Source organism: Pocillopora verrucosa, chromosome 1, assembly GCF_036669915.1.
Source record: "Pocillopora verrucosa isolate sample1 chromosome 1, ASM3666991v2, whole genome shotgun sequence".
NCBI lineage: Eukaryota > Metazoa > Cnidaria > Anthozoa > Scleractinia > Pocilloporidae > Pocillopora > Pocillopora verrucosa.
The window spans coordinates 10,933,228-10,999,942 of NC_089312.1; the positions used below are offsets into that span (position 1 = coordinate 10,933,228).

General features: G+C 36.7%; 5 protein-coding genes, 1 long non-coding RNA gene and 1 pseudogene across 10 annotated transcripts; 4 read left to right on the forward strand and 3 right to left on the reverse strand.

Annotated features, from left to right (window-relative positions):
* Nucleotides 1-1,074: 1,074 nt before the first annotated feature.
* LOC136282895 (uncharacterized) lies at nt 1,075-10,390 on the forward strand. Of its 3 annotated transcripts, XM_066170882.1 has the most exons (11): nt 1,076-1,128; nt 1,415-1,504; nt 5,757-5,831; nt 6,152-6,226; nt 6,551-6,625; nt 7,213-7,257; nt 7,421-7,459; nt 7,916-8,025; nt 8,529-8,582; nt 9,184-9,235; nt 9,952-10,390. In XM_066170882.1, the coding sequence occupies exons 1-10, from the start codon at nt 1,125-1,127 to the stop codon at nt 9,229-9,231; spliced, it is 615 nt and encodes a 204-aa protein (XP_066026979.1). In that variant the 5' UTR covers nt 1,076-1,124; the 3' UTR covers nt 9,232-9,235; nt 9,952-10,390. The 3 variants fall into 3 exon arrangements, with proteins under 3 accessions (XP_066026981.1, XP_066026979.1, XP_066026976.1); XM_066170884.1 differs by having other exon boundaries at nt 1,075-1,128; nt 1,469-1,504; nt 8,529-10,390; XM_066170879.1 differs by having other exon boundaries at nt 8,529-10,390.
* Nucleotides 10,391-18,287: 7,897 nt separating this feature from the next.
* Nucleotides 18,288-20,793, forward strand: LOC136284092 (uncharacterized). Its single transcript, XR_010719085.1, has 4 exons — nt 18,288-18,423; nt 19,059-19,116; nt 19,385-19,521; nt 20,258-20,793. It is a non-coding gene; the product is annotated as an uncharacterized lncRNA (long non-coding RNA).
* On the reverse strand, nt 20,793-21,687 carry LOC136281495 (ATP-dependent DNA helicase PIF1-like). The gene is made up of 2 exons (XM_066167891.1): nt 20,878-21,687; nt 20,793-20,798 (listed from the first exon to the last, which is right to left on the reverse strand). Exons 1-2 carry the CDS (start codon nt 21,685-21,687, stop codon nt 20,793-20,795), a joined length of 816 nt encoding a protein of 271 aa, XP_066023988.1.
* An 8,530-nt stretch (nt 21,688-30,217) lies between these two features.
* Nucleotides 30,218-38,267, reverse strand: LOC131774769 (serine/threonine-protein phosphatase 2A 55 kDa regulatory subunit B alpha isoform). 3 transcript variants are annotated; one of them, XM_059090847.2, is made up of 9 exons: nt 38,108-38,267; nt 36,100-36,186; nt 35,480-35,548; nt 35,232-35,329; nt 34,956-35,118; nt 33,575-33,865; nt 32,700-32,864; nt 32,165-32,426; nt 30,218-31,371 (listed from the first exon to the last, which is right to left on the reverse strand). In XM_059090847.2, exons 1-9 carry the CDS (start codon nt 38,133-38,135, stop codon nt 31,092-31,094), a joined length of 1,443 nt encoding a protein of 480 aa, XP_058946830.1. In that variant the 5' UTR covers nt 38,136-38,267; the 3' UTR covers nt 30,218-31,091. The 3 variants fall into 3 exon arrangements, with proteins under 3 accessions (XP_058946830.1, XP_058946829.1, XP_058946831.1); XM_059090846.2 differs by having other exon boundaries at nt 36,091-36,186; XM_059090848.2 differs by lacking the exons at nt 36,100-36,186; nt 38,108-38,267 and adding an exon at nt 35,642-35,823.
* A 61-nt stretch (nt 38,268-38,328) lies between these two features.
* LOC131774765 (golgin subfamily A member 7-like) lies at nt 38,329-43,561 on the forward strand. The gene is made up of 5 exons (XM_059090840.2): nt 38,329-38,352; nt 38,472-38,585; nt 41,226-41,378; nt 41,658-41,759; nt 42,377-43,561. Exons 1-5 carry the CDS (start codon nt 38,338-38,340, stop codon nt 42,413-42,415), a joined length of 423 nt encoding a protein of 140 aa, XP_058946823.1. The 5' UTR covers nt 38,329-38,337; the 3' UTR covers nt 42,416-43,561.
* Nucleotides 43,562-44,281: 720 nt separating this feature from the next.
* Nucleotides 44,282-51,574, forward strand: LOC131774763 (wolframin). Its single transcript, XM_059090838.2, has 9 exons — nt 44,282-44,341; nt 45,424-45,812; nt 46,328-46,579; nt 47,027-47,313; nt 47,751-47,923; nt 48,691-48,828; nt 48,912-49,677; nt 50,131-50,317; nt 50,797-51,574. The coding sequence occupies exons 2-9, from the start codon at nt 45,486-45,488 to the stop codon at nt 51,001-51,003; spliced, it is 2,337 nt and encodes a 778-aa protein (XP_058946821.2). The 5' UTR covers nt 44,282-44,341; nt 45,424-45,485; the 3' UTR covers nt 51,004-51,574.
* Nucleotides 51,419-59,537, reverse strand: LOC131774764 (cytosol aminopeptidase-like; annotated as a pseudogene).
* Nucleotides 59,538-66,715: the final 7,178 nt, after the last annotated feature.

Below are 66,715 nucleotides of genomic sequence, written 5' to 3' on the forward strand. Positions count from 1 at the left end.
TTACAATCCTTGAACTTGAAAACAATCCGAAGATTTATTGAAAATATCACTTACTGCGAAGCGGTCGGAGTTTACAGATGTTCAAAAGCTTTTTCGGTTATGGGGTGAGGTTGAGGACAAAATCGATCATTACGTTTCGTATCGTGTGTTTTTCCTGTGTGAAGCAACATGAGATGCCGGCGACTGACGAAATTACAAGTTATCTCGAAAATCAAATAACACCTAAACAAACAATTTTAGCTACCGATTTTCAGTGAATTTTTAAAAGAACAATTTTCTTTTAAGTGTCAAGACAATTTGAAGATTCAAATTAAATATTACGTTCAAAAATGCGAAAGTTATACACCAAAAAATTGATAAATAGGCCTGAAATGAAGTTCTATCTTGTTCTTGATTATACGTTGCCTAGCACGTGACTAAAATCTACCCAGGCGGAGATCCAAAATGACGGTGGCAGTCGTGGCTTAATTATATCACTCAAAACTCGTTGCCGTTTGTCTCATTTGCTAAAGAGAGAATCGTTAATGTTTTCATTAAGACAGTATTGCCTTGGTTTTCTAATATTTACAATGATAGACAGTTAATTTCACTTTTCACCCACATTTACTTCCAACCTTTTCTTTTGAACCAGAAACAGAATTGATATACGTTTAAAACACATGACATCGTCCACCGTTGTCAAATGTAATAACATGATCATTTCAATTGTAATGCCTTCTTATCCCAACGTTACTTTGTTTTCTTGCTGCGAACACTGAACTACTGCTCGTACTCTAGATATGACAATCAACGACAAAATTCCCTAAACCAGATATCAATAAAACATAGTCCAAAAAAATCACGTGTCAATTTACGAGTTTGCTCACAGAGCACTTTTATCTTTTATTTTAATCAGCCGTCGTCAATTATTGAGCTGAAGACAACCAATAGAAATCATTTTCATTTTTAATGTCAATTAATATATGTATTGACCAATGAAGAAGAAGGAAAGAACGGGTCAACTTCATCTGATTGGTGCAAAAACATTATAAATGCTGTACCCAGAAACGTGTATGCTACGCCTTCACCCATATTCTTTTGGACCATTGACCGGAGTATATTGGTGGAAAAAGTGATTAGCGAGAATGGGTAAGCTATGATAACTTAAACACGATTTATCGTAAGTACAAATAATTTTGTGAATAACGAAGCTAGATGTTCCTACTACAAAATTAATGCCTAATAACGTATCTTTTGGTGAAAAGGAGAAGGTGACAAAAACTGCGCAATTAGTTTTAACAGCAAATACCTTTCAATCTGTTCACGATATACCCTTCCAAATAAAGAATATAGCTAAAATCATAGTTCCCTTAAAAACATTGCAGTTGTCGAATTTATTGTTGTCATATTTTGTTAACGAAGAATCTTTTTATAGGGAATCGAGTTGTTGCGTCACTGGTAAAGGTGTGCATTTGTTGTTTACTCTTAGAATTCAGAGTTAAATCAGAGCCGGAAAACAAGCAAGGTAAGATCACTTTCTTTGTCGAATTTCCTTTTCTCTTCTTACGTGATACAAAACGAGTAACAACACAAATTCATGAAGAAAAAAAAACAACTATATTTTAAGATTGGCGAACGTGTGAGTATAACTGCCTTTATTTCCCTTTGAGAATGTAAAAGTTTTCAGAGATTTGGACGCTATTTGCTCTTCGTGTTTTCTGTGTGTCTATTTCACTAGTTTAGCCAATAGTTCCATCTCGCAACTTGGTTAAAATCGTTGCTATCACATCTCGACTTGAACAACATTTAAGAACAGAACACGTTCCTGAAATGTCTCTGCATCGGCACTAGTCATTTAAGTGATGAGTACTGCAAGCGGCGAGAAAAGCGAGCTAAAGAAGTTCTAAACGACAAACTCGAAGCATTTTTAGATCACAAAGGTACTGCGTTCTAAACGTTATAAAAATACACTGAAAGTAACAACTTGTACCTAAGTACGCACATTCAGAAGGATCACGTACGAAAAGCCACAGCGGAGAATTGAGTGTTTATAGTTGTAAGGTGTGAGATAGAGTACGCACGTAAACAATGGGAACAATAATAACACTACGCGGAAAAACCTTTGATTTTACAGTTTCCATTTGTTTGTATTTATCGTGGAGATACAAGCTAAAACCAAAGCAGAAAACATTGCCATTTTTAGGAAACTTTTTGTCGAAGTTCAACAAGGAAATGTTGCATTAACAGGTTTGAATTTAAGCCTGAAGTGGAACATGTGTAACATGCCAGCGAACTTGGAAACGAATCCTTGAAGTAAGCTGTCGAGATGAATTTAAACCAGCTTTCACTGAACTATGCTTGAAAGAGTAGTACTCATTTTTCAGACATTTCATTTACCTTGAAGTGCATTAAACCGGTTGGTTCACATCAACGACGGTCCGGTCGTTTTTCAACCAAAACCATTCAACCGGAATTCCAAAACGTTCCTCAAACGCGCGAGGACAGCGACAAATGAAAGCGCATGCTTCTAACACCAGAAGCAGAGAGCAAGAGCACCAAGCAGTCGTGCGACACTTTATCCCACCGATTTCAATGACAGTTTGCCAGGTTAAAGGATCTTCCCCAAAACTCAAACAGACAAACTGGTTTGTGTTTTGGTTATTTCCAGGGAGAGATAGACCACCCTCCGGTTTCTCTTGGTTTTCACAAAAAAAATCACTTCAAAACAAGTAAAACGTGTGGAGTTGTCACTGCGATGGTAATTAAGCCCTTACTCTGATGCTCTGACGCAAGTATAACTCAATTAGATTGACGGCTTGTCAGTGAGCAAAATCAAATAGATTACTTAGTTTATTTTTAGACTTTTTGATAAATCCAAATATTTGATAACCTTGGAGTTAAATAGCTCCCCTTGCCAGACAGTTACAACACCAATTCTAAGTCGCCTTTATAATCTATCATTTCATCTGTGAAAACCATCTAAAAAATATCTTGGGGGTCTGCCGTATTTTTGTCTCGAATGCCTTTCAAAATCTGCTGCTGTGACAAGGTTCCCTGAAGTACACCTGTCACGCAATTCTGGGTCTAGGCGGTTGCTTGGCCAATTAATCCAGCATTTTATAGTTCGCTATACAACATCATTAATCAACAAAGTTAAAAGTGTGAAAAACTGCGAGATTTTTTATAGGAGTAAAAAACTTCACGTTTAAAAGCGAGATGTGTGTAGGCAAATGTTCATGCAAAGTCGTAACGTTTCTTTCTTCTGTCGTTTGTTACTTTGGAGATTTGCCAAAATCAGCAAATATTGCTTTCGTACGGCAGAAAACATTAATTAGTCAATGATCTGATAGTCTGTTGTCCTTATCGCCCATTTTTGGTGATTTAAAGTTACAAGCAACGTGTTGGTCGACATAGCACCTTTCGTGTGTGACATCTTCCGCTTTTACAGACGAGGAATTCTGCGCTGTCGCTCGAGAAGAAATATCGGTAGCTCTCTTAAATTATAAAACTGTTCCGCAAATAAAAGTAAGTGTTTTATGTAAGAGAGTGTTTTTATCAGTGCGTTTTCGCCCTGAAGAAGGGCTAACAGTCGAAACGTCAGTCTTAAAACTCTTTGCGGTGGCCAATTTACGTTTATCAACTCAGTTGTTAATAGTTAATCACCCTGTTATATTTTCCCATCGACGCAACATCACAGTTTCTTTAGGAAGTTATCCCATTATTAAAATAGTGTTGTCGTTGTCACTTACCGCCATCAAACATCTCCATGCAAAAGTCCGCCAAAGTAACACCTTTGTCGTGACCCGAACATTTTTACAGAAATCATTCGAGCGCGTTGGTCATGGTGTCTGCTAGATGGCAATTTCAGAATATTTTGCAGATCTCTCTTTGTATTTCTTTTCTTGGATAGTACACTGTCTTTTTTTATCACATGTTAATCTACGTCAGTCGATAAAAGTGTCGCCGGCGTTGATTGCGAGACCTAAAGAGTGAGCCAGCAATATTTTGACCAGTAGGCTTCCTCTTAAATAAAAATATTCGAAGACAAAACCACTTGATTTCGAGGGTAATGAGAATAACTTGAACGAAAAGCGAGATGCAAAGAGTTGTATTTTTCGAAACCTAATAACAGCTGCACCCCTATCCTGCAGGCTTAGTCCTTATCTCGTGCCTTGTTTGGTCAGTTTCAACCTCTGAAGCTAAATTATCAATGTCTTCATCGTTACTCGTACTTACAGAGGGGGACCTCCTCAATACTTTGTGAAAGATTTCTAGTCTGATGACCCTAGTAAGGCCCTGAGGTGCACCAAAGTGTGCCAGTGAGTCTACGTCATAAACTTGTCGCAGTTGCAAAGTCAGTATCAGCGTATCCCTTGCAATCATATGATACAAAGTTCATGACAGTCAGTACTCACCCGTTAGGAAAATTGATGTTCAGAGAAGCGTCCTTCTTCCTTAAACATCAGTTGACAAAAAGACAACAGTTACAGTACGCGTTCTATTAGGTTGACAGTCACCTTGCCACTAGGAAGACCCTCCACCAGCTTTGATTTCTTCTGCCATCTTCAGATTTAGGTCTCTCTCAATTTAACGTCTCCAATTTTCATGAGAACGATACTGGCAATTACGATCACCAAGGTCTGCATCTCATACCAACTTGTGCATGATATTTGAACCACATCGTGAAATCGCGGCCCTAGTAATCTCCAAAACGGCCAATTCTAGCTATAATAAGCTGCTTCTCGGACGAAACGCACATTTGGAACACATTGCTGTGTCTTAAATGTTCTTCTATGCCGTACACCCACGGATTTAAAGGTGTGAAGTAGTTTGCCCTCTTGGGTAGCGCAAGAAAAATAACATTGGGTTTTACAATTAGTTCCAAAGGAATAAGAGAGCTGTGTCATCTTGACTTTTAGAATAAATTGAGGGATTTCTAGACGCTTGGTCAATTGTACAGCATCAGCATGAGGACGCAATACAACTGATACACGTACAGTACATGGGAAGGGTAATGTCCGTTGTGCTGTTGTGAGAGGGAGGATTTTAAAATTCCGTTTAGAATTTATTCTTTCTTTCTTTTTTTTTTTTTTCGCGTGCAAACCAAGGGAAGACATAGTTTCTAAAACACTTAACAAGAACATAATGGGACTAAATGGGGATGTTATCTCACCGGTCGACTTGCCAAGCTAAATAACCTCGCCCTTGAGTGAATTAATAGGGAAACGCGTATTTTTCACTGCTATACGGTAATAAGTACGGTATAAAGCCATTGATTACGACAGCGTAAGCCTTATTTTACTGCGAGCTAGATCAATGTGACTTTACCTCAAAGGCAATTTTTTTTACGGAACAAACTTAAATGACGATCACTGTAAGAACTGAGAAAGTAAAAACTTTCATTTATCTCCCATCCGTTTCGTCTGACAATGGCGGAATTCATCAAGGAATTCTACAAGAACGGTAAATAAGGTTTCTTAACTACAACTACGACCTACAACTGAACCTGTTTTAAGCAGTCTTTTTGTTTATCCTCTATCTGACACAAGACACCAAAAAATTTCAAACACTGCAATCAACAATTCATAATATAATTGGTGCATTTCAACTACTTAGAAAACCCAATATTTTCTTAGAGTAAATTGTATGTAAACATATATTGTCTACTTATCAATTCATCAGTAATGAAGTACATGATATGTAACAAATCTGTAAGCTAATGATTTCACTGACAACCTAGTTGTATGTTTTGTTTTATTTTATTTTTTCCTTTTCAGAACATCGAGCTGGTACAAATGATGTAGAGTTAATAGTCAGTAACCAGAATAACTCAACAGCTAATAACATCGCACGTAAGTACATATATACATCTCAAACAAATTACAAAGTTCAACCTACTGCTGAACCTGTTTAAGCAGTTTTTTTGTTTGTCCTCTATCTGACACAAGACACCAAAAAATTGCAAACACTGCAATCAACAATCCATTATATAATTGGTGCATGTCAACTAGTTATAAAACCAATTTTTTTCTTAGAGTAAATTGTATGTAAACATTTATTATCTACTGATCAACACATCAATAAATTACATGATATGCGACAAATATGCTTGTGAATGATTTTACTGACAACCTAGCTGTATGATTTGTTTTATTTTATTTTTTGTTTTCAGAACATCAAGCTGTTACAAATGATATATATTTAATAGATAGTGATCAGACCAGTGCAACAGCTTATCACATTGCTCGTAAGTACATATATACATCCCAAACAAATTACAAAGTTTAACCTACTACTGAAACTGTTTTAAGCAGCCTTTTTTAATGTCCTCTATCTGACACAAGACACCAAAAAATTCCAAACACTGCAATCAACAATGCATAATATAATTGGTGCATGTCAAATACTTACAAAACCAATTTTTTCTTAGAGTAAATTGTATGTAAACATTTATTGTCTACTGATCAACGCATTAATAATAAATTACATGATATGCGACAAATATGCTTGCTAATGATTTCACTGACAACCTAGCTGTATGTTTTGTTTTATTTTATTTTTCTCTTTTCAGAACATCAAGCTGTTACAAATGATATATATCTAACAAATAGTCACCAGAACAGCCCAAGAGCCGATCACATTGCTCGTAAGTACATATATACATCACAAACAAATTACAAAGTTTAACCTACTACTAAAACTGTTTTAAGCAGTCTTTCTGTTTGTCCTCTATCTGACACAAGACATTAAAAAACTTGGTTGGTTGGTTGGTGGGAGAATTTTGAGTTGTAAATTTTCACAAAACTTTGCCACCAGGAACAAACTAATGTTCAAAACTTCAAAATGCCTGAAAGGGGTGCTGTCATAGCAGGATGTTGAAGCTCCAAATTGACTGATACATATTTATATATCATACCCAGCCTATGAAATGCAATCACATGTTGTCAATCCTAGCATAGCATACATTTTAATTTATAGTTCCTAACTTGCACATAATGTAAAACATCTATTCAGTCATAAGTGACAACATGAATATCCTGAAACAATCCTTCCTACAACAGATACACATAAAAAGGATCAAACTTATAACAAACTGTATTCCTTCAACTCAATCAGAGCAAACCAATCATCTAAAAAAATCTGCAAATTAAGTCTTTGTTGAAACTTGTGTTGAAAAGAAACTTGAGTTTGAGTACCAGACTTGAATGCAAATGTATTTTTTTCTTTTGGCAGAACATGTTTCACAACCAATCAGGACAAGAAATGCACAGTTACGACGTAAGAATAGTTATAAAATACTTTTAAATTACTGCTATGTCATCTTTACAGTACCTAAATAATACTGTTACAAGACAATTCAGTTCCTTTGAGAGTATGATTTATGTTCTTAATAGTTACTATTTTACTTGTTTGTGAAAATATTTCTGTCCAAACATTTTAGATGCCATACGCCATAGGCGCTACAGAATGTTACAACAAGGTAAGTGAATTCTTACTTAAACATTTGTTCTATATAAAATAAGACTAACTGCATCAAAATAACAACAAAAATGTTACATCTCACCAATGTTAACTTATTAGCCATTATACTATCACTGACTAAGCAATTCAATTAAAAAGTACCTTTTTAAAAAACCATGCACATTTCAATATTTTCAAAAAAATTTCTCTTCAAAGAATTAAAAATATATAATTTTTTTGTTTGATGTGAAAAACATATATATATATATATATATATATATATATATATATATTAGATGAATACATCTCTTTGAGATCTCTTTTGTCATGTGACTGAAAATTTTTATAAAAATAGCTTGTTCATAGATTACCCTATACTTTTTAATGCTTCCTTCAACAAAATGTTGTACTTGTCTATTAATAATCAACTAACAAAATACATATAACTTATCAAATTCTTTCAATTCATTGCTAGATCATTTTGAGAAAATGAAAAAGTCACTCATCACCATGGTTAAAAATTTATGTACCATTGATAACCAGCTCAAAAAAATTCAAAATCAGTTGCAAAGGTCACCAGCCACAGTAAGTGAAATTTTTTAAAATTCATTCCTTGAATTGAACATTACCAATAAATCTAAATAATGGTAACACTTTCAAACATTTCAAATAGAAAATACAATGAATATTTGTCCTTTATTATTACTATTAATAGTATTTATGCAAACCTTAGAACTTCACCATGCTTGTAGCATTATATTTGTAATGATAGTCAATCAAATACATCAAATCAAAATGTTCCAATCTATGACATTAATGCCTAACTCATTTCACAACCTGTGGTACACTGATCTTAACAAAATTCCTTAGAAACGTTAAGTCAACTTTTGGTACACTGAAAACCTAATTCAGGGCAGTTTAACACCTTAATCATGTATTTATTTGATCATTCTTTGTTTAAAGATTATACATTGACATTACAAATGAAATCTAAGAAAAAGTTCCTTCTTTACATCTTATTAACTTCAGGAATATGATTTAAGGTGGATCACATCATTTTAGTGACAAATTATCCCTATATTTCACAGAACTCACAACAGAACAGATTGTACTTAAACCATATGTTAGACGTCTGTAAAACAGTAAGTTTTGACTTGTGTAGTTTACAATTAAATTCAATCACAACTACAATTACACATGAAAACTGCCATGTGGTTAGCGTATGTGCATGAGCACTGGACTGTGTGAGAGGTCGGGGTTCATGACCTAGACTGGACCCACACTCAGGGTCTTAAAATAACTGAGGAGAATGTGCTACCTTTGCTATGACATCTGCAAGCACTAAGACATTCTAGTTTTCTCAGATAAGAACGATAAGCTGTAGGCCCTGTGTCCTGCATCTTCTCAGTATTGGTTAGTAGGGGACATTGAAGAACCCACACACTTATCACAAAGAGTAGGTACTGTAGCTCCCAGTGTTGTGGTCTGCTCTAGTGTTAATAGGTGGCTTATTTTTAAAGAGTCTTGTATTGTGTTTTTAAGCCTACCTCAGATTTTTCAAATCCAAAATTTGATTAAAGTAAAGTAAAAGCAATCACCATTGATAGTTATAACACTTACAAAAAATTTGCCTTTAACATACTAGACCACTAATCATAAATTTTTATGAAATTTTAATGCCTGTTTTATATATCATTTACTCCTTCTGATGCACTCCTTTGTCAATGACTTACTATTTCACAGATTGCCAGATCAAACCTTGTGAAGGTATATGCAGTGGCAGACAACTAAAGTGGTAACATTCTGCTTCATGTTTGTTTTAATTAAAATGTTATCTTGTTAATCGATATAACCTGTCAAAACTGGCTGTCACTTTGAGGGAAATAACATATTAGTCACACTAGACAAGCCTCAAGTTCATATGTAAAGAAAAAGCAAACAATTGATTCATGAAATCATCACATGTTGCATGACTCAGTGTTAAGTTATGACAGGAATTGTTACAATTTGAACACATCACATCATCCATTTTAAAGACTAAGTCAAAATTTTAAATCAACGTTATTTCATTCCCTTTTCTTTTGAAACATGACCTCATCACACCTGAGGTCACACAACAAACTTTTTGTTACTTTTCTTGACAAGTCACTAAGAGTTTTTTCAAATCAGAAATTTAAATAGTTGTACCTTCTGAAAAAGGATCAAGTTAACACCTAGCAAATGATTGTAAAAATTACAGTAAAAATTTGTATTTATGTTAAAAGTTTTTTAGTACCTACAATTTATACTACAAAACAATGGCAGGAGCACTAGTGTCAACACAAAATATAATACATAAATTTTCAAATAATGACCAAGAATAGAATTAACCCTTTGAACCCAAACACTGTTGGGCATCTAATTTTTCCCAACACTGTCATCTCTAAATCACACAGTAACGTCATGACAATAAAGGAAATAATCACCAATTAAATAAGCCCTTTTTAATCACTTGATTACTTTCTCTTTCAGCAACAAGTGTTGGCCCATACCGTAATATTGATGATGTGCTGTGTTTTTGGTTTGAAGCAGACTAATGTTTGATTAGATTTCATAATTTTTCCTGTTTTGCGTTGATTTGTTGTGCTTTTGTGTTTTTGAATTGAAGCAGACAAATGCTGGCCCATGGCGTAATATCCACAAGATTTCATAATTTTTCCATTTTTGCGTTGATTTCTTCTGTTTATGCGTGTTTGATTTAAAGCAGACAACGAATCATCAATAAATAATTTACGTTTAGTTCCCGCAACAGTGCACACTTTGTCAAAGTTACTTGAGAATCTTTTTACATATTAATATGATATCATCAAAGAATAGAAGGTGCATCTTGTGCCTGGTCGCTATGGTCTTTTTCTGTACGAAATGACTTCAAGTTGTCAACAAAAGTACCGATAACTCTTCAACCCCTTGTACCGTGATTAATACATATATCCCGATGTGACCAAAACAACACACCTAATGACAAAACTACTACCAAACTTTACCAACCTTGGCTAAGCAAAAATGCCTTTTCCTTATGCGATGAACAATTGTTTTGAAAATCATGATTCCTGTGTTCCCCTGTTTAGTATGCTGTTCGCCAGCAACCTTGAAACCAACTCCCAAATGGAAATTCATCAAATCGACCTTCCTTTTCTTTTATCTATAGCCAATTCTACTGTCTACAAACGATTCGCCATACAACAACAAACATAGTTCAGATATCGACGCCATCATTTACTCCGTCGTAATTTCGGCCATTTGCTGCGACAAACCGATTACGAAAGATAGATTTCCCCTAGCAACAACCTCGTTACTAAGAGACCAGTGTCAGCCAATGTTCCCAACAACAAACCGTTCTAGCACTAGTAATTAGGCTGATTTAGCAAGACAACGGGAACCTCACTTGACGACAGCGCGCGCAGTGCAAATACCCAAATATGGTCAAATTAGAACAGAATCCAGACTATTCCGCTCGCTCTCTCGTCGTCATCTGACGTTCCCGTCCTGTTGCTAAATCAGCCTAATGTCTCGTCAGGCGGCACTTTTTGGCCAATGTACTTTTCCCGGCTGGGCAGTACTTTTAAGCAAAGATGTCGGTCACTACCTCAACCGATAAATATCGTATTAATCCTCTCTTTTGTGTCTCTCTCTCAAATCACTTTGTTGACAGAAAAATATTGCTTTCGAAGGCAATTTGTATAAGCAAAAGTGTTATTAAATTGGTTCACAAGCGGCCTAAAAACCGTCTGAAATTAATTTTAGTCCTTCACAAAAAGTACCTAAAAAGTAAAAATGTGACGTATTTGGTTACATTTGAATTAATCGATAGAACTTTCATCCATTTAATATCTGAATTCTCTTAAACAATTTGTTTGTACTGATGACGCGACCAAAGTTTTTAGCATTGCAACATAAATGTTTTCGGTAAGTCTTTTCCGGATCATTTGTAGTAGTTCTTGCACAACAAAAACTGAAAAAATTTAGTAAGGAAAAGCCGCATTTAATCCCCTTGTGTTTTGATGAAGTATCTCATTCGAATTTAGTTTTCTGAAGGAAAGACCAGATTTACACCGCATTGCAATAAACAAACGAGCAAAGTCTCACAGCTTCAAAATAAAAAAATTGAATTTACTTACCTTAACTTTGCTTGCCACTTACTTGCTGAACACAGGTAAATCTTCGTACACTAATTAATCGTGTAGGAGAGTGAATAATACTTTCCTTAAGATCACTAATTCTGTTGTTTTTTCAAAAAGTGTACTTACGCCTTTTTTTCCTCACGCACTCTCTAATTGAAGGTGTCAGATTGTCACACATACTTGTAACAATAATGTTTCAAAGTTTATTGGAAGCCTTTTAAATCACTTTTGTTATTAATACAGAAATGAAATGCTTCGGTGAAGCCTCTCTCGTTAACTTGTTTTACCTCGATTTAACCGTGCGCGAAATGTATTTTATCCACCATTAGTTTTTCAACGTCGAAAAACGTACAATTAAACCATAACTGAAAAATTGTAAATATAATCATGTTCACCAGTTACAATTTTGAATCACATTTATTAACCAAACTTAAAAATGAAATGGGGTAACAAAACTAAACTTGTGTCAGACCTCAACGTAGTTCTAATAATAAAAAACCGCCCTATTCAAACATTTCAATTCGATTATTAATTTAAATGTCCAGTGTCAAATCAAACGCCAATGAATACTTTTTGTTTTCTTCTCAAAACAAACTTAAAACCAAACGTCAATACTACGAAACAGTTCTGCTGTGAAGCCTTACTCATAACCGCATTTCACGTAGTACTACAGCGTTCACTATTTGAGTACAGGTCAAATAACTTATCATTTCCAAAATAAACATCAACTTAACCACTTTTTTAAAAATCCATACGAACACAATCATTTCCCAATATGTACAACTCAACAATATCAAGTGAACCCTTATTTGAATTCTCATTAACAATAACCTTTCACTAATGACCTTTTCAAGTCAAATAACATCCAGTCAATGCAATTATCTCGACCTACAATGACTCAAAGTAAATGTTTGTTATGGTAAAAGAACTCTTTCCATATTCAACACTAACGTTCTGCAGGTCAAACAACTGCTGATAGATTTCTTCCTCGGGGGAGTTAACTGTTACATCGGGTGCTGGATGGCGTAACATCTCCTCTAGTACTGGCGTGAAAGCCTTGAGCCAGATTAACTCAGATTTGTTTCGTACTGCAATGCGCACGGAAGCATTTACGCAACAGACAGAAAGAGGCTGAACTGTCTTGCAGTTGCCACACTTGACAATACTGATACCGGAACAACTGGTGTCTATTAGCTTCTTTCGGCATTTACAACAAGATAGCCATTTCTTAAAGCTCTGCGCCAAATGTATTTTATCCACCATTAGTTTTTCAACGTCGAAAAGCGTTTCAAACGCTTCCTCGGTAGGTGCATTGAACTTCTCCTCAGTAGCAGATATTACTGTTTTGTGGTTCGTTGCCACGTACTTCATCCCATCGTATTTCTTAATTAACACATGTTCAATTATATAACACTTATTGTTCACCACCTGTTGAATTGCATCTCCCAAAAGTGTAAGCCGCATGATCCCCGTATTGTCTGTAATCGTGCAACGATTTAACATTGGTACGATGGAATTGTCCTTCATAGTTACTTGCTTAACACATTCGCCTTCAAAAGTTACGCACCCTTTCACCGAAATCACTTGATTTTCACACAGTGACGCAATTGCTTCTATGGCAGTGAAACCCTGCTGGTCATCTCCCAACCCATTTTCTTCTTCGTACTCGAAGTGAATGTCAAAATTATTGGCGGGTTCGATCCGACTTCGTCTCGTTAGCACTATATTCTCCTCTGCCATTCTACCACCACATCGCTTCCCACTGACATTTGATAACTTCACAGGTTCACGCGCTTCTTCATAACTCTTAAGAACTTTACGCTTGCTGAGATCATAACACACAGCTCGTCGCTTGTCACCTTCTTCCACTTGAAAATGAAACCTGAAGTACCGTAACGATCCTCTTTTCGCCGTTGAAACAGCTGAAACGTTATGAACGTAACCCTTGAGTTGAGCCTCTTTATTCATATTTGTTATGGACGCCGCGTTGCCGAACTAATAACTAGCTAACAACTTAACTTACCTCTTTTATACCAACTGTAAAATATTCACAACCAATGATAAAGGTTTATTCACTCTGGAAAATTTCATCATGTGATCAAAAAACATTCCACCAATCTAATTCCCTCTCGCCACCTTGAACTTCGCTCGATCACGTGCCCTTTCTTTGTAAACAAGTTGCATTCCTCACACGTTGTCATTGCAAAAGTTCAAAGTCCATATTAGATTTCAACTAATCGATACTCTACTTTCAAATCACGTTATCGCATACACTTTTCACGTGCTCACTCTACTTCCTCGCATTAGACTTTGCCCCATCACATGTCAATTCCTTGTAAACAACTTACATTACTTCACGTTCACTTTTCGTAGAGTTCAAGGTCCATCTCGACAATGAAGAATTCCAATGTTGACGTTAACACCTTTAAAATACTCGTTCATAACCTTCATTTTCTTAAAAACTTTAATTTTGCTTCAATTTACTTTCTCCAAGACTTATTTCCTGCCACTATTAAACTTCTGCCACTACTTATGCACGTGTTGAAAAAATTTTCCTCTAATCGCAATCGCTATCCTTATTTTACACTTTGACCTTTCACGTGTGTCTATCACCCAAATTTAACCTTTGCCCCATTGCGTGTCATCTTTTTGTAAACAACTTGCATATTTTCACGTACGCTTCTCCTAGAGTTCAAACTTCATTTCCAGAAAAATCCATCGAAAACTTAGGTGCTTCTATTCGCGCTTATTCCCTATAAAAATTCCACACCTTCATTAACACCTTTGGTTTTCCACACCTTTAATTGTACTTCCAAATAACTCCAAGACTTATTTTCTGCCGACCACTAAACTCGTGCCACCCCTTGTCCACGTGTTAACTAAATATTCTTCCAATCGCATTCCCTTTTCTATTTTACACTTTGACCTATCACATGCAACTGCATGTCAAAATCAACTCGAGTTTGTTGATCATCCACCCAATTGGTTATCACCTCTCTTTGCTGATTCGTTACTTTATATGTGTGCCTGTTCATTGGCTAATATCGATTCTTCCCTTCTCTATAAAACCCACATCTCGCACCTACAGTAGCAATACATTACTAATTCTCCACTTCTCCCACAAACATGAGCAACCAACTCAGCCTGAAAGGTTACATACACGATACAACTGCTGTTTTGCAAAGCAGAAATGGATCCACTCACTACTTCACCTTCCTCCTCCAAATTAACGAGACGCAAAAGCGACGAGCTGTATGTTACGACGATAGCAAACACAAGCTGGTAGAGAACTTCCAAGAATCGAAAAAACCTGCCCGTATCATTAACATCAAAGAAAAGCCCAGTATCTTCGATGCAGAAGAACAACATCTAATCCTGGGCAAAAGATCTCGCATCGAACCAGCCGCTTTAAGCGACGTTCCGTTTGAATATGACACTACCACGTCACAGCAACCGCAAACCTCATTCACGGCTATTACAGAAATACAAATCCTCCCCCAAAATCATTTAGCCTCTGTCAGGGGGATAATTACACTGGACGCAGACTCTGTGCGAGAAGTCATCATGAAGGACGGATTTGTTGTTCCCATGTTAAATCGTTGCACCATTACTGACAGTACGGGTACAATCCGCCTGACACTGTGGGGTGATCTTATCCAACAAGCATCCAACCACCAATCTTACTCCGTTACCCAAGTACGCATAAAAACATACGACAATGCCAAGTACCTCACAACTACCCCGTCGACTACTCTTACTCCACTAGAAGAACACTTTAATCCTCCCAGCGACCAGCTCTTTCAAAGCCTCTTCGACATTGACGTCATATTTGTTGACAGGGTAACTCTCGCTGAAGCATTCCAAACTTGGCTTTCCTGTAATAAATGTCACCATTCAATGACGGAAAAGGCCACGCTAACCGAAACATCCACCATCATCAAGTGCTCCAACTGTAATGCAGTACAACCCATCTCCTCTTGCGCTACTAGCGCCTCCGTACGCATCGCTATAAGAAATTCAAAGTACGAACTAATCTGGTTAAAGGCCTTCACCCCAATAATCGAGGAAATCCTCCATCACTCTGACGCTAAACTAACATTAGACGCATCCGTAGAAGAACTTTACGAAGCAATTTTCAACACGAAGAACCTAACAGTTTCTTACAGTAACACATCAAACATCATCAAGAAGGTACAGTTTTCACATCCAAGAGATGCTCTCACTCCCTGAAAAAAGATTTCAACTATGACGTCAATATACGAACTTCATTTCAAGCGTTACCAACATTCCAAAATTGTTGCGTTACTTTGCTGCGATGAATTCGCAAACAGTTGTTTTGACTTTCGATGAAATAAACAATTTTTCATTGATATTTAATTTACAACTATCTAGTTTCTTACGCTTAATAGCTATCTCTAATCTCCGAACAAGGTATCCTAAAGCATCAGATGTCACACTATTTTGTCCCCCAACTTCAACGTATATTCTGTTATTTATTCTCCGCAAACCATCTTCATTTAAAGTTAGTTTATTTAGTTAACTAATACCTATTGTTCTTTTTTTAATCGGATATACGACATTAAACCGGACCATAAACATTTGCTTTCCGTAATGAAATTATCTGCAATGATATTCTAAAGCAACTAAGTATCAACAAATAGTTTCCATTTTCTCTCCGACCAAACAAAAACAAAATCGGCAGTTATTACATCACGGGCGGCGAGCGGGGGAAGAAGAAAACACCGACATACGAGTAGTCAGCGGGAGAACAACTTTATTACCTTATACAGAGATAGATCAGTTGTAGTTGCACAAAATAATAGTGTTGTAAAGGCGAAATGTTAACAGTATACTTCGCTAATTAAAATGTTAACCAATGTTTCAAAAGTGTTGATTGTACATACATCTTTTACTGCCGTAATAAAGAATGAACGCATCGGAAAAGGCATCGGTGGCATTTGGAAAAACACCAACAACAGTTATATTTACGTTTTGTAGCTTGCAGAAAACAATCGTGTTGTAAACCCAAAATGTTACCGAGTTATACTTTGCTGCTTAAAAAGTAAAGCAACTTTCCAAACGCTTTGACTGCAACAATATTTTTACTGCTATATTAACCAACGGAGGTATCGGGAAAGGCATCGGTGACACCGGGAAAAACATCAACAAGAATGATATTTACAATATGTAACTTGCTGAATGACGAAAAAAACTATTTTGACTTGTTTAAGGCGTTAATTACAGTAGGCTTGCTTTTCACTTGAATTTTGCAATTTCGACTTTCGATTCCGGAAAAATTAAAAGCTAAGCAACTCTACAAAAATTTGTTTGTATCCACAGCCGAAGATAGGAAATTTCAAATTTCCGTCTGCTGTAGGTAGGTCTTTTATTGTTTGTCCTGTATATTCAATCGTTTCATTCCACGTGAAAAAAGGCACGTAGGAAAACACTAAGCTTTGAGAAACAGCCAGGTTAAGGCCTATGTGTTTATACATCTATAATCAAGGCCACTCATTTACGAGACCTTTTTTCAAGAGATGCAGACGTCAAAATAATTCTGTTTCCGTTCGAAGTGTTTTTTTCCCATTCAATTGAACAAATACAATCGGGATGAAAACTTATCGTCTGAACCTAACGACTGGTGAAATATTCTGTAAGCGTCTGCACGAAAGGTATATCCAGACAACTTGCATAGAAAAACTGGCTATAGCTATCGCACCTAATTTTTAAAAAAAATGTTTAAAACTAAACTGGTAAGCAGCACTCTGCGAACAGTTGTTGTAAAATTTATTTACTCTCCGACGCGTTTCGTGTAACGGTTCTAGACTTCTTCGGGGAGTTTTACAAGTTAACACAAAACGCCTGTACTTATAAGCCGTAGTTAGCGGCTATGGTTAGACCAATGACCATAAAGGCTTGGCCGGACCAACGAACAGGAACAGGCGAAGTTGCGAAAAATTTGAAAATTTTTTGGGGCAAGGAGGGAGAATTATTTGGGCACCACGGCTTTGTTTTCTTTTTTCGTCACGCACGTCACACAGCAAGTCACAAAACGTAAATATAATTCTTCTTGGTGCTTTCCGGATGCCACCGATGCTTCCATTGTTTATTACAGCAGTAAAAGATATTTGTACAATCAACACTTTGGAAAAATTGCTTAACATTTCATGTAGTGACGTATACTGTTGACATTTCGGCTTTACAACATCGTTTTCCACAGCTACAACCGATATGTTTCTGTATGATCTATTAAAGTTGTTTCCCCGCTGACCGCTCGTATTTCTATCTTTTCCTCTCCCCCCGCTCGTCGCCCGTGATGTAATCACTCCCAACAAAATCAACATGTGTAACCTCCTTCGTAACTGCTCTTTCATCCCTAAACACTCTTGCGTGACAACACCAAACAATACCTACGACAAAAACTACAGTCTCCGTAGTGGTCACGACAAAATGCAAACTACAGACTACAGAATGCAGATTGCAGACCAGGTACAAAATGCATACTAAGTACAAAATACACACTGCATACTGAAAAGTGGGTTCAAAATGCACACTGAGAATTAAAAGTGTTCTTTTCCTCTGATATGTTATAGAATTTCATCTTACAATTTACCAAGTGTCACTTTTGCGCGATCATCTCACCGCGAAAAAGCGATTGCGTGACGCTCGGTAAGTTGTAATATGAGATGGTATCACATACCAGACGAAAAAACTCTATAGATTCTCAGTCTGCATTTTGTACCCAGTCTACAATCTGCCGTCTACATTTTGTACCTAGTCTTCATTTTGTATCCTGTCTGCAGTCTGCATTTTGTTCTAACAGGTATCCGTGGCACCAATACAGTTTATTTTTGGTTACAGTTATTCGCGCGCATAACACACACAATCTACCACAAAATACCTTTGTGTGAGTTAATTCGACATTTTTGCTCTTTGCCGCGTTAATACTCTTCTTTCCCTTTGTAATAATGTAGACATCACATAAAATGTTTCAAGTAATCCACCCACCGCCCAAAAAATAACTTTTGCATGCATAGCATGCCTATGTTTATTGCGAAGTTTGTGTAAGATTTCATATGAGTTTGAGTGGAAGGCAACAAATAAGCATATGGAATGAATTATTTATTTTCCAACTCTTAATCAACCTTATGGTATAAAATACATAAGAGATAAAGAGCTGATAAACATATAGTTAAAGGTTAAAGTTTACCTTTGTTCTTTTAAGAAAAGAGAAGCTTATAAGAATGTTTTGTTACAGGTCTCATTGTAGCTTATGAGACTTAACTTTAAGCTTAACTCTTTGGTGAAGATCAAGAAATAATGAGACTAATAAACTTCGAAAAAGATGGATTAAATTGAAAGATTTCAGGTAGTAGAGTGACTACAATATTAGGATTCAACTTGTTTTTTAGCTTTCAACTACATATGGAGCAAACATTATATTTTGTTGTTTTATAGGTCAAAAGACAATGTTTTTTTTTGGATATTCTGCAGGAAATGATGTCATGCATCTTTGGTCAGTAGTTCATAAGTATGAAGAAGGTCTTGTTTAGGTTTATTACCTTGGCTTCCATTGCATTTTGATGTTCTGTCTGATTCTCTGTCATATTTTCTATGCAATTTAGTGAATTATTTGTATGTTGTGGCTGGTATTGTGTAAATAATACACCATTGGTCTTCAGGAAAAGTTGATAGGATTTTTTTGGTTTTATCCAATAAGTTTTGTTCAGTATAAAGACTGGTATCCAACATGCCACTGTCAATTAATCTTTTGCATTCCATAGTTTCTTGTTATAGGTTTTGTTCAGTTGCTGATGTGTAGTTGATCTCCTGGCATTGATGTTCAGTAAAAGCCTCCTGGCCTACTATGGTCCAGTTTCATCAAACACTGAAGATGGTTACCAATACAGTCTGCCATTAAGTAATTCATGTTTGAATACTATATTATGATTGTAGTCTTCCATTGGCTGATATGTTTTTTTTGGAGTAAATATTTCATTGTTGTCACATGGTTACACTGGTTCTTTGTAAATCTTATTGGTGTTTCTTTGGTCTTCACCACTGTTAATTTTGGATAAATCTGTATAGAAAAAATAAAATACTTTGTTAACTGGAAACTAAGTACTTGTCTTAGGGATTTTCTTTTTGTACTGAAGTTGAGAAGATTGAAAACTGCAGTAAGTTTAAAGTTGTATTAGGGAAAGTTACTCACCTGGTTCCTAAGACTGAAATTATTGATGAGGAGGTATCCTGTACAAGGGTACCTCATTCTTAGACCCCTTCAAGGGATTAGTGTGAAAATGCACAGTATCAGGGTGTCTTGTGTCTGTGTTTAATATAGTTGTTGTTGTTGGTATTTATGCTCCTCAGTTAGACAATAGTGATTGTACTATAAATGACAAGAGTTAGATAATGTTTTCAAGATTGGGTTTAAAAAACAATAAATTGGCATTGATGTAATATCAGTTGAAAATTATGATTGTAAACTGCATTCTATTGATCATGAAGCATTGATTTAGGTCTGTTGTTAAATAGTGCTATTAGTGAATGTATTTTAAGATTACTTATGTTTTATGGATATTTTTACAGCATCATGGTCAGAATAATAAACACTTATTATGGAATTTTGAACTATGTCATATGTTGGTTTTATATAGATTTGGTCTAGTGTGCTTCCTGCAGAAACAAATGTTGGACCTTGGACAAGTTGGGAGTAAAGTAAAGAGTTCATTAATGTTTTAAGTGGTTCAATTGTATCATCATTTAAATAGTTCATATTAAAGTCTCCCATAATGATGTCAATAGCATAGCTGTTAACAATGTTTCTGAGATCTTGTATGTACTGTGAGATATTTGACCTGTTCTTTCGGTAAAGTATGAGCATTTCACTGCTAAGTTGTGTGGTATTGCTAATAACTGTAAACTTTATCCCATTCACTTGTGGAAAGTACTGAAGATCAATTGCTTGTACAGTGTTTCTTGTACAGAGTGCTATGCTGCAATACCTATCAGTAGGGTGATCTTGTCTGTACAGTCTGAGTGGATGTAGATCATTTTTTATTCCACTGTCATCATTGTAAGGCTGGAGGTGGGTTTCTGTCAAAGCTATGAGATCACTGTTTATGATGTTTGAGTCACATTTGATATCAATGCTGTGTTTTTTGAGAGATCTTATATTTAATAAACATATGGTTAAAACTGCATTGTCGTGAATGCTTTCATTTGTTTGCATAGTAAGAGATGCAACATTTCTCAGTCTTTCATATTCCTTGTGTACCCTAGGATCTGCCTTCACATGCCTGTTCTTAAGTGTTCCAAGAACATGAATACTATTCAAAGAGGTTGCTCGGCTTAAGGCAACATATACTTGACCATAGTTGAATGATCTCTGTTTGATCAACTCAAAGCTAATAACTACATTAGTGAGTGATAAACCTTGTACCTTGTGGATGCTTACAGCATAGGCTAGTGTGAAAGGGAATTGTACTCTCTGTATTTCAGGAGAAGATGGTTTATTTGGTCTTACTTTGATTTTTGCTAGTACAGCCTGAATTGGTACAACTTTATTTTGTCTGACAAAAGGGTTACTACTCTGTTGAATTAAAGTGCTGCCAGCTTTATCATCATCAAATTTAATATAGATAACAGTAGGTTTTTGGTTAGTTTGGTTTACCTCTATTCTAACAACAGTTCCCAGTTGGCCATTAATTAGTCTGTCTGCAATATTAATATTCATTGTTAACATGACTCTTGCAGCTTCTTTGATATAGATATCAGAATCAAGTCCACTTGTTTCAGATCTTGGTCTGGCCAAAACTCTATCAATGTCTTGTTGTGAGACATTTGGAGGATACTGATCAATGGCTTTCAAATGAAATAAAGGTGCAGGTATTTGTTCAAGTTTAAGGTCATTATGTTGATTGGCAGGACTATTTTCAGCCCAAATGTGAAGAGCATCTGAGGGGTAGTTATTATCAGAAGGATCTATTGCTCTAGACTGAATGCACTGGATATCTTCTTCAGTTTGACTTGCTGTACGGAATCTATTAAGAAGTTCAGCAAATGGTTGATCATCTTTCTGTCTCATTATATCAACAAGCTCTATCATTGTGAAGAGATGCCATGGGTGATATAGATTAAACACATCGTTTTTGAAATCATCAAAGACAGTTCTTTTATAAATTGGTGGTAATTGGTACATGTCACCAACAACTATTATACTTATGCCTGCAAACATCTGTGAATTGGAAGTACCAAAAATTTCCTTTAGTCTCTGATGGATATGAAGTAAAGTGATGTTACCAACCATGGAGATTTCATCTATGACAATCAACTTTAGTTCAGATAATGACAATCTCATCTGTGTTCTCTTTTGGTCTGACATTGGAGGTACATTGTCACCAGTTAGTACAGGAATTGCAAGAGCAGTATTTATTGTTGTTCCATCAATGTTAATGGCTGCAACACCAGTTGGTGCCATTAAAAGAACTGTGGGTAATTCAGGATTCATGGGAGCATGTCTAAATGTTTTTGTGACAGTTTGGTATATTGTTTTGATCAAGTGACTCTTTCCTGCACCAGCTCCACCAGTAATGAATAGATTTATCGGTTTTACTTCTTCAGGTTTCACACTATTCATATTTTTCATTTTATTTCTACACCAAGTTAGAACAATGTCATATGCATACCGCTGTCTTTTGTTCAAGGTTCTAACACATTGTCGCAGATGGTCATCAGAAATTTCTGCAGGTTGGTTGTAAGTTGTTATTCCTATATTTGAATGTTGATCAGTTTGACTAGATGTTGAAGCAAGATGTGAAGGTGACTGGCTATTAAATGATTCTTCAGGTGTCAATTCATCTTGGATTTGTGAATGCAAGTCTGCATTTTCTTGATCATTGAGAGAATCATAGGAATGAATGATGTTGTTGTGGTTATTTCTTAAATATTCAAGTGCTTCATTTAGGGCATCTCCATCAGGTTCAAAATTTTGTCTGTTTTGTTCTACTACAGCTTGTACAGCAGGTTCAAAGAATTTGGAAGCATATGTTTTATCAGTGCTTAGAAGATGAGTTTCATCTCTCCAGGGGTAGTACAACATCAACAGGTGATGAAAATATAATTCAGGCTCCTTTGTTTTGTTTGGCTTGTGGTACCTTATAACAGCTCTGACTTTTCTACATTTCATTACCTCATTAGTATTTATCAGTCTTATTTTGTCTGGAAGACATAGATCAGAATCAGAAGAATTGTGTTGTACTTCAATAGCATGATCGGTGAGAACTTCAGGCTGAGCATCACTAGTTTCTTGACAGTCTTTCCTGTAATCTTTGTAATAGTATGCAGCAAACTCAGCTAGACATAATTCATCTACTGATGCAATAGTTTGTGGTCTAATAGCATATCTTTCAATGATATTAGATTTAAAGATATCTGTACTTTCATCATCCAGGTTTTCAAGCTCTTGGTGTGATTTTGTGACACGTATCCTTTTCTCAGGTAGGTTTGTGTTAACAAAAACTGTTGCTGGGAAGATTTTTCGCAACCATAGTTCAGGCATACATCTATAAACACATTCTTGTGAGCTCACTTCTCTAGTGGAGAGGAAGGCAGCACCGATTTTCTTTAAACCTTCTCTGATGCTCAGGTTTTCTTTCTTAGCCTCCTTTGCTGCATTCATAATAGCCTGTGAACATTCAGTTTCGTCTTTTGTAAAATATGAACAAACATAAGTAATACACTTGTAGTGATTAAAGACAGGCTGTAAGTCAACATTTGCTGCAAATCCCTTTATACCAGCAATGAAGTAATTGTTAATAAAACAGCTGTCTATTGGTCTTCTGAGGTGCAGTTCATAGCCTGAGTCAGATGAAATAGATAAGGCCCAGTAATATTGCTCTTCAGTAATGTTTACAGAATTGAAAATATCAGCTTCAGTCAAAGTAGAATCATAATTTGACTTGCTTGGGTTTAGAACATCATCAATTTTGTCTTTGACTAATGAAAGGATTTCTTTTCTTCTATCCATGGTATTTTTTTTACCTCTAGATCAGAATTATCAGAAATAGGTTCTGCAACAATTGTTCTTTTTGTGAAAAATTGCCCAAAATTAAATCTACATTTAACATTTCTATATTTCCTGCAGGTCTTAGAGTGGCTGTGCTTTTGATAAGTTTTGATTAGGTCATGTAACTCAGGGTCCTGGTCTTGATTAGGAAGATAGGCTTGCACATGTTGATCAATGAAGTCTATATATTCTTGCTTGGTCTCAGATGTTAGTTTGGGACAATCAGAAGTCCATATCAATGCATGTAAATGAGGGGAGCCTCTCATCTGGAACTCAATACGAAGTGCATGATACACTATTTTACCTATAGGATTTGCTGTACTTAGTAGAACTTCAGTGAAGAATGTTTCAACTCTGTACTGAAAGTGTTTAGCAACAACAACAGGATTGAGATTTAGCATGGAACACCTTTCATAATATGACAAAGCATCAACTTGTTCATCTGTGAGGTTTTTGCCTTGTGTTCTAGCAATAATCTGAAACAGCTCAGGCCATCTGAGGTCAGCACAGGATAATGTCATGAACCAAGTTGGTATTCCTAGCTGTTTTACCATAGCTACTACTTCATACATGAATTTTTGCCAATAAGGAGGTGTACCTGGTATTTGTCTCAAAAATAAATAAGCTTGATCTTGAAAAATGAGATTTTGTAAACTTTGTGCATCAGATCTTATTTGAGAAGCAGTGAGGGACTGGCCATGAATTTTTTTCAAAGCAACATTGATACTATCTGAGACTTTCCTCTGTTCTATGATGAACTGTGCAAAGAAGAGATACTCTGGATTTGTTGCAAATCTTCCGCTGTAATGTAATAGTCTCGCATTGAAATACTTCACTGGTGACAATTTCACTTCGCGTTCAACAGTGTATCCAAATTGACCTTTTGGAAAAAGTACAGGAAATGCTAGCTCTTCACAATTTTTATCCATCATGAATGATACAGGGTGCTTGTTTTCACCTGGAGCGATATTGTAAATTTCATTTCCTGACGATACCTCATTATTTTGTTCAACGGTTACAGGGTAATCTGGTATTAGAGACTGAAAACATGTTTCATTTGTAGGTGCTCTATGCTCATTCAAAGGGTCATCTTTCTCTTCATCATCAGGTGTGTTATCATCATCACTGTTATCTTCACGTGATAAGGTAGTATTACCCATATTGGTCATTGTAACATCATTATCCACAGCTTCATTATCAGGTGGTGTGTTCTGACCATTAGGGTTTGGCTCATTATAGGTGGTATTACCCATACCACCTATGGTATTCAAAACTGGATTCTGCTCTGAAACATTCTCATTTTGCTGCAAAGTTGTGAGATTTGTATCAATATTGTCAATATCCACACCTATATTACTATATAAGAGATTATTGGTCTTTAGCCACTTGAGAGCATCAAGTACTACTTGTGGGCGCACAGGTTGAAAGTAGACATGACCTCTAAATTCCAATTTTCTTTTCAGTTTCAACAGTATTATTCCAGATCGTTCTGGGGGACGTGGTAATATATTGCATGTTTGATCACATTCAACTGGTATATTACAGATTGCACCTTTAATCTTTCTTTGTTGACCTTTGGGCATGACTATTATTTTTTCAAACACTATTCTCTGTGCTATGAGAATCTGTTCAAGCTTCTCTACAATGGACAACTCTGGTGGCAGTTCATCAACATGTAATTTGTTACATACAGCTTGACATGGCACTTGCCCTTTCAAAACTTTTGTGTGACAGGTTTTACAAATGTACTGTTTTTCATCAAATGACTTAATGTCAGTAAACAGTTCTTGCTGAGTGTTGTACATTTGTTTTTTTAACTGGATAACAGTTTTTCTGTATAGTATTCTGTTACAAACAGAGCAAATATAATATGGACCTTCCCTAATTTTACTTTGAAAAGCTGTTATCTTATGATCTAAACCATGTTGAACTGAGTTTCTATGGGCTTCCTTATTAGCTTGGACTTGTGATATAATCTTATCTTTGTCTGCAGGATCCAGTGTTTTATACCATTCTACTTTGCCAGACAAAAGTTTTTCTTTTTCTTCAGGATTCAATGACTTATACCATTCTGCTCTTTTTTGTTTTTGTGCAGAATTGAGGGAGTTAAACCATTCTGCTCTCTTTTGTTTTTGTGCAGTATCCAATGATTTATACCAAATTGCTCTACTAGACAAAAGATTTTGTTTTTCTGCCGAACCAAGTAATTTATACCAATCTGCTGATTTGGACAAAAGCTTTTCTTTTTCTTTGGGATCCAATGATTTATACCATTCAGCTCTTTGAGACAAAAGCTTTTCTTTTTCTTTGGGATCCAATGATTTATACCATTCAGCTCTGTGAGATAAAAGCTTTTCTTTTTCTTTGGGATCCAGTGATTTATACCATTCAGCTCTTTGAAATAAAAGCTTTTCTTTTTCTTTCGGATCCAGTGAATTATACCATTCAGCTCTGTGAGATAAAAGCTTTTCTTTTTCTTTGGGATCCACTGATTTATACCATTCAGCTCTGTGAGATAAAAGCTTTTCTTTTTCTTTGGGATCCAGTGATTTATACCATTCAGGTCTGTGAGATAAAAGCTTTTCTTTTTCTTTGGGATCCAGTGATTTATACCATTCAGCTCTGTGAGATAAAAGCTTTCCTTTTTCTGCAGGATCCAGTGACTTGTACCACATTGCTTTATCAGACAAAACTTTTTTTTTCATGGCAGGTTCCATTTGTGCATAGCTTTCTTTTTTCCTTTTTGCTCCTAGTTCTCTCTGACCATGAGACTTATGTTTTGCCATTACCTTTTGTCTTCCAGCATTTGACAAATTAGATGAACAACATATAAATTTAATACAATACTCTACATCTTTACTCTGGAATTGTTTTTTTACAATATCCATTAATGACTGAATAAGAAAATCTATGTCATTAATTTTTTCAAATATATCAAGTGTGCCCTTAGGACTGAATCTTATAATATAGTACTTAACACTTTTTGCTTTTGTCTTCACATTGTTGTGCTGAAAAATACAGCCGAAGCAATAATTTGAAACCCACATTAAAAACCCAGTATTATCCTTAGCATTATCTGTGATTAACTTCTGAAGCGATAATTTGCTACCAAGTGATGTACAGCATAGTATTCCTTGTTTCTCCAAATTAAAGGCAATATTAATATCTGCATCATATATTTGAAGGGTCCTTGGGAAATTGTTGATAGTCAGTGGATGATTATCGCCATTGACTTTTTCTTTATAAAACTTGTTAGCATGGTCAGTGATTCTATTTAGGGTCTGTGAATTCCAATACCCACAATATTTGATAATGGAAAAACAAATGCTATAAAAAGATGTGGCACAACAGCATAACAAGGGAATATGATTGGTTGTAATTTTAGCATCTGCATGATTTGGTTTGATGGGAATAGCTGACAACTGTTGGTCAGAAATGTCTGTCATATCACATTGTTTTTCACTAATATGTACACCTTTGAGTTCAAATAAAACATTTGAATTTTGATAAAGACCTTGAAAATAGTCTATCAGCTCATTTAAGGTGTTAACTTCTAACAGTACACAAGTTCCTTGAGGATGGGGCATACCATATGGATCTCTACCATGAGAATCAAATATCTTAAACTTACCATCACCATTACAGTAAAAACCTACTGTAGTACTAAGCATTGTTAAAAGAAATGAATTATAATTTTGTCCCAGCAAAGCCTCCATAGCATTAGCAAATGACATACAATAATTAAAATCTTGTACTTCACAAGTACCATGTATAGTACCAGTATAGCTTGGACTATATTGAAGCTGATAAGTAATATCACACACTATTATCATTTCAGGTACTTCTGTTAACAGTAAATAGGATTGCCTGGATAGACTAGATAGACCAGAATACAATTCATTTCCAATGTTCATGATATTAACCAAGTCCATTGAGGATACAATACCATTCCTCTTGTTATATATGAGGGAAGCAAGTGACATGGCTACACACTGTGTACCAGCATTTAACCCAAACATTGCCACATTGTCTTGGCTGTAAGGAGCTTGAATTGTTTTAGTAGAATTAATAACAGGACCAGGGTTTTTTTCTATATCCCCAGACAGATTGGACTTAAAATGATTTACCCTGTGATTCAGATTTTTATAAACATTTGGTACTGAATTAGACCTCCATGCATTCAACTGCTTTGGCTTTGGACTTTTTATTACATGTGGATATTGGTTTCGCATTTCCAGTATCCTGTATTTGTTAGACTTTCGATATTTTCTCCTAACTGCACAAGACGGATATTTCGTTGTTCCTTTATTCTCACATCTGATTCCATGTGCATATATTTTTTCACCAACTATATATCTAAGAAGATGCATTCGGGAAGACTTCGGTATGCTTTTTCTGACGTAGGCTCGAAATAAACGTCTTACTTTCCTGGATTTCTTCAAAATACGTGTAATTCTTTTCTTTGGTATTCTGCTGGGCTCACGACTACGAACACGTATACCATGCGTACGTGGGCGATTAAAATAATCAAATTTGTCGTATCGAGATCTACAGTTGCAAACTGTATTTAATGAAAATGTTTCATCATTGCTATCATTAAGCTTATCATCATATACAATAACAGATAACTGAGCAGTTTTCTCAAGTACCTTACATTCATCGAAGCTATTCAAGGCAGCATTCGTTGAAGAAATCAACAACTTTACGTAAACAAGAGATAACATAATAACATTAAACACAAAAAACACAGGATTTTGCATCATGTATTTATTAAAAAAGAATATCCATACAGCTACAATGAAAAAAAACATAAGATTAACCTTTCTGATCGTGAAATTAATACCATTCGTACTTTTATCGTAGCTACGTTCCTTCGCATCAAGTGAATCCAACATGGCGTCTATCTTCACAAGCAGTTTGCATCCATTAGACTTTTGTTCTTCAGTCTCACGGTAGTAGTGTTGTTCAATAGATTGCACAGAGTATATGCACTTTGGTTTCAGATTTAGCATTTTTCTTTTTTCAACAAGTGTAGGTTTTTCAACTAAGACATTGCCATACTTGGCATACAAAGCACACAAGGCTTTCATGGCTATCAAAGCATATAAGGCTTTCATGGCCTTCAAGCGTTCGCGACTCAATCCGTTCCATAAATACCGCTCAATAACATCTTTTTGTGTGGATTGGCCGCGAACAATACGACTTCTGTAGGCGTCTGTAAGTATTTTGGCCGTTTGCACCGTGAAACTCCAAGTAATCGTAACCCAAAAACGCAGAACCTCCATCATTTAAACGACAACTCCACAACAAATGCGTAATGAATGACGAGAGAATTTTATAAGCAAAAATCTCGTGTTCGTCATGTGACCCGGACCTGTCCGTGCATGACAACGTCAATCATCATCATGATGACACGTGATCAGCATATGAACACCTTCACCCTCATTGGATCACAGTTAGTTGTCATGGTGTTGAGGGCCCAATGACCACTGGGTACTATTGCGCAATTTTTCCATTTTGTGGCGGAGGAAAAAAACAAAAAAAAAAAAAAAAAAAAAGACGACAAAAAAACAAAGGCATTTTATGACTGGGCTACCACAGGTATCCCAGTAACGAGTAGTTGTAAATAGGACCTGAAAAAAATTCAGGCCCGTACGGGATTTGAACCCATGACCTCTGCGATACCGGTGCAGCGCTCTACCAATTGAGCTAACAAGCCAACTGGGAGCTGGTCAATGAATTGGGTACAAATAAACATCCAAGTGAATGAAGATTTTAGATATATAAAAAATATCACATATTTGCACTGCGGTGGAAAGATGAAATTAGGAGATCCTCGCAGCTAAGAACACTACTGAAACGAGTAGTTGTAAATAGGACCTGAAAAAAATTCAGGCCCGTACGTCAGTGGCTGGCGGTAGATATTAATATGACCACTTCGCGGCTCGGTAAATATCCGCCACTAACCACCTTCAATTGACCAAACCCATGAGAAAAAGGGAAGATTTGATAAAAATTTATTGCTCCATTTTTCTGTTTGCCAAATTCTGAATGAAAGGTGTAAAAAATTAATTTTTGATAAAGTTAAATCCATGAGTTATCTTGAGCCTTAGCTGGCCCTGCTGCCATCATCCTATTTCCCACCAAACAGTCTGGTGTGAGAGAACTTCAATTCCAATTCCTTTTCGCCAATCTTCTCTTAACTGACAGGAAGCCTGTTTGCAGGCTACTGCTGTCTTGAGATGGTTCATTGTCGATTGGAAGCACATATCAAGCAATCCCTTTCATGCAAATGTCCGTAATTCTGCAATTTGATACGTATGTTGATCTTTCTGCCCAAAGCCACATAGCTGCCATACTAACACACCCTGCGAAAGGGAAGGGAGGTTAAGGGTGCACCTACTCATTTCATCGTCAACAGAGGCAAACTCACATTTTCCCCGCGTTTACTTTCAGAAGTCTCTGACTTTCCCCATACGATTGCCCCTCCCATTCTGTCATTTGGGAGAGCCAAAGTGCTGAATGTGTGCTCTAAATCGAACACAAATAATTATAAAAACAAAATCTGTTTTTATTATAAGCAGTTACAAATCAATATATCCATTCTCCATTTAAATAGTCCAGATATTAACGCTAAAACATCATCGATCTTGTTGAGGAGAAACAGTAACACTTGTCAGGCTCTGAAAATGTTCACAGTAAATGATTAAGAAATTAAGTATAAAGGTGTTGGCACTTACAAACTTATCGCATACCATTTCAGGGTATTGATATCACTACACCACTTCGTCGAAGGTCAAGAAAGGAGAAGTCAAATGATGCACTATATTGGAATTTTAAGGCAGCCTGCTTTAACCAGAGAAATAGGAGAGACCCAAAAGAACACACGGAAAGATTTCACTTAAATAAGAAATTAATAATTGGACAGAACGTAGAGCAAGAGTTAAAAGACAGGTTCTTAAAATTAATTAAGTTACACAATAGAAACACGCTCCCACAAGCTTCCCCCAACAAGCTTCCTAACAAATAATGCTTTAAATATTTACATGACATGTGAAAATCATTTTTCAAATGAAGATTTGGGAGCCGCCCCCATTCCCAATAGAGGTAGAGCAGTTTTAATGAATGTGAAGGGACAAAAAAGAAAAGAAAAAAAAAAATCAGTTTGGCTATACATGTAGGAAACAGTCCAGGCTGAAAGAACTAATGGCAACTCAAATCTATGCAAAATTTAAACAAAATGCCGACAAAATTATTTTTTCATAACTCCATGGGATACATGGTTTTCTCAAAATTTTGATGACAATTATCTAACAATTGCTGAGTAAACCATTATACAATATACCATCAATTTAGATACACCTAAATTCAAAATTGTCTGTTATCATTACAAAAAAAAAGCATCCTATAAACAGTTACAAGAGTTATGTTCTGGCTTCCTGGAATAAGTACAAATTATTTGTTGCTGCTACTGCTATAATGTTCTCTTGTGGGTGCCAAGCAGTGTGAAGAATCTTATGACTAAAGTCCAAGCATTCTACTGTGATATCATCTTTCTTTCGCTTTCCTGTTACCGCTACACGACGAGGCTTTAAAATCTGCCGTGGCTTACTAAACTCCCGCGATGCCTCTAAACAAACATCCTGTTTGTCATTTCTGTCGAAGATGTGAAAGAAGTTGTTGTAAGAACCCGTCATTATAGACCTGAAAATGGAAAAAAACAAACAAATGAATCAATAAAAAACTAAATAAATGGCAAATAATTTTAGGTTTGCACATAACTGATTGGTACAATAAATGTAAATAGCATCAATCCAAAATTTACACTTCATTAGTCATTCTGCCCCCATGATTTGAACCATTACAAAGAATCAATGGGAAAACCACCAATTAAAAGTTTAAATTAGCATTTTAGTAACTGTTGTACTTGAAAACACCTTGTCTCCCTTCACATGTTATTTAAGGTAAAAAAAAAACCGTGACCTAACTTGGAAAGTTGTGTGTCTGTTAAGGCTATTGCAATAGAGCCTTTCATAATGCATATGGTTTCCACAGTTGCCTACAGATGTCTTGTTTACAATACCCAGATGAAAAGTAACACTTGGAAACAAAACTGTGTACAAGTAAGAAAAAGCTTACTGCAGTTCAAATACATTATGCGAGGACAGAAACTCAATGTTCAACCCAGTTTAACAGAAATAATTTACTCTTTCAGCTGAATAATCTTAAGCACTTGATAGATTCATACTTAAGGTAAGATGACATCCAGGTCAGTGAATTGTACATTGGCTAAATAATCATCTATACCCTCCATTTCTTTTACACAGTTTGAATAAAGATTCTGTCATTTATATCCTATGCATAAATGACCTTAGTTAAGCAAGAAGTTCTTTAACTGATAATTGAAACTATTGAGAATCAATACTCCATTACATGAATTGAAATTTTGGACAAAAAGAAAACTCCTCTACAAAGAAGAGTATCACCTCTAACTTACCCATCATTTCCATTCCAAACACATTCAAACTTGTCAAAGATGCAATCATTTTCATACAGTGAGCATAACTTGCTTCTAAGGTAATCATGAACATTGTAGACCTCCACTGGTTTGCTTTCCATGTTTAGATCCCATACTTTGACAGTCAAGTAGTCACGTGTCAACATGTACCGGCCACTGTGGCTGAATCTTACATCTGATATTGATGAAATGATCTCTGAGAAAAATGATCTTGCCCCAGGATCCTCTGGTTCCTCAAACACTGCAGGAGAAATAATTGGTAATTCATACCAGTATTGGCATTAATTGAGACCTACAGAAAACATCTTTGCTTATCTACTAACCAGAGCCACCACAGATCCCATATTTTTACATTAGAACTGACAGTAGTGAGTGAACTTACAAGGCAACCAACCATGAAAAAAATATTTAAACAGTAATACCCCTGTAAAGCAGAACCCTTAATCAGGAGCTTCTTAGAAATAAAAACATGAAGCCATAACAGTAAGTTCAAAGAAAAGGCATAAAAACTCACTTTTGGTATGCCTGTCACACAATGCTGATTGCCTCATGTCACATAGCCTGACAGTTCCTTTACTGCTACTGTATGCAAATGTGCTGCACTCTATTGGATGAAACTCTGCTGCAGTAATAACTTCGGTGAGTTCCTCCATGTTTGCTGGTTTGATATCAACAATATCTTGTGTACTGTTAAGAAAAGTTTGGGTTTCACTTTCATTATTTCTACCATTGAAATGGATGCACTTTCTAAAAAAAGGAAAAATTTTATAAATCACAGTGATAAGAAGACAAACAAATAAACTGTTTCTCTGGTTACAAACACAATTAGGGGTTACCAATAGAGGCCACATCCTGTAACATCTGTTATGGCTGAGCAACCACAATGTTATGGGTGAAGATTGTGACACTGTCATGTTACACTTTGGAGCATAATACACTGCTAAAATTATTCTTGTACTATACATCACTTTTTTTGATAAAAGGTATGCACAGAGCCTTGTGTACCAATAACTGGCTCCATACATTTCATTGCAATGACATTACTGAGATACTCATGTCCATAACTGACAGATATTGGTTTCAGGATGTGACAGACAATTAATCATGGTAAAGCTCAATATGTTCCACTTCAGTTCTAACAATAATGAATACTAAAAAAAAATTAGAAAGACTTTGAATTTTACCCATTAACTACACAAGTATCATGTCTTGTATAATTCATGTCCTCTCAATAAAAATAGTTTTCCTGGCACACTTTGCAACAACATCAACAAAAAAACAATTGCTTACTATACAAACTTGAAGTGGAGCACAAAAGAAAGAGAATAAGCAATTAAGTAGTAATCAAATTCATAACTAAAAAAGTTACTCTATAAGGGAAAAGGATACTATAACTCTGATCATTTATCCCCAGATGCCACAAATTTATCCTCAAATCATCTGCTGATAGGTATGTCTCATCATCGCTGTTCAGTGATATTGAATTGATGTGGTATGTGTGTGCATTGGCATATACTCTTCTAGGACTTGCTTCCACTACCAGCTCAGAGGGCTTAAAAATAGGTACTCTAAGTGATGTTACATCCTCAGGATTTCTTGGTACCCCCTGGTCATCTCGCAGGTTGAAGTTACTTGCAGCAAAGCACCGTTCAGAAATTTTCCACAACTTAACAGTTTTATCTGCAAAAACCAAAAAATAACTAATTATTTCAATCCATGAAAATGTACATTAATGTTTAAGCATAAGCATTTTCAAAGCCAAGCACTTTGTTCAACACTGAAACGTCACTGAGTAAGATGGCTGGTTTTAAAATTACAACCACTTAGCTATACATAGAGGGTTTTACAACAACTAGTTAGCATAAGCAAATGTAACATATACCACATTAAACAAAGTTAACAGTGATGAAAAAAAGATCGTCCCAAGTAAACTGCTATTACTAACACAGTAAGTTTAAACATTTTTAACACTACAACAAATGAATTGAAAAGGAACCTTCTCTTGTGCTTATTTCAGAATGAAAGAAAGCGATAAGGGATTAGAAGTTATGCTGTTATCAGATCTTTTAAAATAAATTTGTCACACCAAGTAATACAAGTAGCTTTGAAGGTTAACCATTCAATCCCTAATACTATTAGGAATATTTTCCATACTGTTTTCTAGACATTTCCTGTGTACTGACAAGGAGAATTTGTTTAACAATCAACAGCATCTTTAGTTGGTGATCCTTTCCTTTATTCTCGTGGCCTTAATGAGTGATTCAGGGGTGACATTGAAAGGAGAAATTGGATGCTAGTCACTCTTAGGGGTTACAGGGTTAATATTCTACAAAGAGTTTGATTTTAGTTTTGGGCTTGAAACTGTTGTAAGGAAAGTCTCTCTACTGTAATATATGCTACAACATTTTCAAAGCTCAAGAATTCAAACGTTCACATTATCTCTAGTTTCATTCTAGGATGCAAATATTCCAAAGTGAAATCAAGTGTTTATATTCTAACAGGTTTCTGAGTGAATTGTATGCAAGAACATTTCCCTGTCACACAATTGTTTGATTAATGAAGAGACTGATAAATAAGATATGCCCCACGTAGTGAACTATTACCACACAACTGTACAATATCAAAACCAAAACTATCTGCTGACACACCTATCTGAGGTCAGCTGGACGAAACTGACAAGCCGGCATTTATCTAAGTTTCACGAGTCCTATTCCTTAATTAACGGTTGGTGTTATGACGGTAAAACGAGTAAATTAAACAATAAACCCACCATTAGTCGAAAGCAAAAAGTGCGATGCGTTACGCCGCTTTAACCACTTGATCTTGTTTATCTTCTCTTCGATCTCCAAACTTTTAAGATAATCAAACTCTGGTTCGTGACTTTGGAAAGTACTGTACACGTTGTATTCACCATAATGCTGTGATCCCTTCGGCTGGAACAACAATTTGACAGAGAAGTGAAACCATGAAAAGCGAGTACGAAAAAAACAGTTAACACCTACAGGAATGATTGAACAACCGGTCATTTGTTAAAAAAAATTCTTACCGCTTCTTCTTTCTGAAAGATAACTATCCTGCCTCCCTTATCACCAGTTGCAAGAAGCTCACCATCGTGGTTAAATTCAACAGTGGAGACTATATCAGCTGAAAATCATAAAGATGTAGGCGGGTGAGGTTGCTTCTAAAGTACAAGTGAACAAATTTGTACCTTGCGTAAAGTACTAGTCTAAGCTTTCATAGAGACCAGACTTGATCCCTAACCGAGTAACAGTTCGAAGCTAGAGCCACTTTTACCTTCGGTAAGATCCTCGTCTAATGTCCCTTTCACCTGTGAAAAGCACCACTGTACTTCTCCTCCATCCTCTGCAGACACAAAATATCATAATGAGCATCTTCACAATGACAAGTTCTTCGATATCAATGTGAGATTTGTATTTGACATCGGCAAATACTCACTTGCCATCGCATTAACGGCAATATACACCTATACAGCGACACATAGATGTCTTAAAACTGAATTTATCACTAAAGAAAGACCAAATACAGATGAAAGGCCAGGATGGCCTAAGATTGCAACCTCACATAGATGTCAGCGAAGGAAATCCAACATGGATGCCGCTCAACGTAAAGGCGTGACGTCAAAATAAAGAGAAAACGAAATTACCAGATTTGGGTATGCTTTCCAAATATGGAAAATTAAATCTTAGCGCCAAGCTTTAAATTTCCTTCTAGTTAGGAGAGGTTTCGATTCGGGAAAGATTCCATCTTCACTTTTTGTAACAAAATGAAAATCGTAGAGTAAAACAAAGGGGGTATGCAATTAAAAAAGAGCCTCAACCGATAAAACGGAGAGAGGTTGAGGCACTGTTCCTCCGATGAGTTCACTAACAAAGATATCGACACACCTTTATCACCTTTACGTTTTTCCTCCTTGTTCTTTTGTTTGGACCCATTTCGCTTGTCGCCGTGACTTAACTTTGGGCTATGATGATGGCCTATATCTACAGGATAATAAAATTGTAATTGTTACAAATCAAATAGAAGGAGCGTAATCATGGGGTCGTAATTGTTTCAATTTGACACTACTTAGAGTATTTCAGGGAATTCAGATATTCTGAAGCTTAAATACTTCGGGGCAAAAATTTAATTTTAAGCCTCATTAGCAAATTGTTGGCGACCTTTGAATGAGTTCTGTAAGGTATGTTTAGCAGATAACAACCTGGGGGATTGCGCGAGATGTTTGCCCTCAAAGACTGGTAATATTTTGCCGGAGATCCTCCACGCAAATTCATTAAAAAAAAACGAACATTAAAACTGAACCACGAAGTTATAATAACATCACATCTTGTCGTAGTAATTGTATTGTGGACCTCGAAAGAGCGGATTCGAATGAAAAATCAAATGGAGAGATTTTTTTCTCCAATGAAATCTCAATTGAGCTTTAAAAGCTGTTAAAAGGTGAAATAAAACTCGCGAAATTGGTACTGTAATTCAATACTTATTTCGATCTTGAATATCTAGAACAGACCGTTACGGAGGATTTTGTCACGGTTATCAGTTGTTGTATTGTCAAGTTGGTTCACCAGAGGCGTTGAAAAAGCAATGCGAAACGCAAGCAAATGTGAATAACGACGTCCTCCGGCAGTCTTTCGGCGGTCCTTCGGCAGTTACCACGAGTTTCCTGACTTCCCACTTTATTTATGAATATTTCTTTCGATTGCGAAAAGCGAAAAGGGAAAGAGTTCGATTTAATTCAGAGTTCAAATGATGTTAAAATGATTGATTTTGCATAATTTTTTTATCACATACAATACAACATAAATAATAAACCACGGCTAGTGTTCACTGTAGACAATAGAATTTACCGAGTGTTATTCTTTGGCGGCATCGAATGACACGGAACACAATAGGATCTCCCTGAGAACTCTCTTGTTCGTGTTTTAAAATACCGTGACAAATCTCGCGCAGATCTGCAGGCAAATTATAGCTAAACTGATCGCCTCCTGTTTGTTATACTGTTTACGAAAGTTTGACTGAATTAAGATCTTATATTCTAAAACCTTCCTTTCATCTGGTTTTCCTCGACTGCTGTGCCGTCAACTTTGTTTACATTATAACTTAGAATTTCGGAGCAGCAAACAAGACGTGCAATGTTCAACTTTTTTTTTTTGATCAGTGTGCTCAGTTTAGCAGCTTACATAATTAGCTTTGAATCTTGACGCCAATAGTATTTGGTTCTTAGTTCATTAGTATAACGTACAAAAGCAGGTTTGTGAACACGTAGTCGCCGTCTGTAAGTAGAATTGGGGAATAAGTGTGAAATGTACCACGCTGTACGAGGACATGGGCTTTAAAATCACAATCCGATATCGTCGTTCTGGGTTGATGACATTAAAAAATCTCGAATTCAGTGAAGAATAAGTCAATGATTTATTTCCTTTTTCGTCATTTGAATCTTCGAAGTTGAACTTTCAGGCCATTGTTCACAAGCTTAAATGTTTATATCTATCATGAACATGTCGATTGTGGGAAAATTCAAAGCTTGCGGAATGAAAAGGAGTGTTTCTGTGATCCTTTGTTTACCAATGCTTTGATACTTTCATCATGTATACCGATTATGAAACCTGATTAAAATTCTTCATTACGGTGCGACTCGCAGCACGTTGACCTTACAAGCGAAACGTGTCGTACAATTTTGAACGTCTATTGTCTCGAAACTACAAGGATATCTACTACTTCACGTTAATTGGTTGCCCTCGTTTATGAATTTCAAACGGATTCGACGGAGAATCTATTAGCAGAAACAAACTGGAGCTCTTGACCTGTTAAAATGTAAACAACGCTAGCATAGATCGCAAATAATTAATTCACTTTAGTGCTCAACAGTGATTTCAGTAAAAAAATATCGCAGGTTTTACTTACGGTGAAGCTTATCCTTCAAGACTTGCATGGTTCTTCAGATCATCCGATCGTCTAAAAAAAAGCGAATCAAAGGGTGTAGATACATTTGAATGTGGTAACTTGAATATTCTGGTTCACTCCGCCAATAATTTCGTAGTTCTACGCGAATAGTATATTCCAATGATTATTCCGATAGCTTTGAACGGGGAAGGCCTGGTAGCAAGGCTGCTCTTTGACAAGAAGAAGTCAACATGGCGACGGCTCAGGTTGGGGTGCAGTATGAATTATCGTTGATTAACGTGTTTAGACGTTGGTTTTTTTTAGAACAGCGTACGCCGCTTTAGAAAAAAACTTATCTTTTTACTTGTACTAAAATGTCTGTCAGGTGTCCACCGACGATCCCTCAAAACGAAATGTTAAAGTTTTCATCCAGAGGGACTACTCGCGCGGAACTGCATGTCGCTTTCAAAATAAGTTTCCACCTGAATTAGAAGGAAAGGTAGGTCTGAGGAAGTGCATTTGACTCTATATTATTTTTATGAATTTGATTTTTTACCCAGAGTAATATCTGCATTTGCTGGTCGAGACAAAGTCTGTATAATTTATGTTTGTTGTATATCTGTGGGTTCGGTCAACTGGTCGATCAAGTTTGTTTCTACTATTTTGTTAAATATCACACACGCACATAAAGTTGGCGTTTTTTTCAACTTTTCTCTGTTAATTATTCGCTAGAAATACGAGGAAACTCGTTTATTGCAAATTCAGGAAAGCGAGCAATCAATAATTTCTAACCTTGCACGGTAAACAAACTCTTAAAGAAACTGAGTCGACGCGAAAGATGATCTTAATTAGTGATGGATGACCACGAGCAAAGAGAAGGCGCGGAAAAACGATGATTTAACTCAAAGTTTGCGAGCCGTTAGAGGCGTCTGAGGGAATGCACTCTCCTGGAAATTTTTTAGGGTGCAGAAATAAATTTACAATGTTTTCAAGAGAACGGTTTCATGAGTCAAAACATGGAAAATGTTTTCATGAAAATTGTTCAAGTTCCAATATAACATACCGGTAGCATCTGATCGGTTGGAATGATGCACTTTATCAGAGTTCAGAAGCGGGGTAAGAAAATTTTAGTTGGCTATATTTTGTAGAATTTCTGACTTTTGCTTCAACCTATAGAGGAGATAGTACCTATATTTAATGTTCCATATAGTTCCATTATTTGTTTAATATCAATTATTGATAGGTTCATGCTTTTACTCTCAAGATCACACCTGTAATCCTTCATTTCATCCTCAATAATTTCTGTTTTGGTGAGATAACTTGGGTTTTGAACTTCAGCTTTTAGGGAAACAGCACATCTAAATGTATATCTAAACCTGTTCACTCCTAAGATCTTATTATTACCTCTCTGTACTGTCTATCATACAGTTCTTATGATGTTAGTTTAGAGTATTTGGTCTTGGACCCACTAATAATCCCCTTGTTGATATTTTTCTTTATTCTCATTTCTTGTCTACTTGGTATTGAATTGATCACCATGCTACTTATTTGTATGTGTTATTAAGTGGTGACAGGGACTACAAGGATTATACTTATTCAGTGGGGTGGGGAAGTAGTACTGGTGCCTCAAGAAAAAACTTTCCTCTTTACTTATTATCCAATCTCAAAATCTCAACAGCCTCTGTGACTAGTCTCCTTGTCTTATTTCGAATACAGGACATTTCGCACAAAAGACTTTTCGCACAAGTCTTTTAGCACAAGTTTTGGACCGTTCGCACAATTCTTAGCGGTCATTTCGCACAATAATTATAAATGAGAAACATCAGTATAAAAGGTATACTAATTGATACTAATAAGACATTTCACCTTCACATGTCACTTTCAATATTACCAGTATGCCCAATTTTCATTATATAACAAAGATATAAGAATGAAGTTTTCAATAGCTTTATTTGAAACTCTTACAGATCGATAAAAATGCTGTTTGAAGGCGAGTGAATAAGGAGGGAAGACTGGTGACAGTTACTTTCGAAATCAACATGGTGTCCTTAGCGTGGGTCGTCATGTTTGCATGTTTGTAGTGGATGATACAGTCAAAACTAAAAGGTTTTTTGTTCAACAAAGGAAAAGTTATAGAAGTAGTCATTCAAATAAGGAGTTCTTTACAATTTTCATAGAGAGAGAGATTTGTACCCCTCCTTTCTTCAAGTAAGAATAGTGATTGTGTTCACGAGCATTTTGATCTAGTGGAAGTTATTACATAATAAATGTCTATGTTCTCGCCGTTGGATCTTGTGAAGGTGAAATGTCTTATCAGTATCAATCAGTATACCTTTTATATTGATGTTTCTCAGTTATAATTATTGTGTGAAATGACCACTAAGAATTGTGCAAACGGTCCAAAACTTGTGCTAAAAGACTTGTGCGAAAAGTCTTTTGTACAAAATGTCCGGTTACCCTTATTTCTTTCCAAGTTCTCAAAGAGTTAAATTTTTTTATAGTTGAGGTTCTTTATCCAATTGGAACTAAAGTACATTCAAAAGAGTTTTGATCCATAAAAGATTATGTGTGATCATTGACATTTGGAAATGTGTTGTGGAGGCTTACATGTATAAATTAGGAAGATGATTACAAAAGAGAGTATGGCATCTTTGATGCAATAATTTCATGTCATTCATAGAACCTAGCAAAACCTTAGTATAGTGATGAGGAGTTGTAGGGCCAAAGCTGTTTATGTTCTGTCTGAGATTTTTAAGCTCGACATCTTGTGAGTCTTGCATTTCACTTGGAACTCCTCCTTTTTGTCCTTGTTCTGGAGATTCCTCTGGCTTAATGGCCTATTTTTGTCATAAGTGACAAATTATGCTCAGTCTCCTAATCCCTGGACCATCAACTTGTTTATTGTATCAAGCAGTTCAATCAAGTCTTAGCATGTGTATATTTTTAGAATGCCCTTGATGACATGTGTTTGGATATTCAATACATTTAACTTAAGAGTTTCAAAAATGCCAAAAACAGTGACAAAGCTAATTTTTAGCTAATTGTCACTTGGGATCAGTATAGCTTGACAAATTAGCAGATGGCAAATATAGTCATAAACAAGTATTTTCCAGATATGAAGGCTTTTTCTTTTTTTTAGCTTGAGCGGAGTCAGTTTGAGCAAACAGTCAACCACATCAATGAAATCTTTGATGAAGCTGAAAAAGTTGGACCTAGAACTTACCTGGAGGGATGTTTGGGTTGTGTTACTGCTTATCTTATTTTCATGTGCATACAAACTCAATACAATAAGGTAAGACACCATATACCTCAAAATAAATCTGGGTTTTTTAATGATGGTTTCAAAGGGGAGGGTGTTTGCAAAAAGAATGTAACAGTAGAAAGTTTTCAGTACAGTCAACGTACCATTTATATTACTTGCAATACAGTACTTGCACTGTTTTTTCCCTACAAATTTTACTACTTATTTTTCACTGCTTGATATGAGATAAGTAAAACTTACTGATATGTACATGCAGTTATTTTGTGTGGTTGTGAATAATTCTTTAAACCTTTTCTTCTTTCTTACCAGTGTTTAAAGAGACTAGCAGATTACATAAATGAGCAGAACCAAAGTGTGTTTATTCCAAGGGGACTAATGATCACCAACCCCATGGACAGGGGACTTCGAGTTGTATCCTTCAACTTAAATATATGTTTTATGTTGCTTATACACTTGCAAGAGTGTATGTGTATATGTGTATGTGTGTGTGTGTGTGTATGTATGTGTGTATATATATATATATATATATATATATATATATATAAAGAGTAATTTTGACTTACACAAGACAGTGCTCAATACATAGGAGTAGAGCGATGTATATATTGTGGGAGGAAAAAGACATAATAAGACAAAAGAGACACTTTTTGATGAGAAAACAAGAGGTATACATATTTCGCAAATTTTTTCAAATTGCAACAATTTCAAAACAGGTGTATTATAAATATAAATATATATATATATATTTATACACTTACATAAATATACATACATGAGCCCCTTTAGTCAGTTAGGCTCTGTCATTGCAGTGGTATAAATGTCTTTTCACTATAAGCTTGTGGCCCTTTCAACACTGGCAACAAAAATAAATGTTCAGGTAAAAGGTTTAGCTATATTGAAGATGGCTAAGGAGATGGTTTCGTCAAGCAACAGTTAAACTTTGTTTGATTAACTGGTCTTGTAGGATCTAGATTTGTTGCAAAGAAAACCATGATTATTATGAATCATTCCTTAACAGTCTACCACAGATTGAAATTGTGGTTGTTAGCTCATCAGATCAGAGGTGACCTATTAAGCAATGTGTGATTTCTTGCACTTTGAATCTTCTAAAGCTCAACATCCTGGTGGTGTTAAAAATTGTATTATCTTGAAGGCTGAGATACAGTCAAGGACCTAAATCACTTCTGTTCCTTTATTTTTTAGGGCATAGTCGCTAAAATCTTTACAAACTTTGCCAATGTTTGCATGCAATAGCAATATTTTATTTAGCTTTTTGTACATTGAAATAAATTATGATCATGTTATGATTTTTGATCATTAAATATGTTAATTAAATGAGTTTACTTTCAATTAGGTGCACTGAAAATTTCAAGTTACACTCAACTTTTCTCTAGGCAATTTATTCTCTGAGCGATTTAAGTCTAGTAAATGATCATTATTGTGCATATGGTTAAACAGTAGAAATTCGATAGATGTGGAGTGTAAGATAACGGAACTCTGCTGTACATTACTTATGATAAATAACATTTTAAAGGTGATACTTGTAACAGTTTAATGTTTGTGTATGATTGGCATTAACCAATGATTGCATGCTTCATGGATAGGGCTGTACTATGGTGATGATTATACCAGTCTGCACATAATCTAAAAGTTGTACACCCAAAATAGCTTTGCAAAACACATTCTCTATTTCTACCTGAGGTTAATTTTGCATGATTTTCCTTTTATAAGGACACAAACACATCTGTGATAGGACAGAACTGCCCTGATTATTATTGCTCGCAAGTGTGAACATGCCAGTCAGACAGTGTATCAGTATTGTTATCCCTTTCCTTGTTTGGATAATATTTAATTTAATAAATCTGTATTTGTCACAATTTACATTCAAGGTCATCACTTAGAAACCAGATGCTCTGAAAACACCCATGCTAAATGTTAAAAGTAAATCAGCTAAGAAATTCAGAAGCATGTTTATCTACTAGGTATTGTCAAAAGACAATGTATGTTAAGTTACTTCTGAAGAAAGTGATATATCAAAAAAAGGAGTGTTCACATGTATGCGTGGGCAATTTTTTTGGTTCACATGCTTGTTTTTACTTGATTGAGGTAGATCTGTACATGTATTTATTTTTGTTAAAAACAACTCAAATATTGTATTCAATGGTGCTCTTAATTCATTGTTGAAATAAACAATAGGTTTATTATTTTTATGATTTCATTTTCATGTTTTTCTTGGTCAAAAAATGTAACAAAATGTAACTTTGATCGATGAAAAGTCATGTGTTTTTCACAGTAGGAATATGGTGATCTTTTAAAAGACTGCTTACTTTCATAGGTTGCTAGATAAATAAAGTTCTGCAGGATTATAATATAGCCATCATACTAAAATGCTTTCTTCAGAATTAAGACATTTGGGTTACATTCAAGGGATTGGTGAGACGTTGCTTGTGAGTGAGATGACATTGTCTTGCTGTTTTTCAAGGGTTGGGATGATGTGCATTGTTTTATCTAGGAGCCTACCGAATCTTAGTCTCTGTGTGGGATGATAATTAAGTTCGATCATTCATTTTACGTGAAAATAAAACACTTCAAACAGTCACCTTCAATAACAATGTCTAATTCTCTTCCCCATTCTGGCTCGGGACTGTCATTCTAACATCCGTTTGGATGGTGGGAAGGATTCAGGTGCTGAACAAGTGCTGTGCTTGTAAATGTGGCATTTTTTGCGCGTAACTCGCGCTTGCCTTCTAAACCTGGAAAGCGCCAAAAATTTACGCCAAGTCTGCAGGCAAGGGATTTTCTCACATTTGTAAATTGTCACTTGTTAGACGTCACGTAGCAAACTTCCACCACGACATCCATTTACAAACAACACGTCAACAAGATCGCGCCTAGCCAGTCCGTCTGTCACGCAATACTCTCTGGCGTGACAACCAAATTGCTGGAAATTAAGAAGCAACATGGCAGAATCGTTGTTTATGTAGTAACTGAGGGTAAGTGAAAACGAGTTCATAAACCGTTGTAACCCCTGATTGCCCTCTGTATAAGATTATGACATCTGAATTTCCTAATTTTGCTAATATGAATGATACTGATGTAGAAGAACGGGGACAAAGGAGTTAGTTCTGTCAAGACAAACAGCTAGCTCGATCTCACGTATTCGTCATGGGACGCATAGATGCACCGGGGAGTCATCAACCTCTAGGTTGAATGTGTTCGCTGGAACATTTGTTTTTAAAATGTTCTTCAATGATGCAAGTTTATGTGGTGGTTCTAGAAGGTGGACAATAATGATGAAGACGCGATGAAGATGTTGACTGTTGGAACAGAAATTTTGTCAGAAAAGGAATTTGAGCTGCGACATCAACATGCATTATGTGAACATGTGGAGTATTTTCTATCTATACCAGCACAGTGACATAGGCTGATTAAATGACAAAGTGACAGATTTAAATTATCAGTATTTGTCGCGAGCCAATTGCAGTTTTTTTTGTTATATCCATATCACTAAACGTTTAGGTGTGGCAAAGATTTTCCTGTATGTTTTCGCCGAGATGTATTTCATTTCCTGAAAGGTTTTGCACTTTAGTTGTAACCTACACGTACTTCATATTTCACCGAAAGTTCTGAAAGGGGAAAACTGCAGCTCCTATGAGCTGTAAAGCACAAGGCTTGGGTAATTCTGACTCTAGGTTTATACAATAGCAATTGGTGTGTTTATCTGTGCCTGGACATATTTGTGTCCTGGAACCATAATGATGAATAAGGTTATCTCATCTCAAACATTTCCACCAAACACTGAAGAACTATATTCACTTTGCATACACTCACAAGGCGGGAATTTATCATGAACGCTATCAGTGATGGTCAATTGATGAAGTTTGTGACTACTTCTGTGTGATTATTAATTGGTCATTAATTGACTGATGTCAGTCGAGGCCAATTAACTAATTATACTCAGTTGTTGTTGATTGAGGTTCTGATCATCAATTTTCATCTATTGTTCATGCTCTAGTACATAGTTTTTAAGAAAAGTTTTGTCAGTTAGGTTACAGGTTTGAATTTTGATCAACAGGTTTCAGGGATTTTAGCTGCATTTTACATTCAGAAATCCAGTTATATCTCACACTGTTGACCATGGAAGGAAAAATATCACAGGCTGAAGAGCTGCTAAAATCATCAGCCCTGGACAAAAAAGAAGAGGCAGTTAACATTTTAATTGGAATTTCCAAACGAGGAGACAAGAAAGCCACAGCTATCTTAGCAAAATGTCTAAAGGACAGAGATGGAATCAATGCAGAGAATGAACATGAAGTGGTGTGGTGTGTCAATACAAAAGAGGAGGACAAAAGACTTCAATATGCTGTAGAAGTTCTTTATAATTCTTTGAAAAAGAATGATGAAGACAAGCTTGCTCTTCAAGATATTGATGAGGCTCTGAAAGAAGCAGAGGCAAAACTTAAGGTACTGATTAATATTAGGTGATTTTCAATAAATTATTTGGAATTTATTCAACAAGATTGGTAACTGTATTATATGGCTCTAACACAGACCCCTATATACAACCCAGGTGCTTTGTACTATTAGTTGATTTTTGCAGATTAATTGTTTCATTGCCTGGGCAGATTGACCCATCCATGTTATGAAAGGTTTATTACATTTTATAACACAACTGAGAAACTATAACCACCCTGACTGGTCAAAAACCTATTATTTTTTGCACTGGTATAAAAGCCATAGTTATTTTATAAAATCAATAGACCCCACTTTCTATCTGTTAAACAGTGCAATAACCCACTTAGGGGGTCTACTGCTTTCATAATTTGTCAAAATTAACCATTTTGAATTTGAGCTTTATTCCTTAGTTTAGAAAAGTACAACAGGTCAAAAAGTTTGTGTTGGTTTGCTGGGATATCTGGATGATCGTGAGAAAATATCAATCATTTATAGGTTTTGGTAATTATACATGGACTTTGTAGGAAAAAGAGACTGCAAGTCAGGAAACCACCTCCACTGAAGATTTAGAGAAAGACCAGGAAGAGATAAAACAAGATTTAAGCCTCATGAGCTTGTTGATGAATGCTTTGACAGTTGGTGGACAGAATGAATTCACTCTGAGTGAGATGAAGGATACAGCTTTGGCATATGCTAGGGGTGAAGTACCAGAAGTTGTTACCCTGCTCAGTAAAGAGGACATGGAGAAATTTCAAAAAGCTTCTGTACTAGAAAAGGTATGTAGCACACCTAGCATTTAAAAGTCATTTCTACAAGTCCAGTGGTGACTGTCTTGTATTATTGATTAGTAACTTTTGGGGTTTTTGTCATCTCAGGCTCTTATTTTTATTAAGTGTTATTCATTTATCACAAAGAAGACATCTCAGGCCCAGGGTGAGTATTTAATTAATTAAATTTAGAATCTTCCTGCTCTTTAATTCTTACAATTTTATTGGTAAATGTATAACTTTTGAATGACAGAAGTAGAAATTATACATTTTCTGGAGCATACTTCTCTTTGTAACACTTACAACTTAAAAAACTCAGAACAAAGTTGCTATAAGCACACTTTGTAACAGCTTGTATGGACTTTGTTAGGAGAATGGATGATAGTGATAATTATCAGGTAAGTGTTGTATCATTTTCTGCTCTATTTTTAATGTCAGTTTCTCACCTTCATCTAGGTCGTGCAGTTTCCACAGCAATCCCTCCAATATGCCAAACATTTCCTTCTTGTGAAGATTTCAAAGGAAGGATCAAGTTTTTTGAAGTCCTTGATTCCAACATCTCAAATACACATGCTGTTCCTTCTGTACATCTACAACCATCTTACTGGAGATTTTCTGTGGTTTCTTGTCCCACTGGTTGTGTTCTATATTGCATTCATATCTCTGGTGGTGTTCTCACTTCAAATGTTTTATGGTAGAGAAGCTCTGCGGCAGCTACGGAGTGTTGCAGAGCTCATGAAAAAGTAAGTGATTCTCTCAGCTGTCTTTTTTTTTCCAGCTAGTCTTGGAGGTTGTTTTGATTTGTATTGTTGAAGAAAAAAGTAACAAAGGGGACCAAAAGAAATTAATGGCTCCTGTAAGAAAGAACTCACACCCCTGCTGATTCCAATCCCATGGTCTAATGTTCTACCTAATACTTAGCTCTAAAGAACTTATTGATGAGCTGGCTGGGCTGTATGTTGTAACTGCATGTTATTATTGTGATGTTAAAAAAAATCCCCATGATATAATGATATTAAGATCCATTTAATGTAATTGTAAAAATCAATATTGCATGACGTTATATAGTTGTTATTTTCTACTAACAGCTCCATCTACCATTTATTTTAAATGTAAATGAAGTAACCACATGATTCTGTTATGCAATAATAATTTTATTTAATTTCATAATTTTGTCTAGATTTGATCCAAGACTTGATGCACAAGAGACAGAAAGGACATTTATATGGAAATCTTCAGCTCCGTATGTGTATTTTTTCATTGTTTTGCTGATAACAGTAGCAGTTCTTCCACTTTGTGACAAGCAATGGATCCCATGTTCTGAAATGTCTTTGGTGGCTCTCTTGTTTACAGGTGAACATGACCCTGTTTTTATTGGTATACTCAAATATGGAATTTATGTGAATTCTCTTACAAATTTTGTCCAAGATTTAGGTAGATCTGTAGCTTACTAGAGGGTATGGCTGATCCTACTTGTATGGAGCTGTTTTTTTTTCCTGATTATAATTCATTGTATTGATTTTAACTGTAGTCATTTGCATTCTGAGATTGCATGCTCATCTAGTTTATTGGTCTTAAAATAATAAAATTTAGTTAAAAGAAATTATAAATATTTTTCCATGGTATAAGTTTATTAGGCTCTTCTTCCATCATAGCTGTTCCAAAAAATCTTGAAATAGTGCTAGTAATAATTTTTGGGTCAGGTCTGAAATGGCAGTGAAAAAAAAATTAATATTTTGTTGTCAATTAGGATAAAAATTCCCTGCAAAGTTTTCAGGGAGTACATATCCTTCTATCTCCTTCCCTAGCCCACTTGGATTTTGAGGTGCTTCAGTCTGCACTTTATCAGCAATGAAAAAAACCTTTAATACATCTTGCACTTGAGTTCTTTAAACAATGCAAATTTCCCATCCTCTGATTGGTTGCAGATAGTAATTTGGGACAGTCATTCAATTGCTTATGTAGAAAAATGATGACCCCATAATCAAAAGATTAATGCATGTATTTGATTGTCTTAATGATAAAATGTTAAACTGATAGTAGTTGTTGGAATATTGTGGGATTTGAAGCAAGTTGTTAGTAGTTTTATCCTTTTCTAACTGTGCTTGTATTTGAACTAGTTTCATCTTTCAGAGGTTTGCCTGACAAATATGATGACTATGCATTGTACACTATTCTCCTTAAACTAATGACAACTGGGTTACGAAGCATGGAGAATGTAAGAGTCTTGGGTGTCCTGTGCTATCCTATTTCTAGGGGTAAGTATCACTTGCCACTCAGTGTTACTTGATTATAAAGTATGTTGGTTTTAACTTTTTGCTTTTTCCGTTTTTCTGTGTAGTGCCACTTCCCTATGGGTTGGAATTAGCAATCAGCCTCCCCTCCCTACTTCACGTGGTCATCCTTGTTTTACTCATCATCATGGCGGGTCGTCACTCTTGGCGAGGCATATATAAAGTACTTGTCCCACACGCAGTGTGCCTACTCTGGTGTCAGCTTTTTACTGAATTATTCCATTTCACCTCATGGGCGAGCCTGCTTCGTGCCACGGTGGGGTGGGTCATTTTTGTCACCATGCTACCCTTTCTGTTCCTATTCACCGTTGGTCTTACAATCACTTATTTCTTGAAGTGGTTTATGACTCTTGACATCGCTCTGAAACTTGCTGTTACTGCAATCATCCTCGCAGTTACATCAGTGTTCTTCTATTACTCCAAAATGGAAATTCCCTATTCGGGCAAACTCCAGCGCAAGAAGAAACTGCTAATGATCGTGGCAGGCCTAGCGGTGTTTTGCCTTTTGGTCCCTATTGTTTTTGTCAATTTTGTCCCTTCTCTATATGGCTCCCCAAAGCCCTTGACTTGGGCAGAGTATTCCAAAACTTGTGGATTGGAGGCCAGGGAAAGTGAAAATGTGAACATGGCATCAGTACAGATACAGTGCTCTGAATTTCAGGGTGAGTCAGTGAACTGGACTGGAACTGTGGCTTATGTCAAGGTAACCTCACTGGAAAATCGTTTCAGACGCCTGTTAGCATTCCTGCCTGTGTTTTTGCGGCCGACTTTCAAGTGCCTCCTTGGAGGAGAAGAAGATGACAATATTGTCAGGTTAGACTTGTTAATCCCCCCCCTTCACAATTTCTTTTGGGCCCCTACTCAACCACCTTCGGAATATTTTTAACTTTCTCCTTAAACTTCTGTTTGAAAGCACAAAAAAAAAATGCTTGTAAGAGAAAACTTAGGCGTAAATCGTCACAATGTTACGCCTCTTGTGGTAATTTATTGCTGAAATATTGTTGCGTGGTATGTATGGACACCTAGCACAATTCTCGTTTTATCCCCAGATGCGAAACTGCTGTGAAAACTTTACGTTAATTTCTCAAAAGTTCAGTTGCGCTCTGGAAGAAGTTTCTTGTGTTTCTAACTCCCCAGCTAGCTCTCTCTAGCCAAGCTGATTGTATCCAACCGCAAAATCAAAACTGACTCCTCAGATTATATATTTTTCCCCATGCATTCACTCAAAAATTTCAACGTTTTTCTCTTTTTTCATTTTGTCCTTAGTTCTCCTCAGAAAAGCTCATGGCTCCCAAGGGCGAGAGGACCGTGCCACCTTAAAACTTTTGACAGGTACACGTTTTCTGTTGGGGTGAACATGACGGATTCCAAGTCACACAGCAGTGAAGTGATTCAAGTTACAGTGAAGCATCGCTTCTATCATTCCATGGTCACTTTACAAAAATACACACAGGTATAACAACGACGTTCAAATTTTGTCTTTTTTTCCTTTCACAGTCCTTAGTTCCTTTCTACTATAGAGCTCTCACTCTGAAAGTTTGACAAATTAAGTTCAGTTTAGGAGTGGTTGTAGGCTTAATTTAACGAGGGTAACATTTGACGTTACTGAAACTGATGAGCTCATGGCTATCATGGCCCCAGATGATCTGAATTCTGTAGCATTGTCGCTTTGCTTGCAAATTATTGGCAGTGCAGTCCAGCATCCAGGTATGTCGAACTATGAACGCGTGTCTAGGCGCGGACCTCCATAATTATATTACTATTGTCTTGCCCTTGTTATCGAGGACCATTTTAGCTGTCCTTAGGAAGTTCGAGATAAAACCGATGTACTGTAAAAGCCTGCAAACTTGCCTCTCCTGTGCACCTCCCCCCCACCCCCCTATTACAGCAGTGATACATCACTGTGTCCTTGTTCTGTATTTTCTTTCCCAGATCACATTTGAAGGACGCTTACAAAACGGTCCGCCTTACGTGACTGTCAGCGCCAAGAGACTTTATATCGACGGCGTTAAGGTCAAACCACGGATTGGACTGGGGCGTGACGACATATATGAAGGATTGCGTGACTCAGGCAGATTCATGGCCCAGTTCTTTATGACTCCCTTGGTAACTGAGAGAGATGAACACGACGATGACTAAATAGTCCTAGCTGTTGTGATAGACGATTAGTGTGTTCCAACCACTTAAGTAGGGTACGCTAAGGTAATGAATAGAAAAGGGTGCTAGAGTCTCTGGGTACTTAATCATAACAGGGTATCAGAGCCTCTAGGGTATTGAATAGTTGACCCCGTTCATAGAAAGGTCTTTTCTCTCCAGAGAGGCCATGTTTGCACGAAAAGGCACCTGCAAGAGTCAACTTGAATATTTTAGTAACCGTGCGAAGCAGTTGCCCAAGGTTATTGGAAGAAAAGGTAACAATATCACCGTTCTTTTTAGTCTCTCAATAAAGCTCCGACTTATTTTCAAGAGGAAAATCTTGATCTAATGATTGATGCTTCAGAAAAAATATATGTTATTATCAGGTTTGAAAAAAGTATTTAATTATTAAGTTTGCATTATTTTAAATAGTAATTCATTATTATCCTAAGTCTACTCCTCCGTTATTATTTACTTAGATGTTCAGTTTCATATTACTTTGCGGCGCAACTGCTGTTCTAAAGACATATTAGATTCAAAGCCTATAATCAAAGTCTTCTTCGAAGTTAATAAAATTTTTGTTGGTAATTGTTGTGTTCTTTAATGAAGCATGTTGGGTTTTGCGTTATAGTTCAAACCCGGCTGGTGACAGTCTTTAGGATTTAAAACATACCACCATGAACATTTACACCCGAGTGATTCGCGGCCAAATTTGTTCACGGAACAATAAAATAAAAACTTCCAAAAGTATTTTTCTCCCACAGGATTTGATTTGTGCAACCGTGAACCTTTTTTTTCCGTGCTACTAAGAAGAGTGGTGTAAAATCATGGGTGAATGTTCTATTTTCCTTATTCTGCCAAACTCTCTCACGAAAACATATTCAGTAATGTGACATGCTCTCTTCAGGTTGAATTCAGTCCTTTAATCCAAGTTGTTGACTGCGAGTTTTCTAGCAATTTCCACAAGGGCTCTTGTTGGTCGACCTAAAAGAAATTAAGTAAAGTAAAGAATATGATATCGTGTAATGTGATAAGATAAGAGTATGGACTTCTCTAAAATCTACCTTTTAACTCTTCATCGACAAGAGAAGACAAGAAAAGTTACTGACTAAATTACCGGTTTTGATAACGGGCGCATTAATGCTTTGGGGCCTTCGCTGGGGTCTAATGCCCAGGACCCGAAGGGTCTCATAAACCTCATGAATTATCCTTTCCTATCTGGGTGAAATATGTACGCAATGTACGCAATATTCTCCCTGGTCAATGATGTCAATGTTTCCGGTATCACCTTACCTGACATGCCTTTGTTGAGATAAGGGATAGCATTCGAACTGTTGTCCATCACACCGGCGATGTCAAAATGAGCCCAATGTTTAGCGTCAACAAACTCCTACAAAAAAAAATTACAGCGTTCAGATAACCTTGTATTCAAAGTCAAATTCTCAACACAAATTTCCCTTAATTATCTTCTCTGCCCAGAGAGGTTCACTTGAACCGTGATTCACAATTACCTTGAGGAAAACTGCAGCAGTACACGATCCAGCTGACCTAACAAAACAGAAAAAATGGTTATTATACAGCTGGCAGCGCCCGTGGGCAATATGAAGCATTCTGATTGGCAACCCGAGCGGGCGAGAGGGCACTGGATCACCCGCGAAAAAAGGACTCGGCCAATGTTTACCCATCTTGATCTCACGTTTGGTCAAATAACACACACTTATTTACCTAAACTTGGTTAAAATATCAATCGTGGAGGCGTGGAGAACGCGCTTAGTAACACTTTCGGTCTCACAATAAAATAAATACAAACTGTTCTATTAAGTAATGGTTCAAGCACTATTACTTCTGAAACGAGAGGCAGCGAATGCTACAGATTGCTCGGAATTTCCTTTCTCTTTATTAAACTATGTAACTGAGTTCTTGTGATATCCGTCTCATCGACAGCGTTTCTTTATAGAATGCAACAGCTTCCTTTGTAATAACAATCCAACCACTCCTTCTATTTCCAGAGTCACGTTCCATCACCCATTTTCTTCCATTCTTCTCCCAATTCCCACCCATCTTCAATTCTTCCATCTTACCTCTTTTTTCCAGTGTTTCTTAAATCAGCCACGTCGGACTGTATCTGTTCGGTGTAGTGTTTGTATAATGGCATGCGCAACATTCGCTCCCCGCAATCGAACCCAGCCTGAATGTACAATTAAACAAAACACTGGTTTAGCCAGGCTTCCTGACAGACAAACTTTAAAAGGTATTTAATGAGCTTAGAAATTCTAAAGGAAAGGCTGTGGTGTATGCGCATTTCAGAGGAGTAGGGAATGCCCTGCTTTGTTTTGTTACAATGAAACCGTTAACACCCCCGCCCAAAGACACCATCGATTAAATTTAGTCTGATTTTAGCCTGACCAGTAGGATAACGTTAGGAATTTTTTACTTCTAACGTGAAAGTGATGAATGCATAAAAAACAGAGTTTTCGACTGAATTCCCAAAAACTTAAGAAGGCTGCTATGTTAGTATCGGAATTTCTTACCTGAAAAATGCAGTGCCACAATGTTGCAGAGTTTGTAAACACACCTGTAGCTCCTTGTCCTAAGGCGATATCCATCGCACCTGTAAAAAACTGTGTTAGAACTGAACGTACTGAAGCATAGGTGATTATATCAAATTTTGGTTACATGAACCTATACAACAATACTTCCTATATGGTTCCACAATGGTCAAAGGAAAAGAGGTATCATTGTTAATCAAAGATTTTGACTGAAGCGACACAGGATGTTGAGTACATATAGATGAGTCGCATCTTAATCTGTTCTATAAAATCCCTTGTTGAAATAATACAGACACAAAACTTAGTATGACCGAGACAGTTACCAGTAAGTGTAGCCACATCAATAACGGCACAAGGGTTGAATTTGCTGGCGTAACAAAGAGCATCGGCAAGAATGAGTCTTCCTTCGGCATCAGTATTGTCAACCTTCGAAAGAATGGGTGACATACCTCTTACTAAGCGAATTCAAGGTCGGTATTGTACGTTACGGACCTAGAAGACGAGGTAAGTTAGATATTTCTTTTATATCTGGGTAGAGTTTCGATTCCAAAACTTCGGAAATACAGGGAAATACGGGCCGCTAAATTGACCAATTATAGCGCACGCACCTACTAACCCACACGACCCCACGCGCACATTTAATGAAAAAAGTTGGCTAGAAGTCATGATGTGCGAAACTTAAGTTAGAAAAAAACCTTCAGTATCCTTGAACTACATCCCCCGCCCAACATACTGTTAACTGCTCTGAAAGAACTCCGTTACTTACAGAGATTCCAACTCTCCCGTTTTAGTCGGAAACGTCTTGTTTCCAGCTTCCCATTTTTGCTCAACATTCTACCGATTTTTTTACAACTTTCCTTTGGCAAAAGAAAAGATACGTTTTCCCTGCCTCACTTCTCTCTTCAGCACGGTCCTTCGTCGTTTTTTCTGTTGATTCTGAGGCTTTTTTGGCATACTCACATAACCCCATGGTTTTTGGGCGTGATAACGCAACTAGATTACCTCGACGTCGGGCGAGATTTGCGTTGTTCTTAGTTTTATATGGTATGACATCTTAGAACCGCCCCTTCCACGCACACAAATGTGACTCTTCTGCTCCCAAAACCTCTCTCATTTTATTTCGATGGGTTAGTCTTTAAATGTGTGATAAGAAAGTAAGGGTAGCTGGGGTGTTGTGTCCCAAAACAAGGTTAGATCGTAGGTATGACAATTTCATTACAAACCAACGTTTAAATTTATATGGTGGGATCTGTAAATATACCCAGACCATTTCATTGAGTTACCTCAATAGTCTTCCCACTCATTGCGGTGATGACATCTCCTGGTTTGTTAGCACATCCTGATGGCATATTTTCACACAAAGGAACAAGGGCTGTGACATTGATTGGCACTTTTAGCCTTGCTATGGCTTCAAATGCTGCACTAACAGTGGCAGCTCCACCCATATCAGCTTTCATGAGCCCCATTCCAGCAGCTGGCTTGATACTGATACCACCACTAACAAAAGAAATGAAAAAAAATTAAAACAAAAGTGCAGCCAACACAGACATAAATAACACTGATCCCTTCTCAAACAAACCCTATGAAAAGGAAAGTCAAAGCAACAACATGTCAAAGCAACAACATGTGGTGTTAGTAATATCCAAGACATTTGTGACTTAACTTAAACTCAAGTATTGTACACTTTTGTTGATCAACTCAAAGAACATTTACACACCTGTCAAATGTCACACCTGTAAGGAGAGAAAAGGAATATCAACTGGCCAGAAAACAAAAACGATTCTATACTTTTTCAAGAGCAAACCCTTTATTTTAATTAAAATCAACTGGTAAGTCAGTCCATTAGTCTATTTCCCCATCCACCCACCAGCAAATCAACAAGTGAAAAGAAAGAAAGCAAAATATCCCTAATGCCTTTGTTTTATATATACATGAAAACCAACATTCTAAATTCCAAATTGACCTATAACCAGTGGATAAGAAGAGCCACCTCATGAAATGTCCACTGCTAAATCCCATCTTTTTTTAAGTTACTTTTTTTATCCCATTTCAAGAATGAGAAAAATATTTTTATCTGAACCTTTCCAGGTTGAAAAGATTGCCATTGAACAAACAATTATTTTGCCAGGAAGAGTTCTGTTCAGGACTGTATAAATGTCATGCTGATTCCTGAAGTATCAAATAAACAGTCACCTTTCCCAACAAGAATTAAAGGGGGTGAATCAGATTCCTTGGCACCAGAATACTTCATTTCTAAGAAAACACTTGGTTCACTTGAGCCCTTGCCAACACTCAGGAATGCACCCATCTTGTGCTCTTCTGCCCAATTTTGGTCCCTAGGGAACAGAGATACTTGGTAAAACCAACTTCTGGAATAAACAAGCAATACTTATCAGTTCTTGTGCTATTGTTAAGTATTATTATGGGATTAGAACTCCACCATAAATTAACATTCAATTTAATTCATTTCATTTCTCCACCAAGCATGTCTATCATTCACTAAATAGGAGCCGTGCAGTTACTGGATTAGACTTACGTTCATTCTTAATTCTGAATCAGCTCTCTAAATGTACATTCAGGAGTTTACATCAGTAACTATGAACTATTCCAGGGAAACCTAAAAAATGCCAGGTTAACCTTCTGTGGACTGGAATCCCACTTGGGAAGAGTGAAAGCATATTCCCAGCCTGTTTGACATGTACAAAACTCTGATATACATATGTAATACATAATGCTTGGACAGCTATGCAAGTTATTGTTGACTATGCACATATTGAAGGTCACACAGACTATTGTCTGTACTACTGTTAAAAATGTAAAGTACATAATGAAGATACATGAATTTAGCAACAGAGAAATGTGTATTAAATAACCTTGCCACCACTTCCACACTTTCTAGATCTTGACAAACCTGTTGATATAGCGCTTATCAGCAAAGACCTGTTGGTGTCAAAAGGTTTGGATGGTTGTTTCCATCAGCCTCTCTGGCAAAATTTTGTGCTCCAGATAACAGTAACCCATCCTGCAAAGTTTATGCCAGGCATAGAAATTTATTTCCTCCCTCTTGTCTGCCGTAATATGACAATACACATTAAGAAACCAAAAAATTGATTACATTTGGTTTAAAATCCACAACAAAAAAATATAGGTCGTATGTAAACACAAATGCCAGATACATATTACTTCAATTCATTATTTACAGCATTTTTCACTATTTTACACCCTAACATCAGTGTGCATGTTTTCCTCCCAAATACTATTCTCTATGCATTTCCAGAGGTACTTGAGGAAGGAAAATTTTTTACCACCACTGGAGCTTCTTTCAGTGGTGGGCGTTAACCTTTAAATTCTTGTGACCTTATTTTTAATCATTTGGGGAGAAAATTAGATGCTAGTCCACGCCCTCAGGGATAGAAAAGACAGAGGGTTAACTTTATTATTCAAGTAGTCTTCACAAGGTTAGCTCTTTTACATGGCACACTTTCTTAGGGTAGACAGGAAAAATACAAGACCTAACCACTCCAATAATTTTTTTATACTCAGAAAAACCCATGTCACCTTTGACACAATTTACAAACTTTGATTTCATATTATAATTATCAATTAATTTATTAGATGAGGGTATTTACCTCTTCAATCACTTTCTGTCACATGCTTATGGGGCTGGAGATCCACTTCCACTTCTTCTTCGCAGATTTCAATGTGTCCAGAACTGAAAAGAGCTAAATTTGCTCCCTCGGCCTGCATCTGAAATAATAGGTACAAGAACTGATGTTTGCATTGTTTTAATCATGGAAAGGTTTATGCATTAAGACAAAATACATCATTCTGGCACTTTCATCAACTGCTATCCATATCAATAATAATTTTCTCCTTGAAGGGTTGATGTCTTGAAAACGTATCTACCTTCTGCTGTCTGCACTCCACAGTCCTCTTTAGAACCTTGACACCAACTGCGATCAAAATGGTACCATTGAAAAGTCCTTTCAAAAGAATTTTCCACAAAGATGTGGGTACATTGCCAACACTGCCCAATGAATCTGAGACATATCCACTGAACAGACACCTTTTGGTTCTCTTTTACTTTTATATTTGACTTAGAAAAAACACCAAGTTGAACATGTTCAAAACTATACATTATGTACCATTATAGACCAACCCCTCCCTTCCCCCTCTCATCACATAACTGCTTACTGATTGCGGTTTTTCTATGCTTACAAGTAATTGGATTAAGACTTGTGGTTGATTACAAATGACAAAATGACGCCTTCTCAATTGAACTGAAATTAGTTTCTTAAAAAGAAAATCAGAAATTCTGAAAAAAATCCAAGGCACGATGACTTAGTTTGCACATGTTCACTCATAGGTACTAGTTTGGGTGCTGACTATCAATTGGCTACAAAGATCCTCATGTTTGGAAGAAAGCCAAATTTTTATAGGAGTGTTACATGATTTACAGTGAAATTTTTTGGTTTCAAGTGCTACCATACCTTTATCCCAGAAAGCTCACCCCCTGAAGCCTGTCTGTATGTGCTGCAAGAGTCCTTTCTTCACGTGTCTCTGAATCAGACTGAATATCCTTTTTGAATACCCCACAAACAACAACAACACAAGGGTAATCCTGGAAAGAGAATAAGAAGAAAAAGACTGAAGCTTGCTGACAAGACTGTGTTCTAATTAAAAGCTGTCCCCTTGATATAATAATCTTTCACTGTTCCCTGTGTTTAACTCTTGATAGACAAAATCAACACCAGAGGACACAGTTGAATCCACAAGTGGACATAAAATTCTATTTACCTCAGATAAATATTTACAATTAAAGGCAATATTTTATGACACATTTCAAAGCACAGAGTGCCGCGATCACCTCTTCCTCCGCCATCAACAGAATACTACTTTTACCCCTTCCAACATGAAAATTAAACAATTTCTCATTAAAAAATAAAAAAGGTTCTCCTTAACAAAAAAATATTGAATTTTCGGCCTAAAAATCTCATGGACTAAAAGTAATCCTCAATTAAGTATTGAAACAGTTTTAAACAAATCATGGTCACTATCACAAATTTATTTTTACCTTAAAACACATCAAAAAATATTAAATGGAAAATCCTTTGCAAGCAGTAAATATACTGGTTTTCAAAAAATGGACAAATTAAACATAATTTATCAATGTCTGTTGTAAATTTATAAATTAAAAAAAAGAACTAAGTACATTTTAAAGAATACGCACCCTTTCAATGCCAAAGTATGTCTTTGATTTGCCAATTGTTGCCCTTAAGCCCCGAGACCTATTGGTATCAACGTAACACATTCAATAATTCCTATATCATTTCTTAGTAGTTTTTTCTTCCCCTTACAATATAATTGTTTAGGGGCTCTGTTCTCCCCCTTGTGTTCTGTCCCCTTCCATACTAGTTGGGTATCCCTGTGAGACCTGTAACGGTCCTTCAAAAGCTAGTGAAGTGCTAGGTTAGCGCCTTCAGTGACAGTCAAACTACCGTTAAGACCTTCTCTTTTCCTGATATGTGCCTATGAACTTACTTAGATACAATATTGTTCACCCAACACCAACTGTCACGAAATGACAAAGTTATTGACCATTTAAAAAAAAAAAACTAAACAAAAATGGTTTCAAGCAAAGTTTAAAAAGTAGTTCTCACAATTTGATCATCTCCGTGAGCTTTTCCTGAAGTTCTTGAGTTAAAGTTTTTAGCTGCTTCGGTGAAGAAATTTTTCTCCATCAGACCGCATCAGATTTTCTTGTCATGACCTCTGTCCACCTCAAACACGCCAAGTACTACCCCCCGGCTCAATGACGGCCTGAAATGCAACCAGGAAACACATTAAGCACATTTTATCGAATAAAAGTTTTTTTCGTTCTTTTTTTAGAGTACTAACTTTTGAGCAAAACTCTCTAATCCTCGACGAAAGGTGTCTTGACGAACGACAGAATAATAGAGAGGCAGCCGCCATCTTGTAGCAGCTAATTTGACTCCAGACCTTCTCGAGAAGAATGTACGTCACGTCAAATCGATTGTCACGCTAGTGTTCGTGACTCTTCGTCAAGAGAGCCTTCAAAAGTGCATTGTGTGCCTTTTATACAGACGAAAAATTGGCCTACTTCCCTTTTTACCTCTCCCATTTCTACACAATGTAACAAAATTCAGATATGAAAAAGATACCGCATATCTCCACAGTTTTTATCATCAGCACATCTTTCCAGATGTGCCGCTCAAGACTTGTTGTCGCTACCCAACTTCCCCTGAACTAAATTTTAATTTCCTGTAATTTTTCAGATAACAATAGAATAGTGAACAGCTTTTAGTACCAGGGTATTATATAGAAGCGACGCACGCTCAAATATGATCGAGTGCATAATCTTGGAGTCTCCCTCTGCTATACAAAAAAAAACTATGCAGCTAAGATGGCTGAAATTTTGGATCAAATTGCGTTCAGAGCTAACCCAACTGGTTTGAGAGATAATTACACTTTGGTAACTAATACGTTTAAAATTATGGTTTCCGCCATGGTGCCGGAGGTTCTCCACGAAGTCACAGGGGTCACAGTTCTCAGTGTACCAACAATTGTTTTTGCCAATCAGAAATCATTTTGCCAATCAATAAATAAGTTCAGTTCATTTCTTGAAATCAGTGTAGGTACGTCGATCCTCGATAAGGCAAATTCATTTTATCCAGAACCGGCGTTCATTGGTTAGTCTCTCATCGCTTATAATCAGAGAGAGAGTCCTCTTTTATTCTTAAGACAAATGACGCAACGGTGCGCTTCAAAGATCAGAGCGGAGAGTCAGTTTGGGGAAATACCGTTCACTTTGGACGGCTTTCAAGCGAAGAGAATCACGATGCTAAACGCTCATGAAGAAAGCGACTTAAAGAAGTAAAGAAGCAAATAGATAAACAAGGAACAGCTGAAAAAAAAAAAGAAGCTTCTGAAACAACAAAAAGACACCATTATCCGTCTGTTCACATCTTTCTTCTCATCTCAAAAAATTCATTGTGCGAGGACAGCTGATGGACAAGAACGTTACAAAGTGGTTCACGGCTGGGCAACTTCACAGGAGCTCTTGTGTTCAATATCAAAATTTTGACTCACAGGGGCTAATCCCTGAGAAAAATATTCCTAATAACAAAAGAAAATATTCTCAGAAAGTTGGTGTCGATTACAATAACATTTCCTCTGTTTCTTACAGCGGTTTTTCTCGTGTCAGAAGAATTTGGCAATCGAAGGAAATCTCAAAACCGAAAAACCGAATTTTGCAAGCCGAGAGACGCCATACGTACATTTTCTTGGTGCCAAAGTCAGTAACAGCGATCAGCTCACCTCAACACAGTCAACTTCCCTAGCAGCCTCGGCAAAGAAGAGTCCCTTTCACGAAAAGTCAACAAGCGTTATGGAAAGCCAAGATATAGCGCGCGAGAGGCTGTTGTAAAAAATTCTCCCTCCTGCTAGCTTACCACCATTGCACTCGCTAAAGGAAAAAACTTTCAAAGAAAAAAGCGTAATAAGTCTGAAAACGAAGAATAAGATGGAAAATGAAGAACTGTGGGCTGGTCTAGAGCAATGCCGCTACATCAGGAGATATGTCAGAAAGTGAAAGATGAAAATTATCGAGAAAAATTCCCCACCAGTACTCCACCATAGATTATTTGTCTCACAGTCATTGTTCACAGGACAATGTTCATGGCGCGCTTTCGAAAAAGGTTTTATCATATCTTCTTGTTTGCTTTGCGAAAACTGCTTCGGTTAAAAGTCGTAACCTGCTAACGCAGATATAATACAGTTACTAAGGCTTGAAGGAAGCTGTTGAATTTGAAGTTCAAAGGACCAGTTTCGTTTGTAAGGAATAAAAAAATATGTCCTAGAATTCTGCCTTTAATGTGGTAAAGTTTCGAAATATACCGTTACCTTCTTTTGGAGTTCTGTCCCTCAATATATACGCGCGTTACAATTACCAATGTAAAACCGGCTGACCAGATCATTCCATTCAACATTGAGAGAAATTCGTTAGTTATCGAAACTTTCTAACCGATCAGTCAATTCCCAGCTCTATCAATTGTTCTAATGGAATCTTTGTCAGCATCCAGTCATGTTGAAATTGACCGGTCTGACCGGCCAGGCCTGATAGATAGGAAACGCCCTTTGATTTCAAGTTGAACATGACGGCCAACGGGTCAAAGGTAAGATCACCAGCAATGGATGCAGTTTTTATAATTTCAGGACCTGATATGCGAAGAGTTCAGACATATAGCCTCCCAATAAAAGAAATGAGGCCTCATTGTATGACCTTGTTTGCTTCAAGAATTAGGTTAAATTAAGAATTTTTGAAAAAATTTAAGAAATTTTTATCAAAAAGGATTCCAACCGAAATACTTTCTCCCTCCATTGGAGTGAGAAAATTTGCTTCCTTTCAAAAATTAGTATAATGAGTGGTTTGCACATAACTCTGTCTTTCTCGCAAATACCTTTAGCCAATGGCTTCTTGAGGAAAATCAGATGGCGCAGGCATCAGGAAGCGATTTGCACACTCTTAAGCTCGAACGTTTGTCAGCTGTTGATTCAGTTTTCACACCCGGTGAAACAAAGTAAGCTAAGACATCGATCTCAGAGCAGCTTGAAGCACTCGTGTTTTTAAGCGTGAATGTCAGTTCGCTTTATCCTCTATCGGTGATCAATTGTAGAATCGAAAATCACCCCTCATTAGAGAAAATCGCCAATGACCGTCTTCTAAACTTGGAAAACGTTGCCAACAAAATAAACCTGGTTATTTATTGACGTGACGAAGTCCGAGTTTTCATTGTCTTCACTCCTGTTTATTTAGAGGACCTGTCAGTCGGTTAGTTCCCCATATTTTGTTATGGCTACTATCTCCTGTTGGAGGCGAGATAGCAATTGAGCGCCGAACTTCACCTGATTTTGACCCGATGTCATTTACTTTTTGTTCTGGATTGTTTTCCCTAGTTTGACATTCGCACTGGAGATTATTGAGTGCGTACACAAAAGAAAGAAGAATGTCTCTGAAGCAAACTGTTTTGTACCTAAAAAAAATCCAATTTTTCAGTCCTTGATGTGACATTTAATGACGGAATATCCTAACACGCACAAAGGCGTGTGTGAAAACAACAATCTTGCAAAAATGGATTGTAATAAAATAAGAAAATTGATCAAAATTAACAGCTAGGAAAATAAAAAGAAGCACAGCTTAATTTTTATTAGAGCTTTGAGGATAAGGGAACCGTAAAGCTTTCGAACTAACCCTTTAAAATTTTATTGTATTTCTATTGTTATCATTATTATGTTAACATGCATGTTCAATTTTGGCCATTTAATTATTGGTTAAATGCCATTTAGGCGCTTTGCATGGTTCTTGAATCATCTTTCTCATGTGGAACAGGTACTCATAGATATGTGGGATCTAACATGTTTTCTGTTTTGCATGTGAATACAAATCTCCCACAAAAACTCCCTTCTAGCGTCATTATAAGACCTTCATTTCTGGTTTGAGCCATAAAAAAATGTGCTCTATCAGTAGTCACATGCAGTCTCAGACTGACTATTTAATCACTGTTTACGTGCAATAATTGCGAGTCACAATATATTGGCGAGTCACAACTATGTGGTACAGTCACGCGTCTGTTTGTTCCTTTTTTTTCCACCAAAACTTAGATATCACCCCAGCAAACCGAATAAAGAATCACACCGAAAATCGTAAAAAACAAAATAATCGAATGTAACTTAGAATTCATGGGCGACTCAAGTTTGTGGTATTTTTTCTGAAAAGTAGCTTTTTTCGTCCACTTGAATCAATCGCTATCTGCACGGGCATGTTGCAGAAGTCAAGAATGGGAGTTTCATGACCTTACCAAACAAATATGTGCATTTTCAGCAAGTCGCATTTGAAACCCAATCATCGATAAAACGAGCGACGATGCATAGGTAGGGGAATTATTTTAGATTGATGCCGTAGGTCTTGTGATTAGCTGTTCCAATATCTGCTTGTGCCAAACGGAAATTTCAATCGCTTTGTACAGACTTCAATAGTTTCTGAAGAGGAAATGGCAGGAATAATATTGAATAGTGTTTTTAAGGCCACTATTGGCTTTCTTATAAGTAAAGGCCGTGATCTGTTGGCAGAGAAGCTTAAGGATGGAGATGTGACGGATGAAAAGTTTCGTGATTGGATTGTGCGAGAAATCGATGCCGTCAACTCAAAGTTGGATTCCATAGCTTGGAAGGATCTTGGGGCAAGCATTAACTTCTTTAAAGAAGGAATCGTGCTAATGTATGTGGTTTTGGAAAAATCCACGACTGAAGAAGCCATGGAGATTGAGGAAAAGGCGAATAATAATGACGTTTGGAGTACTCACCACTGTGCGTCAAAATTCAATTTCGTCTCCTGAGGGAATAAAAAAAAGCACAGAACTGACCGATCCTGACAAATTGTCGCAAAAAGCATTGTCTGAGGCAAAAAAAAGATTTAAGGATGCTCGCAAGAAAGCAACCGAGGCCGTCAGTAACAAAGCCTTACGTCCGACTGTTCGAATATTGGCCATGGAGTACCTAGTTTTGGCTACAATATTAGAGAATGCAGACAGCCCAAGCATTGCATTGCCCCTTTGTAGATATCACTTGGAGGAGCTTCACTCGATGGCGGTAGTTCAGAAGACCTTTCAAGAAAGAGTCAAGAGGAGCTTCAAGTCTCGACTAAGCAAGAATGACCGTAACGAAGTTATCTCAGGTGTTCGTCGCATTAATCATGCTGTGTTAGCAATCGCTCATATGGTTGGTGATCACAGATCCGCGCTCCTGGACTGGCCGTGCATTACTATTAAGGAGGAGAAGATTGACCCTGTACGTGACGCGAGGATTGTAAACAGGTTGAAGAAACTCCAGGTGAATAATGAGGTCCCCGAACTACCTGCTCTATACAGAACTAAGGAAAAGTCTACAGGACAGTTTACTCTTTTAGACATCCGGAGCGGTGAAATAAAAACGTTGATAGTGATGAAGATCAATTTTGCTCTTCCGTCGTGTCAATTAGTGAACAAGCAACGTTGAAAGTTCAGTGCGTGGAACCGACTGCGGAACAAAGCAGAATGTCCCTTTTGGTGGACACAACTGACGCAAGGTACCTTTCTAACATCCAAGGAGTGTTAAGCAGCATCGTTCTTGAAAAGAGAGGGCACAGAGTTCTCTCTGTGGCAGTGAACAACAAGACTGATCAGTTAGCTGTGCTTGTGGAAGATGTGATCTGTACCCCAAGTTCCTGCATCGATTATTCTACTCCATGTGAAGTAGAAGTGTATGGCAGTGATGGACACTTCCGTAACCGCTTTGGAAGAGAGCAACTAAAAGACGCAATTGACATCACAGCTACCAGTGATGGAGGTTTTATGGTGTTACAACGAAACTCTTGCATTTACGCTTTTAATGCAGATGGAAGCCACTATCATCAGTTCCGTGTAAGTGGGAACACTTCTCCTAGAGGAGCTGCACTATTCTGTTTTCCGCCAACGGATCATGTGTTCGTCGCCTCACTAAACGCGGAACATTGCCTACAAGTGTCCATACACAGCAAAGGTGGCACATTCGAACGCAACATATACATCCAACATAAGGAAAAAAGGGATGTGGTGTGTATCAGGGATGTGTGTGACGAAGGAGGCACGCATTGCTGTGGCCATTAATGACGCGCGTGGACACAAGCTACTTGTGGTTTGATGAAATGCGAGACTGAAATAGCCTAGCTCACAATATAATTCAATAACTGATAAAGATTGCTGACGGTTTATATTTCATATCTCGGACTCAAGTTTTGTATATAACTAAATACTTGTCACATTCAGGAGATAAAGTGACCACACTTTGCACAATTACACAAACCTCGATGTAACCTTCTTTAACTTTTGGAAATTACTCTACAGAACGGAATCTCTAAATGATAAGCATCAGTAGCAATTCATGTGACCAAGTAGAAGCTGGGATTTTCCCGCTTGAAAACCGAAACTTGATTGTTTTCAAATAACTCCTATTTATAACTACGATTCTTAGAACGGCACTTTTCAGGACTTCTAGAAAGTTATCAAACCTGAAATTTGATGACATTTCAATGTTCAATTCACATTTGGGCAAACGAGGTTAATGGAGTTTGAAAAGGTTAGACACCAACAGTTAAGGATATTAATAGCAAACAAAGTAAACAGGAACACATATATTCTGAAACTTGCATTGAGTTGAAAGTTTCAAAGCGAAATCATCGCATGACTCTCTTTGGATAGGTTCGCTTCTTCTTTTCAATAAACTACTAAACTATGTAACGTAGGCTGTGACAGAGCAAACCGTTTACCTAATAACTCGGATACATCACTGTAGTTTTGGGCATACATGTTAGATATGGCAGTCTCGATTACGGGCTTTCTTGCCATAGTTATAGGCAATATAAGTATTAGAATCGGCGAGTCACAACTATGTGGTACAGTCACTTGTCTGTTTTTTCCTTCATCGCATAAGTTCACTTTCCGGTGTAACTATGTATTGTTGGAGATAAACAACCGAGTGACTGTCTTTGAAATCACTTAATAGTAATATGGTCAATTAAGTATCACTTTACAGTTGAAACATCTGCTGTTTATTGTTGTAAAGTTTATTAATTCTACAATAACAACTTTTAAGGCAGTCTAAGTGTCAGTTTGTAAATACACGTAGAGTGAGTTGTAAATACATGAAGCCTTTTCATTGTAATGCAACAATGAATAGACATTTCTGTGAAATGGATACGTTATTTACATCGTAACTACACGCAGGGTATAGCCTCGGGATTCGGGAACAGTAAACGTGTTACATCAAAGATGATAACAAATGCAAAGCACGAAGGAGTATTTTTTTCCTTTCAGCTGAGAGCAGAGCTTCTAACCTTAGAAATAAAGGTGCACGTATACACTTTATAGAGGTGTCCTTGCATGATTGGTTTTCATTGTAGAACCCACAAAAAGCAGCACCATTTCTTCAGAGGCATAGCGTTAGTTACCCTACGAGCAAAGCCTTGTTTGTCCTTCCGAGGAAAATCAGGTACCGTATAGATATTTTTCTGGGAGTTAAAGATCGAAGGAGATTTTGTTCAAGTAAAAAAAAAATAAACAAAACAAACAAAC

Coding starts and splice junctions, on each gene's coding strand:
- LOC136282895 (XM_066170879.1), top strand. Junction 7,258..7,420: donor AAGAAATGCACAGTTACGAC/GTAAGAATAGTT, acceptor CAAACATTTTAG/ATGCCATACGCCATAGGCGC. Junction 7,460..7,915: donor CTACAGAATGTTACAACAAG/GTAAGTGAATTC, acceptor ATTCATTGCTAG/ATCATTTTGAGAAAATGAAA.
- LOC136281495 (XM_066167891.1), bottom strand. CDS start 21,687: ATGAGACAGAAAGATGATCAACCATTTGCTGAACTTCTTAATAGATTC.
- LOC131774769 (XM_059090846.2), bottom strand. CDS start 38,135: ATGCAAGTCTTGAAGGATAAGCTTCACC. Junction 35,549..36,090: donor AAAACGTAAAGGTGATAAAG/GTGTGTCGATAT, acceptor TTGTGTCTGCAG/AGGATGGAGGAGAAGTACAG. Junction 35,119..35,231: donor TCTTTCAGAAAGAAGAAGCG/GTAAGAATTTTT, acceptor TTGTTGTTCCAG/CCGAAGGGATCACAGCATTA.
- LOC131774765 (XM_059090840.2), top strand. Junction 38,586..41,225: donor CACCTGAATTAGAAGGAAAG/GTAGGTCTGAGG, acceptor TCTTTTTTTTAG/CTTGAGCGGAGTCAGTTTGA. Junction 41,760..42,376: donor TGGACAGGGGACTTCGAGTT/GTATCCTTCAAC, acceptor AGTCTACCACAG/ATTGAAATTGTGGTTGTTAG.
- LOC131774763 (XM_059090838.2), top strand. CDS start 45,486: ATGGAAGGAAAAATATCACAGGCTGAAGAGCTGCTAAAATCATCAGCC. Junction 47,314..47,750: donor GTTGCAGAGCTCATGAAAAA/GTAAGTGATTCT, acceptor AATTTTGTCTAG/ATTTGATCCAAGACTTGATG. Junction 47,924..48,690: donor GGTGGCTCTCTTGTTTACAG/GTGAACATGACC, acceptor TATTTGAACTAG/TTTCATCTTTCAGAGGTTTG.